The sequence below is a fragment of the Arvicanthis niloticus genome, chromosome 23, assembly GCF_011762505.2.
Source record: "Arvicanthis niloticus isolate mArvNil1 chromosome 23, mArvNil1.pat.X, whole genome shotgun sequence".
Lineage (NCBI taxonomy): Eukaryota > Metazoa > Chordata > Mammalia > Rodentia > Muridae > Arvicanthis > Arvicanthis niloticus.
The window spans coordinates 4,041,483-4,113,571 of record NC_133430.1 but is presented as its reverse complement, the minus strand read 5'-3'; the positions used below and the strand labels follow the sequence as shown (position 1 = coordinate 4,113,571).

The 72,089-nt window shown below is 37.7% G+C and overlaps 2 pseudogenes and 1 gene segment (V, D, J or C); all 3 read right to left on the bottom strand.

Annotated features, from left to right (window-relative positions):
- Window positions 1-5,051: 5,051 nt before the first annotated feature.
- On the bottom strand, window positions 5,052-5,509 carry LOC143437162 (Ig heavy chain V region 108A pseudogene; annotated as a pseudogene).
- A 23,540-nt stretch (window positions 5,510-29,049) lies between these two features.
- Window positions 29,050-29,507, bottom strand: LOC143437161 (Ig heavy chain V region 108A pseudogene; annotated as a pseudogene).
- A 28,970-nt stretch (window positions 29,508-58,477) lies between these two features.
- Window positions 58,478-59,404, bottom strand: LOC143436601 (immunoglobulin heavy variable 1-84-like). The segment is given in 2 exon segments: window positions 58,478-59,208; window positions 59,292-59,404. Coding segments are annotated over 2 exon segments (375 nt in total).
- Window positions 59,405-72,089: the final 12,685 nt, after the last annotated feature.

Below are 72,089 nucleotides of genomic sequence, written 5' to 3'. Positions count from 1 at the left end.
TAGGCTCCTTATGTAAGTACACCATATATAGTGTCAGCAATAGTGTCAAGCCTTGGAGCCTTCCCGTGAACTGGATTCAAATTTGAGGCAGTCACTGAATCTCCTTTCCATTTTTATTTCTGCATCTATTTTAGATAGGAAGAACACTGGGTAAAAATATTTTACTGTTGGGTGGCAACCCCATCCCTCTACTTGATGCCATCTCATTCTACTGGAAATGGACTCTACATATTTTCTCACCCCACTCTTGGGCATTTCATCTAATTCCCACCCTTTATTGTTCAAAATTCCAGACTTCAGATATACTCAAGGTGAGAGTTTATTTAATGTGTTTCCAATCAGTGCTGTATGCATGACTATGTATCCCTGTTTATCAAAGTGACATGTGAAGGAAAAAGTTCTGCAGTGGAAACATTTGATATATAAAATGGTATCATCAATTAGCCCTGTGAATGGAACATCAAGGTCGGTGCTCTCAACTCATGATCATATTTTCCAGCTGAAGAAACCCTCTTGTCAGTGGAAGTTGTTTCAGATAAATTTACATATGCTGCTGATGGTGATGACTGGATGTTTAACACCTCATGTTTGAAACTCTGTAGCTTTCTTTTAAATGAATATGCAATTGATGTTCTCCTTCCAAAAAGGCTCATATGTAATGAATGAAATACATATGTGCAATATTAATTAACAAAGGATATTTACTTGTAATAATAATTTTAATATAAATGTATGCTCCAAAGTGGCTATAAAAGTGTCCACTTATATCAGAATTAGAGGAGTGTTCTCCATGCTCCACATCCTCTCCAGCATTAACTGTCACTTGTGATTTTGTTCTTTGACATTCTGACATCTGTAAGATGAAATCCCAAACTCATTTTGTTTTGCATTTTTCTGTTGGCTAAGGAAGTTGAACATTCCTTTAAGTGCTTCTCTGCCATTAGTGATTACTTTGTTGAGAATTATGTCTAGACTTGAAACCCATTTTTACATTGGATTGTTTTGTTGATTCTTGAGTCTAGATTCTTGAGTACTTAGCTGTATATCAGACCTCTTTCAGATACGGAGTTGGTAAAAATCTTTTCCCATTCTATAGGCTACTATTTGTTCCTATTCATGATGTTCTTTGCTTTATAGAACATTCTGTTTTATTAAGTTCCATTTAGTGATTGTGGCTACGAGCAACCATGCTATTGCTGTTCTGTTCATAAAGTTGTCTCCTATGCTAAGGAGTTCTAAACTCTTCCCCACATTCTCTTCTTCAGGCTCAAGATATCTGCTTTCACATTGAGGTTTTTCATCCAGTTAGTCTTGAGGATTGTGCATGGGAACAGACAGAGATATATTTGCATTCTTCTACATGATGACATGAAGGTAGACCAGCATTGATAACAATGCTTTCTTTCTTTCATTGTGAATTTCTTGTTTCTTTATCAAAAACACCTTATGCATAGATGTGTGGGTTTACATTTGAAATTTGAATAATTTCTGATTATAAACCTTTCTTGTTTTATTTGAGTACCCTGCAATTTTTATTACTGTAGCTCTGTAGTAAACTCTGAAACAATGGATGCTAATATCTCCAAATATTACAGGATAATTTGTTGTCTAGGATTTTATTGCATTTCTCTATAATTTTGAGTGTTGTTCTTTAAAGATCTATAAAGAATTTTGTTGAAATTTTGATGGGTATTAAAATGAATCTGTAGATTGGTTTTGGTAGGATGACCATTTCTACTATGTTACCAATTCAGGAGAAGGGCATATATTTCTACTTTTGATATCTTCTTAAATTTTTTATTCAAATCCTTTACTTTTTGTCATACGGGTCTATCACTTGCTTGACTTCAATTTCCAATTGGGGAATTTTTTTCAACTATAAGGTAAACTGTTTGCCTGGTGAATGAAAGGACCGTCAAACATTGTCATTTATGTTTCTGTATCATTTTTAAGAGCGTGACATCGATTTTTAGGAACTAACACCAGAAATCTGCTACAGTTTTTGTGTCCTTCATTATAAGGATTAACTAGCAGTGGAGACAATTTCTGGACTTTCAAAGGTTTTAAAAGAGAAAAACAAATACTATATAGACTCAGGAACCATTCCTCCCTGAAACTGCTCCTTTTGTTCTGCATAAAAATTTATTTAGATGTTTGGCTTTCACTGACACATGACAAAAAATATTTATCAATATTATTGTTAATATTGACATTAACATTGTAGAGAACATGAGGGTCTTATACTCAGAGAAAAGCAAGAGAGAACCAGGAATTTTAGTCACACAGAGATATCTCCTCAAGGAAGGAGTTGAAATCAAATACCTCCACTCCAAAGAGAACCCTGAGATTGGAGGTTCTTATCAACCTGTTGATCCTTTTGCTATCTGTAGGGACAGAACACATTCTAATTCTTTTGACTCATTATCTTAGACACTTTATTGTGAGATTATTACCCATCGTTAGGGGAGGTGTCATATGTACTTTATTGCATGCTGAACTGTATGCTGTTGGTCAGAGATCATATTAGAGCTAGCCTTTTACAATAGCATCTACCCTCATGGTCACAAGAACTTTATGAAATTTTTCTATATGATCAAACATTAAGCTTCATTGAGTAGCTGAATTTGGAATGATTATGGAAATTATTGTTGCTTGGAGTCTCTTTTCCAAATTATATTGTGTTAAAACATATCTTGAATAAAATTTCTGTGGTTAGAATCCCTGAAGTCTTATTCAAGTTGACAAAGTCAATCTGCACCATGTTTTCATTTGCATTTCTTCACTTGGTGTATTCCCCTCGATGACACCTTCTTAATAGAAAATGCTCTGTGCACTTAGAGATTAATAATGGAAAAATTCATTACTAAAAATGCACACAGAGAGACAGAGACATAGACAGATTAAGGGAGACTAAAATCCAAACCTATTACTTATGTATTTCACTACCCCCCAGCATTATACACTTCACATGTGCCTCATCATTAAATACTTTCAGTCATGGATTCTAAATACCTTTTGAACAATTAAAATGAAGACATGAGACTGAGTATTTGAGCATATAGAAGATTGACACAATGAGAATATTATCTGAATGCTTTGTTTATCTGTTAAAAATTTGCAATTCTTTCTCTATTTTTATTGAAAATAGATTTTTTTCATGAAATATATTCTGATTAATGATTTCCATTCTCCAACATCTTCCTCATTTTCTTCCAGCTCAACTTTGTTTCTTTATCTAATTAGAAAACAAACAGAATCTAAAAATAATAAAAAGGAAAACCAAAAAAATGGGAACAGGACAAAACATACAAACAAGAAGAAAAGTCACCAAAAACAAAGCACAAGAAAAATTTGTGGATGCAGAGACACTTGTTCACAAATAGTCTATAAAATATAGATGAGCAACTGGTGTGCAATGGACTATGAGTGTTGATGCTATATTTGTATAAGTTCATGTTCTAAAAGGCTAGTGACTCTAGAGATGAATACTGAGACTAGAAAGAAAGTAAGTATGGGATCCAATTCTTACATGAAATATCAGAATCTGCCTCGATTAACAGGTACATACATTGTGTTCTTAAAGAAGTTCCCTGAAAAGTGATTTAATAATATTTTCACCAAGGTACAGGAAGTATATTTACATGACTTTTTCCTCTGATACAAATATTTCTCACATTCTAAGAGACTGAAACTTTTGCTGGAACACACAGTCACATTTAAAAACACACCTAATGTCACTTAATACTAAAGACTATGAAAGAAAAGGGTTTGTATGTCCAGATGTTTAGTGATTTGGATTTTATAGACCAAATTCATATTATACTTTATTCCAAACTATGTCAACAAAAGTTCTGGTCTCTCAGGATCCAGTGATATTTTTATCATGCATCTTTACTTTACACTTTTGCTTTTTTTGAAGTAAGAAACATGTCAGTGGAGGTGGACACTAGTGAAGAGATGGGCAAGGTATGATGCACTGTAGGTTTGTTGTAAGTCAGCATCACTTTATTCATAGATTTCCTTTTACAAGTTCATAAAGGCCATATATGACTATGAGGAGGAGGCAAAAAAGGACACTAAAACTTACTATTCCTACAGAGGGTCATGAATTTGAACACAGGTGTGTACAATGGGATATAGGGAGTTGGAGGTAGCCACCAGCAAGTCCCAGATGCCAGGAAATCAAGAGGCTCCCAGGACCCAACAGTAATCAGATTAGCTGAAATGCCCAACAATGGGGAGGGAGAACCTGTAGAGACCATATAGAGAGGGTAGGCAAGGCCTGTGACTAGGGGATGGGTCTTCTTCAAATTTTTAACCAGGAATAGCTCCTGTCTAAAGGAAATACACAGACAAAATGTGTAGCAGAAAGTGAATGAAAGATCATCCAGAGACTGCCCCACTTGGGGATCCTTTCCATATACAGACACCACACCCAGACAATATTGAGGATGCCAAGACTTACATGCTGACAGGAGCCTGTTATATCTGTCTCAGGAGAGGTTCTGCCAAAGCCTCACAAATACAGAGGCAAATGTTTACAGACAACCATTGGACTGAGCATATGAATCCCAATGGAGGAGGTAGAGACAAACTTAAGAAGATGAAGTGGTATACAAACCCATAGGAAGAAAAACAATATCATTCAACCAGAACCCCCACAGGTCCCAGGAATTAAACCAGCAACCAAAGAGTACACATGGAGGGATTCATGGCTTTTATTGCATATGTAGCAGAGGATGGCATTGTCTGGCGTCAATAGATAGAGAGGCCCTTGGTCCTGTACAGGCTTTCCCCAGTGTAGGGGAATGCCAGGGAAGTATGGTGGGAGTGAGTAGGGGAGGGGAGCACCCTTATAGAAGTAATAGAGAGTGGATGGGATAGGGGGTATTCTGAGGAAAAACTAGGAAAGGTTATAATATTTGAAATGTAAATACATAAAATATCCAATAAAAAATAAAAAGTTACTATTTCTGAACAAGTCTAAAAATTAGTCATCTGTCATCTGAATCCCAGGGCAGCATCCTGCATCTTCAGGTTTTCTGACACACTCAGGATGTGGCTGCACCACTGTGTCTTGCACAGTAATATACCGCAGAGTCCTCAGATGTCAGGCTGCTGAGTACCATGTAGGCTGTGCTGGAGGATTTGTCTGCAGTCAGTGTGGCCTTGCCCTTGAACTTCTGATTGTAGCCAGTACCACCATTTCCAGGATAAATATATCCAATCCATTCTAGACCCTGCCCAGGCCTCTGCTTTACCCAGTGCATATTGTAACTGGTAAACGTGTAGCCAGAAGCCTTGCAGGACATCTTCACTGAAGTCCCAGGCTGCACCAGCTCAGACCCAGATTGCTGCAGCTGAACCTCCGAGTGCACACCTGTGAAGAGAAAGGCAGAGTAGATGTCAGTGCCACCTCAAGCCCTGTTTCCTCATCAGATTTGGAAATGGTGAGCCCCTTACCTGAAGTTACTGACAGGAAAATGAAAAAGATCGAGCTCCGTTCCATGGTTAGTGTCTGTTTGTTCAGGGACTATGGAGAGGACACTGATCATAGGTTGTTTACATTTTATGGACATTCCTGTATATACTGCCTTAGACTCAAGTAATTTGCATATTAATGAGAAGGACACATCTTACCTAAGAACCTTGTACAGCTGGAGAAGAACTGGAGAGGAAGGACTGAAAAGGCACATGGGTCACTCAGCAGGATGCTCAGGTCCAAGTCCTAATTTTCTCTGAGGAAATACATCCCATACACTTTCCCAGAGCCCAGGGCATATACTGTGGGTGGAAATCCATGGACAAAGAAGCTCTCAATAGTTTTTGGCCTGAGTCTGTTGCTCCTTTTTGGCACAATGTCATCAGATTTCTTTATAAATGGTTGTTGTGATGATGAAAATGATAGAAAATTCCAAAAATGGCAACTTTTTGTAAATTTACTGCCTTCTTTCAGATATAAGCAATTAATATTTGATTTACCAACAGATTATATACTTCAAAACTCACTACAATGTCTAAAAATAAATGTACTATCTATATAAACATAGATAGAGTCATCACTAGTAAATACTGAATCTCCAAAAATTTTCTCCCCCAAAAAAGTGAATATATATTTCCTCTCAGTCACCATATATCAAAAGACCTTCAGCTTGACGTAGTCCCTCAGAGTTCTTCCCCACCCATGTTGTAATATTTTAATTATTATATTACTTTTAGTGATGAGAACAGGGTACATAATAACCTCAGAGGAATACTTACATAATTCAATTGTAAATGATTTTAGTAGTATTGCAAAGCTTGCCAGGAGATTTCTTTACTTGCTCTGCTATTTTGAGGTCTCTAATGAAGTAATTTTCACTGGTTTAGTTTTTGTGTAATACATATTATGCTGGTAAATGTAGCTACTGAGAGTTTGTTTTTGCAGTAAGAACAGTTCAATCCCTGAAGATAGAATTTCATGATGGAATTTCTGTGAAGTGTTTCACAAAGAATATTTACAGTGTTTGAGCATGCAGACATCACATGTCATTCGATCAGTTACTACCCTTAAGAAAGGAAACCACAGGAGATACAGAGTTCCATCCACACCCACCTCATCTCTCTTTGGGGATTATTGGCCTCATTGTGCCTCCTGCTGGTCATGATCTCCCATGCAGGTAGGTTTGTCATGTGTGGCACTGAAGTACAGTCTGGCAAGAGAAATAACTTATTCCTGTAACTTCAGTGTTCACAGAGCTTAGCTGAAGGGTGAAATGAATCATGTTTTACAATGACTTATTCATCAGAGATTTTAAGCTGTATGAATATTACTGTAGTATCCCTCCCAAACCCAGGTTCCTCCTTGGTGGCAGCTGGATCCTGCTCTTGCAGTTCCCGTTTCTAAAAAGGTGAAGAAAGGATATAACAGCTTCTTTACTGTCTTCATCAGGCTACAGCTGGAGCAGAGAACCTGTGTTCATAGGGCCAATCACTCACCCTACATTGTAAAACAGACAAAGTAAAAAGGCTTACACAATAACTTTACAGAGGACTGAGAATGCTGACATAAATAACTGAAATGCTGCAGCAGCTCAGGACCTAATTGACTCTTAGAAGCTGAAACTTAGTGCTGAAATAGTCCTGTATTAGCAAGAATGAATAATTAATGAAAATTCTGACTAGGGAAAATTAAAAGGACCAACCAGGTGAAAGATCTGAATCCTATAGTTCTGCAATGAGAATCACTCCATAACTACAGGGGTTCTCAGAGACTGAACCACCATCAAATACTATACATGGGCTAGACCTAGGCCCCCAGTCCATTTGTACCACATGTATAACTCAGTCTTCTTGGGTGTCCCAAAAAACTGGAATGAGGGATATGCCTAAAGCTATTGCTTGTCTGTAGAATGCATTCCCCTCACTAAACTGCCTTGTCTGGCCTCAGTAGGAGAGGATCCTCCTAACCATACAGAGACTTGATGCAGCAGCATTGGGGGATATTCATTACCTCTCACCCACTCAGATAGGACTAGAGTGGAATAAAAGGAGGGACTGTTTATTGGAGACCAGGAGAGGATAGACAGCAAATTGGGATACAGAATGAATGAGTGAATGAATGCTAAATTAATTAATTAATTAATTAATTAATGGAAAAGAACTCCTTTGGATCTCCTAATATAAAATGTCTAATTAAAAATAAACCTCTCATCTGAAAATAGATTATCTAATTTTACCTTTATAAACAGATATTTTCCTATGTGCTACATCTGTCTCCTCCCTGTTTAGAAAAGGTACTCCTTTTTCCCACATCAGGACAACTCCTTATTCTCACTTGTTCCCTCCATCTTCTCCCTCATCCTTTATCTCCTGCATTTGCCTCTTGTTCCATGCCCTATCTCTCTCTGGGTCAAACAAGAACTTTTTGTGCTGAGAACTTTGGTTTGAATGTCCTGGGACCCTACAGGCATGGCTTTACCATCACAGTGTTGTTCCGCTGCTGTCAGAAAAAAAAATCTGAGACTATTGAAATGGTGAGAAATTTCATATAATTTTACCTCTAAAACTGTTCTGATGCATTTAGCACCGAGGTTATGTTTGGGAAGATTCCTGAATTATGGTCATTCCTGCACCAGCAGTCATTCTGCTCTTCCACTTCTTCAGTATCTGCCACTGATGCCTGCCTGCCATAAGGTTCATGGTGTTGAGTTTTAAAATGAGGGGATCCTGCTTTTGAACCTCAAAGAAGACAGGCACCTTATTTTGATGACATGCCTACCAGTGAAGCTTGGGTTCTAGATTATTGTTTTAGAACTCATGACACAAGTATCAAGAATGGCAAGGGTTTATAGATAGATTACCAGCAGTAACCGAGCTCACATGAGAAATTCTCTTAAAAAATTAATTAAAAAACTTAAAAATGAACAAGAAAATGTTCATTATTAGTTGATGCTAAGGTGATAGCATCAACTCCTTGAGTATTCTGTGTTTAGTGTTCATTACTCAGTGTTGAGACCTGGGAATTCAGTATTGCACTCCTCTGTCAGAGCTACAGCATCAGATGTGGACTGATTTTGATAAACAAATTGATTAATTGCATGTTCTCCTCCTGTATGGTGAGCTCCTTGTTGGAATCCTAGGAGTTTAGTATGCTTGGAGAAATAAAAAGAAACAAAACAGAAAAACTTGGAAAAATTATACCATTACCTATAATTTAATGTGTATGTGTGTACTGGGAGAAATTTAAAACTCCAACCCAAATATGACCAGTCAAAGAAACACAACTCAGTATTTATGAATATATTCTGTAAGCCTAGATTGGGCAGATACCCCTAAACTATTCTGTTCCCCAGCTATAAGACCCTTATAACTTGAGGATTTTTCCAGAGCCTGCATCTGTCCTTCTACCTCCTGCTTCCCAGTCATCCTCTCCTTTGTCATTTTCCTCCTCCATTGTCTTCCTCCAGTCCTCCCCCTGCTCTCTTCCACCAACCTTTATTTCTCCACCTCCCCTTCTTCTGCTCAATCACTGGTTCAGACTTTATTTTACAAATGAAGATGGGCAGAATGTTCAGTAGAATTCACTTGTGTAGTGACTCACACCTCCTCTGCAGCCCTTCACAGGAAAGGGGAATTAGTAATAAAATAAAATGCTGGGGCTATCCACAACCTATGTGGGGTCTTTTATAAGTTTATTTTGTTATTGTTTCATATGCCCCCTTTTTAAAAATAAATTTTTGGTCATATAATATATAAACTGATTATATTTCCCCTCCTTCTATTCCTTCCTGATCCTCATCACATCTTCTCCCCTCTGAATACACTTCCTTCTTGTTTTTCATAAGAACAGGCTTCTAAGAGGCAAGAATAAAAATTAGCAAAATAAAATGTAATTAGCTAAAACAAAAGCCATTAAACAAAAGTTGGACAAGGTTAACCCACAAAAGAAAAGTAGTCCAAAGAGAAGGCAAAAGAGTCAGTAGTCATCTTATTCAAACACTCAGGAACCCTATAAAACTACTAAAATAAAAAGCATGATATATACACAAAGGACCAGTATGAGACTCATGGTGACCCTGTGCTTGCAAATTCAGTCTTTGTAAGTTCATAGAACCTTGGCTCAGTTGAAGAAAAGCCCTTCAAATTTTGGTGTGTGCTATCCCTTATGACTCTTATAGTCTTTTTGATTCCTCTTTCTAAGCATTCCTTGACGTCTGAATGGTGAGATTTGATGATGTTTTCCCATTTAGAACTATGCATTCCTGGCCTTTTGACTTAACATCTAGCTGTTGGTCTCTGTTCTTGTTTCCCTGTGCTGTAAAAAAATTTTCAGCTGAAGCCTCAATCAGTCACTAATTCATGACTATAGTAAAATATCTTTAGTATCATTAGGAGCCAATTTATTGTTACACATTGTTTCCTTTACCAGAAGTATTTGGTTTTATCATTTACATTAGGTCTCTGAGCAAAGCCCCATGCAGAAGGCATCACTCACACAATTCATTTAACATGGAGATGTTGAGCTGGTGCCTACATATAGAAACCACATTCAAGTGTCTTTTGATATGTTCCACACTATCAATAGAGAAATGTAAACACCAATTCAGCCACAAAGCACTTACAGATTTACCTTCTGTCCTGCCTAAAAAAATGTGGTAGGATGATGGTGCCAAAAAAGCTTATGTCAGTAAACAATGGATATCCAATTTAATGTATGGCTTACTCAGTGAGATGAAACCCATACACAATACTCATTATTATATAGTTATAATATAATCTGAATGGACTTTACTTGTCTTTTGCCCATATACATCCATCAAACTTTTAAAAACATTTAAATAAAATATTGATAATTTCAGAAGGTTGAACAATCTTATATGAATTTTGGATGCAGATATTAAATTAAAGGGATTGGAATAGAGAACACAAGACTGTATTGATTATTGCATTAAGACCTCTGCATGATAGGCAATACTGAAAAAAATGTGTTAAAGAAATGTAATTTATATGCACCATTATTCTTCAGTAAGTAGCATTTAAAATTATGGAACATTTTTGTTTACATTTTGCTTATTATGTAGTAAGAACTGCCTAATATAGCATGCCTATACAGCAACCAGATCTGTACTTTTGTGTATTTTCAAAGCTATATTTGACCATATGACTATATGATAGCTCACTTTTTGGCCAGCAACTTTTGTTGTTTGAAAGCACTCCACACAATCAAAAAAAAAATATATCTGAATCAGACTTTTTATGATACTGAAAGCTAATTTATTCTACTACATATTTCATCATCTACACTATAAAGTAGGAAATATTTATTTTAATCAATCTGTATTTTTGCTTTGTTTTGGTTTAGTTTGGTTTGGTTTTTTTGTTTTTTTGTTTTGGTTGTTGTCGTTGTTTAATCATTTTATTTGCTTACATTTCAAATGATACCCCCTTCCCAGTTTTCCCATCCTATTCCCCTGCCCCTTTGTCTCTAGGAGAGAGCTCCTCCACCCACTCCTTCACTCCCAATTCATCTCTCTAGCACCCCTCTACACTCAGACATCAGGATTCAACAGGACCAAGGCCCTACCCTCTCAGTGATGCCAGATAAGGCCATCCTCTATTAGAGGGAGCCATGGGTCTCTCCGTGTGTACTATTTGTGTGAGGTGGAATATCAGGTTGTTTTGATTTGCAGTTCCCTGATGACTAAGTATGTTGAACATTTCTTTAGTTGCTTGTCAACCACTCATGATCCCTCTGTTGAGAATTTCTTGTTTAGCTCTGTACCCCATTTTTGATACGGGTATTTGGTTCTCTGGAGTCTAACTTCTTGATTTTTTTGTATATTTTAAATATTAGCCCTCCATCAGATGTAGGCTTGATAAAGATTTTTTTTCCAAAACTAGATATTCACTTTTGTCCTATTGACAGTGGCCTTTGCCTTACAGAAGGTTTTCAATTTTATGAGGTCCCATTTTGTGGATCCCTGCTCCAGAGTGTGTCTCATTATGATCTCCAGCCCGGCCTGTTGTGGGGGTCTGGGGAAAGGAGACAGAGTGCAAGGAAGAAGGGGAGATAATCTCCACTACTGCCTTTGTTCGAGTCTCCACTATCACTGCCCAGTCACTCCCAGGTGCTGCACATGTCCCTCTGCACTGGGTCAGTTCAGACTGGACCGGTCCGGTGCCTGCTACCTGGCAAAAAGGGGAGGGTCCTAAAGGCACTTTGGGAAAGGAAATCTCTTCCAAAGTATTACAGCTCTTGAGACAGAAACTCTTGGACAATGGGATGATTCTCTCACACCTTTACTTCTCCTGAATAGGACCTTATATACAGTTTTGGGCTGGGTTAGGGTCTGGCAGCAGATGATGACTATTGGCTTGGTCTGAGAGGTTGGAGATACCTCATCTACATGTGGAAGAGCCTGAGACACTATTCCTACATGACTGATGGCCATAGAACTCTCTGCGAGAGGGGTTCTAGAGAGCTGAAGCTGAGTGAAATGAGCCAGGAGCCAGGAGAAACGCCGAATGCCTTCTGTCCCATTAGGGTCTGGGGTTTGAAGCCTGTCCTCAAGCAGGCATACAGCTGCTTCTCACAGCCCACCACCCCACACCATTTGTCGATTATCGATGTTAGACCATAAGCCATTGGTGTCATGTTCAGGAAATGTCTCCCTGTGCTGATGTGTTTGAGGCTCTTTTCTAATTTCTCTTTTATTAGATTTACTATATCTGATTCTCTATGGAGGTTTTTGATGCACTTGGACCTGAATTTTGTACAGGAGATAAGAATGGATCAATTTGCATTCTTCTGCATGTTGACCACCATATAAACTAGGACAAGTTGTTGAAAATGCTGTCTTTTTTCCACTGGATGGTTTAGACATCTTTGTCAAAGATCAAGTGACCATAGGTGTGTGGGTTTATTTCGAGGTCTTCAATTCTATTCCATTTGTCTCACTGCTTGTCTCTGTACCAATACCATGTGGATTTTGTCAAGCTTTCTCTGTAGTACAGAGCCCTTGAGGTCATGGATGGTGATCCTCACCAAAAGTTCTTATATTGTTGAGAATAGTTTTGACTATGCTGGGTATTTTGCTAACAATTCCAGTTGAATTTGTGAATTGTTTTCTCTGTCTTTGTAAAAAATTGAGGTGAAATTTTGATGGGAATTAAAGTGAATCTGTAGACTGCTTTTGAAAAAGATGGCCATTTTAAATTTGTTAATTCTGATGATCCATGAGCATGGGAGATCTTTCCATCTTCTGGGGTCTTCTTCAATTTCTTTCTTCCGTGACTTGAAGTTCTTGTCATACAGATCTTTCACTGCTTTGTTAGAGTCACAACTAGATACTTTATATTATTTGTAACTACTGTGAAAGCTGTCATTTCCCCAAATATTTTAGCCTATTTATCCCTTGAATAGAGGAAGGCTACATATTTATTTTAGTTAATTTATGTCTAGCCACTTTACTGAAGTTGTTTCTCAGCTGTAGGAATTCTCTAGTGCAATTGTTGGGGTTTCATATCTATACTATATTATCCCCAAAGAATGAGATCTTATTCCTTTCCAATTTGTATCCCTTTGACCTATTTTGTTGTCTAAATTGCTCTACTAGACTTTGAGTGCTATATTGAATAAGTAGTGAGAGAGTGGTCAGCCTTATCTTGTCTCTGATTTTAGTGGGTTTGCTTCAAGTTTCTCTCCATTTAGTTTGATATTATCAATTGGTTTGTTGTGTGTTGATTTTATTATATTTAATTATGTGCCTTGAATTGCTGATATTTCTAAGACTTTTAACATGAAGGGATGATGTATATCATCAAAGGCTTTTTCAGCATCTACTAAGATGATCATATGATGTTTTTTTTTTTTGAGTTTGTTTATATGATGTATTATGACTGAGGTCTATACTTACAGGGGTGTACCCTGTATGAACCCCTATATTTAAAGTACATTTTCAGAGACTTCTAAGGATATAATAATAAGAAAGTTGAATATTTAACCTATTCTACTGGCTAATCTGAGTTTGTCAATTTCTTGTTTATCCTGCACCAATTATACTGCTTGAGTTAGATCTGTACAGATACCGCAAAGATATTCCTGGAGAAATATCCTTATCTATGTTCTTATCTCTGCATTGTCAGGAGCAATCTAGGAGAAGCTAAAAACTAGCACGTGATAATCCTGAAGTGGGTCTTCTCTGGACACTAAAGCTATGATGTATTCATTCTTTTTGACAAAGCCAGGAAGATTTCATTTGAAGAAAGATTCCTGCTACTAATATGCATTTCCTGTTATTTTTAAGTGTTTATGTAATCACTAGTCATTCACTCACATTTTTAGGAGATTTCTGTATAACAACAGAGATGTACTATTTTGCAATGATGTTGTATACACAAATAAATGATTTGTTAATTCTTAATGATGATCTTATAAGAATTTCTAAAATCATATTAGTAATTATTCATTTCTTTTATAAAAGAACTGCTATGGAGTCCTTTTTATATCAAAACAGCAATGAGAACTCTATCACTCTACAAGAGTCATGAATTAATTGCTTCTTGGAATAAAAAGCAGGAATTTACAACTTAGATTACATTCCAAGAGGTTTTTAAACAAAAGGAGAAGTAAAAATTTGTTTTAGGTACAAGGAGAGAACAAAAAATATTTCCCAGCTTTATCTAAAAAAAAGTCATTGATAAGTTAGTTATGGTCTTTAAGTCTCTATGAAACTGTAGGGCTAAGGACATATAATCAATGTTTAATTTAACAATTACAGAATGTTTAATCTGACAATTAAACTAACGCATATAAGTGTGAACAACTATGTTGTAAATTTCTTATTCAATTTACAATTTGAATTTATGTTTAAAATTCTAGTTCTTGGTAAACTTGGCCTATTTTGTATTAGTTTCTTGGCCAACAAATCAGGGTAAGTGATGAGTTCCATCCAAAAATATGAGCCTAAAACCCAATCAGATATAGGTTGTTTCAACCCTCAGGGTTTGTGCTACTGTTGCACCAGCATAACTTGCAGGAGATCATATTGGAGATCAAAGAGATTAAAGCTGGACTGTTGTTTATCTTTCTCCTTTGGTAGCATACAGATGCCTTCCAGTATCATGAATACTAGTTGGGAGTAATGAACACTCAAAGTCGATTCCACCTCAAACTCACAAGTTCAATCTATGGTGTAGATGTTATCTTCAGGAATAACTCCTTGCATTCAGCTCGTGGAAAGGAGCTAAGAACTTCGGAAGTAGTCTGTGTGATTTGAAAGTTTCCATTGTAGTCCATAGTTCAACATATTGATTATCTGTGACCCACTCCAAGAACTGCAGGTTTCATTTGTATAAGAGTTGACCTGGCCTACGGGTCAGTCAACAGGATCTACAAGGGAGAGAGTGGAGATCAAGGAGCAAGAGACGAAAAGAATGGAGACAATTGTCCAATCAAGTCTTGTTTATTGAAAGGCAATTATAGGTATATAACCACACATAGGGAAGTGTAGCTGGAGACACTTAACCACAAGCGCCTTGCAGCTGGGGGCACTAAACAACAAGTCCAGGATATGTCTGAAAAAAACCAAGATGTTTTCAGAGTGTGCTCAGCTGTTGTGGGCTGCTTGCAAAAATATCCTGATAGAAAAACAAGTCTCTTGTCAGGGTGGAAAATATCAACCTGCAAAAATATGGCTCAAGATGTCTAGACAGATAATAGCCGCTGCTAGGAGTTGGCTCCAAACAAATGTCTACTTGGGGCTTTGTCTCTTTCACTACTAGATGATTCTATTCAGATTTTGTTCATATATGTATGTATTTTAAACAGCTCCTACTGAATTAGGATTGTATACAAGCTGTCAAATGGATCATGAGGTTTTTTTATTGGATATTTTATTTACTTTTCAGATGTAATACCCTTTCTCCATTTCCCCCCACCCAGGAACCCCCTATCCCATCCTCCCTCCTTCTGCTTCTATGAGGATATGCCCCCACCCACCCTCTCACTCCCACCCACAATTTCCCCTACACTGGGGCGTCCAGCCTTCACTGGACCAAGGACTTCCTCACCCACTGATGCCTGAAAATGTCTTCCTCCCCTAAGTATACAGCTGGAGCCATGGGTACCTCCCTATGTGCTCCCAGATAAGTGGTTTATACCCTAGGGTGCTCTGGTTTGATCATTTCCTGCTGTCTACTCCTTTTAGGTGTATGTGACACTTTTTATTCTAGAGCTTCTGGGGTGCTGTCAAGTTATTAGTGTATACTCTCTTCAGTTTCTTTTTGTAGGCACTTAGAGCTATGAGTTTTCCTTTTAGCACTGTTTTCATGGAGTCACAAAAGTTTTGGTATGATGTGTCCTCATTTTCTTTAAATTCTTAAAAGTCTTTCATTTCTTTCTTTGTTTCTTCCCTACCAAGTCATTATTGAGTAGAGCACTGTTCAGTTTCCACAAATATGTGGGCTTTTAATTGTTTTTGTCATCATTAAAGACCTGCCTTAGTCCATGATGATCTGATAGGGTGCAATGGATTATTTCAATCTCTTTTTATCTGTTGAGGCCTGTTTTGTGACCAATTATAGGGTCTATTTGTAGAAGGTACCATGAGGTGCTAAGAAAAAGGTATATTGTTTTGTTTTAGGATGAAATGTTCTATAGATATCTGTTAAATCCATTTGGTTCATAACTTCTGTTTATTTCGTTGCATCTCTGTTTAGTTTCTGTTTCCATGATCTTTCCATTTCTGAGAGTGGGGTGTTAAAATCTCCCACTATTATTGTGTGAGGTTCAATGTGTGCTTTGAGCTTTAGTAAAGTTTTTTATGTATGTGGGTGCCCTTGCATTTGGAGCATAGATGTTCAGAACTGAGAATTCATCTTGGTTCATCTTTCCTTTGATTAAACATAAAGTGTCCTTCCTTATCTTTTTTGATTACTTTTGGCTGAAAGTCAATTTTATTTGATATTAGAATGGCTACTCCAGCGTGTTTCTTAGGAACATTTGCTTAGAAAATTGTTTTCCATCCTTTTACTCTGAGGTAGATTCTGTCTTTGTCATTGGGGTGCATTTCCTGTATGCATCCAAATTCTGGGACTTGTTTATGTATCCAGTTTGATAGTCAATGTATTTTTATTGGAGAATTGAGTCCATTGATGTTAAGAGATATTAAGGAAAAATGATTGTTGTTTCCTGTTACTTTTGTTTTTAGAGGTAGAATTGTGTTTGTGTGGTTAGCTTTTGGGGGGCTTGTTGGAAGATTACTTTCTTGCTTTTTCTAGGATGTAGTGTCCCTCCTTGTGTTGGAGTTTTCTATCAATTATCCATTGAAGTCCTGGATTTGTGGGAAGATATTGTGTAAATTTGGTTTTGTCATGGAATATCTTAGTTTATTCATCCATGGTAATTGATAGTTTTGCTGGGTATAGTAGTCTGAGCTGGCATTTGTGTTCTCTTAGGGTCTGTATGATATCAGTCCAGGATCTTCTGGATTTTATAGTCTCTGGTGGTGAGAAATTTAGTGTAATTCTTATAGGTCTGCCTTTATATGTTACTTGACATTTTTCCCTTACTGCTTTTAGTATTTTTTCTTTGTTTTGTGCATTTGATGTTTTGATTATTATGAGATGGGAAGAATTTCTTTCTGGTCTATTCTATTTGGGGTTCTGTAGGCTTCTTTTATGTACATGGACATCTCTTTCTGTAGGTTAGGGAATTTTTCCTCTATAATTTTGTTAAAGATGTTTACTGGCCCTTTAAGTTGGGAATCTTTACTCTCATCTATACCTATTATCCTTAGGTTTGGTCTTCTCATTTTGTCCTGGATTTCCTGGGTGTTTTGGGTTAGAATCTTTTTGAGCTGTATGCATTTTGCATTTTCTTTGACAGTTGTGTCAATATTTTCCATGGTATCTTCTACACCTGAGATTCTCTTTTCTATCTCTTGCATTCTTTTGGTGATGCTTTCATCTATGACTCCTGCTCTCTTTCCTAGATTTTCTATCTCCAGGGTAGTCTCCCTTTGAGATGTGTTTTTGTTTCTACTTCCATTTTTAGATCCTGGATGGTTTGGTTTAATTCCTTCAACTGTTTGGCTGTGTTTTCTTGCAGTCCTTTAAGGGATTTTTGTGGTTCCTCTTTAAGGCCTTCTCCCCGTTTACCTGTATTTTCCTGTATTCCTTTAAGAAAGTTATTTATGTCCTTCTTAAAGTCCTCTATCATCATTATAAGAAGTGATTCTAATTCTTAATCATGCTTTTCTGGTGTGATGTGCATTTCTGGGCTTGCTATGATGGGAGAACTGGGTTCTGATGGTACCAAGTAACTTTGGTTTCTGTTGCTTATGTTCTTGCACTTTCCTTTCACCATCTGGTTAACTCTAGTGCTACCTGCACTCACTGTCTCTGACTGGAGCCTGTCTTTCCAGTTATCTTGCTGTGTCAGAACTCCTCAGAGTCCAAATGTCTTTGTGATCCTATGATCCTAAGCTCCTGAGTGGAAGAACTGCTGGAACTCAGGCTGCCTCTGGGATCCTGAAATACTGCTACTCTGAGTACAGTGGTTCCTTTTCTGCTCTGAGTGCACTGGTTCCTCAAGGATGGTTCAGGATATGGTGCCTTCACAGGAGCAGACAAGCTAGGTGTGTGCCCCAGCCAAAAGACCAAGAGAGTGGCTGATCTTTTCTCTCTCCATATCTCTTCCCTTAGGCTCAGCTCCCTGCCCACCCATTTTGTTACATTCATATATATTCTATTTTCTCTTAATAAGGATATCCATCTCTCCCCAGTAGATTCTTCCTTTATATGTAATCTCTGTGTTTGTAAGGCCTGTAGCCTGCCTGTCAAATACTTAACAGCTAACATTCATATTTAAGCTAATATGTATATATAAATGTATATGTTTTTTTGTGCATTTGATGTTTTGATTATTATGAGATGGGAAGAATTTCTTTCTGGTCTATTCTATTTGGGGTTCTGTAGGCTTCTTTTATGTACATGGACATCTCTGTGTTTGTATGTGTACATGTATGTGTTTGTATGTGAGTGTTTGTGTGTGTTTGTCTTTTATGGTTTGTACTTCCTTTCTTCACAGTCTCAGAATGGTGACTCAGCAACAGCTCTCTCAGTTGTCCACTGTATACATAGTCTGGGAGTTTTTCTGTAGTTCCATCCACTTACTAAAAATTTTTATTATTTCATATATTTTAACAACTGTGTAATATTCTGATATTAAGGAATCTTTTTCTGTTTTTAATAAAAATAAACTTTCTGTTTCATATGATATATCTTAACAGTTCCCCCTCCCTCTACTACTCTCAGTTCTTCCCTTCAGCTATCATCTGGATCCAACCCCTTTCTTACACTCATGAGGAAAAAAAAACAGGCTGCTAAAAGATAAAAACTAAACTTAGAGAAAAATAAATATAATAAGGTAAAACAAAAAAAATGTTGGACAAGGCAAATGGAGAAAAGGAAAAATACCAAGAGAAAGGACAAGAATCACAGACCCATTTGTTCATATACTCAGGAGTTCCATCAGACTAAATGTTAACAATATTGAAACCCATTCAAGACTTACTGCAGAAAGAGAGACATTGGAACACATAGCTCTAAATGGAAAACCCTGTTCACATCCAAATCCTCAGTGCTCAGGGAAATCCATAGAAGGTGTAGATGAAAGTGTGTAAGAGCCAGAGGGGAAGGAGGACACCAGTAGAACAAGACCATCTAAATCACCTGAACAAAGGCCATGTGAACAGAAAGAGACTGGGGCAGCAATCACAGGACTAATACAGGGCACCACCATGTCTTCATTATGTATATGGCAGCTTTCAGTTTAGTACTACCTTTTTTATCCTATTTTTCCATTAATGACCCCCTAGGCCATTTCCAGTTTTGTCTACTACCAATGGAGCAGCAATGAATATGATAGAGCATGTGTCTCTAGGAGAATGCAGAGTCCTTTATGTATATGCTCGAGAGTGGCACAGTTAGATATTGAGGGAAATCTTTCCAGCTTCAAGTGAAACAGCCACACTGATCCACAAAATGGCTACATACAGTGGGCAGGTTTGCTGAATGAGGCATCTTAGAATGTCAAAATGACTTCTACAAAATACTTTTGAATGCTGTATAATATATAATTGACCAATGGGATTTCTACTTGATGCAATGTATTCATCATATGAGAGTTCATTCATATTAAGCACATGACATTCATATTTTAAGGGGAAAATGTCTTCTACAGAAACATGCAAAATTAATGTTCTGATTACTGAGAAATCTTACTTTATCAAACCCAAATAGTACCATATTCCACAGTTATCTATGTATTGGGTGATAATCACCCATTTATTCAAAAGCAAATGCTCTACAGACCAAGAGTGACCTCCAGGTATACAGTGGACGACTGAGAGAGATGTTGCTGAGTCACCATTCTGTGAAGAAAGGAAGTACAAGGTGAAAGATTTATGTATAATCTTGGAACCTGACTCAGTTAACATGTACATACATTGCGTTCATTAATGGCTTCTGTGAAAAGTTGTGCAAATTATAATTACACTTATATGACAGTGTGCTCTGATATAACGTTACATTGTAAGAGACTGGAATTTCTGCTGGACAACACAGCCAAAGTTTACAACAGACATTCAGGTTACTTAAGACTATGAGACAAGTTTTTTTTATTATTTGATTGGATGTTATTTATGAAGATTTTAATGGTAAAATTCATAATATACTTTATTCCAAGCAACGCCTTCCAAAGTTTCAGACTCTTGAAACCCAGAGAAAATTTTATCACTAGGAATAGTCAAACTATCTTTTTATGTTGTTTTATTAAGGAAGAAAAATGCCAGTGGTAGTGTACACTAGTGAATAAAATGTCAGAATACAGTGTGCCAGAGTAAAAACAACTAGCATCACTTTATTCACAGCTGTAATGTAGAAAAGTTGACAAATACCATATAGTACTGTGTGGGAGAGCAAGACAAAGGGATATTCAGAATGACCAATTCCAAGCAAGTCTTCAGAATAATCTCCATCTTCTCAGTGCCAGGGAAGCTTTATCCACCTTCATGGTTTCTGACATACTCAGGATGTGGTTACATCACTGTGCCTTGCACAGGAATAGACTGCAGAGAACTCAAATATCAGGCATCCATTGCTCTTGGCCTGGCCCACAGGCTAACCCCACCACCTCCACGGTACTAGGTTTAGCCACTTGCAATAACCGCCATCCTCGCCACTAGATATCACAAGACCCAGCAACTCAGTAAATCAAAACTCTAATGCTTATAGTTCACCAATCAGATTTATATATAAATAAAATCTCAATATACAAGATACAACACAATATACAAGATACAATACAATATACAAGATACCCACACAGCTTAGACATGTTATCACAATTATCCTAACATTTGCTATGCTTAACTACCTGAAGCTACTAAAGCCATGCAGGTTCAAGTCCACTTCCATTTTTTTCGTTTTTTCTCTCTTCCTGTGTCTCTCTCTACCCCACTCTTAGCTTTGCATCCCTTTTCCCTGCCCAGGTCTTTCCCTGCACTAATAATTGAAATAAATTGGGCAGGAAATTTGCTGCCACAAATAAGTGCATCTCATATAGTTTTCCTGAGTGATGTGCAAATATCAGAAAATAATCTCTCAGCTGAATGGCCTATGATTGTTGCTGTTCTTTGGGACAATGACCCAAGATAAATTCACAAATGGTGACTGTGATGATGATGATGACTACGATGACGATAATGATGATAATGATGACAATGAAATAATGAAAGATTTCATAAATAGTTAATTTTTTGAGATTTTTAGAGACTTCTTTCAGATATATTCAATTAATATTTGCCTTTACAATAAGATATTTACTAAAAAAACTCAGTCAAATGACCAAAATATTTACATATTAATGATTATTGCAGACTATCATCAACAACTAAATTATGAACATAAGCTATAAATGTGTCAACAAAAAAATTTCATCAGTAAGGTATAGATTTGACATATATAACTTTTGACAAGAAAGGAATAAGAAGTTTACATTGCTTTTGGAAAAATTAATACAATTAGAGATAACTGTATTAATTAAGACAATAACAAAATCACATACAATAAATGAGACTCATATCATTAGCTCTTTTGTATTTTATCTATGTATTCAAATATATAATAATGTCTCACTGAAATTGTCTAGTAGAATAAAGGGAAAATTGTGGGGAAAAACCTTACAGGATAAATATGCACAGTGTACAAAATAAACCTGTGTGAAAATACTATACATATATAAATGTCTTATTTCTAAATTTCATAAAGATTTTGTTCTTTGAAATTTTTAATCTTGTATTAAAAAATGCTATAATCAAACAGCAGTATCAGGACTCTTACTACTATCTACCTTTACTAGTTCCCTGAGGTTCACTTTGAGATCTTCCAAAAAGTTTCTTCCCAAGATCCTGAGTGCTTTCGTTTCATTAATTAATAACACAGTGAGTTTAACTAGTACTACCTACATACACACAGATAGGGTCATGACTAGTAAATAGTGAACCTAGAGAAATCTTCCCAAAAATGTGATTATATTTTGCCCATCACTCATCAAATGCCAAAAGATCTTCAGCCTTGATAAGTTTCTCCACATCCACATTGTAATGTTTTAATTGTTTTTATCATTTTTACTGGTGTAGAAAAGGTACATAAGCATGAAGGTTAACCTCAGAGAAGTACTCTTGTAATTCAATTTGAAGATATATTGCTAACCTTGCCACTAGATATCTTTATCTGCTCTGTCATTTCAAGGTCTCTCATGTGATAATTTTCATTCCTTTGATTTGTGTCTGTGTATTTCTCTCTCTCTCTCTCTCTCTCTCTCTCTCTCTCTCTCTCTCTCTCTCTCTCTCTGAGTGTATTTTACTCATAAATACAGCTCCTGAGAGTCCATGTGTACAATGAGAATAGATCAGTCCATAAATATAGCATTTCCTGTCTTTCAACCCATTGTCTATATCTTACCTAATTTTCTTTCCCTGTTTTGTGACAGTTCTCAAATTTTGGATTAGAGATTAATATTATTGACTGGTCTGTGGCTGAGTACACTGTCAGTCACTGTCAGTACTTTGACCAGTCATGAATGTCTGCATAAATCTTTTCATGCTATACACAGAAAGCTCAGGGTTCAAGATTCAGACAGTCTACCATGTATAAACATAAACATTTATATGGCAGTTTGACCACATGAAAATTAGCAATACAACTGAGGTCTAAGAAAGCATGTATCATCTCTAAACATGGGCTTTTGACTGTACTTACCTAGGATGAAGTCTTCCTATGAAAATTCACCAAAATATAGTAAATAAAATTATGCAGTTTCCAGCAATAACCCTCTATACACAAATGACGCTACATCGTATTATAGACACCCCTGGGCATTTATGTTTATTCTCAGCATGTTATTCATACCTTATTAACAGCATATGGAGGAAGAAATAATTTCAGTTTCCTAACAAAAATTGTAAATAAAATGACAAAGTGCTACATATAGAAAAAGAAAAATAACTCAGGAGTAATGCATGAATTACATAATCTATAAGTGTCTGCATAGAACTAGAATAATATGCTGAATACGTCACACTGGTCCATATGGCAAGTGCTTCAAGTTCTCAGTCATATGTGTTGTGAAATTTGAATACTTTTTAATGTATTTAATTGTAGAAGCTGAGAGACTAGAATTAGGCTATTAGAGTATGAGGACTTTACAAAGATGCTATAGTAAAATAAAGATAAAATGAAAGCACGGAGGACAAACAAAGGAGGCAAATGTTGCAAACAAGACATGGTGTTGAGAAATGGAGAAATGATAAATTGGAGTAGAGTAAACAGATTATAAATCATATTAGAAAAAGCTTTGGTAAGTTCTAGGATGTTGCAATGTTAGCAAATAAATAAATAGATAAATAAAGTAATAAAGAATATGGACTGCATGTTGTATTGCACACCAAAGCATTGATACTCAGAGTAAAAAAAAAAAAAAGTGTGTTATGAAGTAAAGAAAAACCAAAATTACAATTTTGTTTTCTAAAACAAAAAGTAAAGAAATAGGGAACAGGTCATAATTGTCTAGTAAGTGTTGGGTCCCAAGCTGCCCTGCGTTTGGGGGCCAAAGTGTCTCGGACCACTCTGTCAGTGTTGGAACCCACACTGCCAAAAGCCTTGGAGGCTAAACTGTTAGAGCTCGCACTGCCCCGAGCTGCTTCAGTCTGCGGGTCGGGGTTCAGCAAGAGATAGAGTGAGGATGGACTCGAAGAATGGAGACCAGACAAAGTGTGATTCAATCCCGTTTATTTTTCAGTCTCTCTTCCTAGTCCAAGGCCCAAGTCTTGAGTTCCTACTCTCTAGTTCCTAGTTCCAAGTTCTTTCTTCCAAGTGCTAAGTGCCTAATGTCTAAATACAAGTTCGTCCTCCAAGTGCCAACTGCCTAATACCTAATCTTCCTCCAAGTTCTCTAGTCCAAGTGTCTTCTTCCTCAATGCCTAATTCCTACTCATCATAATACTTCTTTCTACTAATTTCTACTTTAAGTTGTACTGAACTCTTCTGTCTGCCTCTTGCCTTTTATGTCTCACTTCTAAGCCACACCTCTAAGTCATGCCTTTAAGCCATGCCCTTAGTTCTTGTCTCTAAATCTGATCTCTAAGTCACACCCTTAAGTCACACATATTTAATCTCACACACCCAAGGAAAGATCCTGGGTATCTAAACCAAGATGTTATCAGAGTGTGCTCAGATGTTGTAGGCTATTGTCAGGGTGTATTGCTCAAGATGTCTGCAAGGATGATAGCCACCTTCTGTCAGCTCCCCACAAGTATGTACTTGGGAATGTCTTTGTCTTGGAATAATTTTTTGTTTAGATTATGATGTTCATTTATGGACTTGATGATACACTATTTTAAATGAAAAATAATAAATTTAAGCAAAGTGTCTGAAAACTGGTGATATTTAGATGAGATTTGTAGTATAAGAATTCCTATTGTCTGTATTAGTCATCCAGATTTTGTCACATTGAATGCTATGTGAGAAATATCCTTGAAGAAAACTGAATAGAGAGCACATAGATGAGTTTTTGTTTTATTTTGACTTGTAAGTTACTTACATAACTAGACATTTCTTCCCCTTGAATTCATTACTTTTAGTTGTACAAAAGAGTTTCAAGCTGGGCAGTGGTGGTGCACACCTTTAATCCCAGCACTTGGATTTCCGAGTTCGAGGCCAGCCTGGTCTACAGAGTGAGTTCCAGGACAGCCAGGGCTACACAGAGAAACCCTGTCTCGAAAAACAAAACAGTTTCAAGCACAGGAAATTTTTCTGTGCTTGAATTTTTCTGTTGGGGGCCGAATTTTAGCAGAAAGTGGCTATCAGCTTTGCAGCCATCTTGAGCCATATACCCTGACATGAGACTTGGATTACAATAGCGTACAACAGCTGAGCACACTCCAATAATCTTGGTTTAGATACCTTGGGTGCGTGAGATTAAAGGTGTGTAAAATTAAAGGTGTGTGACTTAAGAGTGACCTAGAGATCAGATTTAGAGACAAGACCTAAGGACATGATTATAGGTATGACCAAAAGGCACGGCTTAGAAGTGAGACATATAAAAGGCAGAGGCAGACAGAAGAGAGAACAGATTACTTGACATTGGGTAGAAGACACTTGGCTCTAGACAGAACAATTTGGAGTAACAGAGATTCAGACATTAGGAATAGGAGTAGACATTAGACACTTGGAAGAGAACAAATTGAGTACAACTAGGAACTAGTAACTAGGAACTTAGGACATGGGACTTGGAGAGAAGAAGAGAGACCGAAGAATAAACGGGATTGAATCACACTCTGTCTGGTCTCCATTCCTCGCGACAGCCCTCACTCTCTCTCTCTTGCTGAACCCCAACCTGTGGAATGGAGCAGCAGCTTGGGCCGGGATACAGTGGCTGCCCAAATGTGGGGCAGCCCGGGCCTCAACATTTTGCTAGGGCCGCGACATTTTTAGGCCGCCCTAATGTGGGGCTAGTGCGGTTCTCAACGTATTTTGGTGCACAACGTGGGGCAGCAGCGAGAACAAGAGATCCAGTGAGGGACATTACCAGAAGAAGGATCTGCTGATTGTCGCAGGAATCTGCTGCATTGAGAAAGGTAATGAAAATGAGACAAGAAATTAGTCAGCCTGAATTCAACTCTCTGTTTTAGTTTTGTTTGCTGCTCACATGTGTTAATTTTCTGCTTTTGTTCTTGAATGCTGTCTTTTTTGTTCAAAATAAAAGGAAGTGTAAGTTAGAATCCAAAATACAACCAAAGGTTGATGACAATTTGACAGAGCCAGATTGTGCTGACCAAGAGGAAGGGGAAGTCAAATTTTATGATGCTGAAATGCCCTCTCCCTATGTGTCTCCACCTCCAAGTGCTCCCCCAATGGAGACAATGGTTGTAGATCCCAAAAAGGAGTTACAGGACAAAATTTCTACTCTTAAACAACTGATAGAGTTAGAAAAAGAGTATCAGGACTTAAGTAATCAGTTACAGAAATTAAGGAAAGGGAAGAGGTCCCAAGAGACTAACTGTGAAAATCCCCCAGATTTTCATGTTCCTCAACCCGGTGTCCAAAGGCAGTCCTTATCCTATAGCCTTAGTTCAGCTACAGATCAGCCAGAGGAGGGAAATGCTGAGGCTTTTCCTGTATCAGAGACCAGAGACGCTCAAGGGTTTGCTTGGAGACATCACACAGGGTTTAATTTTCAAATTATTAAGGAATTAAAAAATGCAGTATCTCAATATGGTGCCTCTGCTCCCTTTACGCTTGCAATTTTAGAGTCTGCCACAGAGGAGTGGCTGACTCCTAGTGACATTAACACTTAAGACATCTATTTGTCTATATAGCATCACTACTAGATCATATGTCTTCATGGATCTGCAGATATCTGCTCCAAAGGGGTGTGCTATTCTTTAGTGATAAGTGATGTGATATATATAATATATCACATATATAATATATGTTTAATAATAACAGGAAAACAGTATTATTACCAGGAATCTATTCTAGAATAAATCCCTTACAAGCTTGCTAAAGATGCATGAAACTGTCACAGATTATATAAAAATTCAAAGTGGGTCATCTCAAAATGATCACCTGCTAATTATTAGCTTCCCCCATTATAGCTCCTGTCATATAAAGGCTCCTGACTCTATGGCTAGTTTCTGAGACTGGGATGACTTTTTATAGGACAAGATATGAGCAAGAAACCTCATAATCTACCCACATTACCATGTACATATATTGATTGCTAAATCAACTCTGTTAAAAGCGATTTAATATTATTTTTGTCCAAAAGATAGGAATAACACATAGAATGAGACAATATTTTCTAACATAATTAGGCCTTATATACAGTCACTTTAGGCAGTAAAGAAGTTGGAAAACAGAAAGCTTGTGATTAGTTAATAGAACAATCAGGCCATGTTCCAGCCCCAACAAGCAGAAGAACTCAGCAGCTTCAACCATGTGGCTCTGGCTTTTGAGTCCAGAATAGACACAATTACTTGGACAATTGATGCTGGTTAGCTGGAGCATAGAAATTAGTGGTGATTATGAACAGTCCAGCATCAATGAGATGAAATCTTCTGAAAAGTATTTTCTGAGAACACAAAAAAAGCTGTGTTTCAGAGATAGCCATGCGTGTATCTTGTGACAGCTGTACTTGGAATTATGTAAGAGTCAACCAGCTGGTGCTGGTTTTGGATGAATGAAGGGATCATGAAGAGCAGCTGAGACTTGGCACAGTGAGAGCACCTAGAAGGCAATTGGTGAAGGCTCACCTTCAGTTGTAGTTGATGGCCCAGGACTGAAGGGGTCATGCAAAGTATTTGATGCTTGTTACTATGAAGAGAGCTTATATGTGGTTACTGGTGAAGCCTAGTTTCAGCAGAAGTTCCTAGTTATTGGAGATGCCATTATTATGGGATAATCACCAAGAACAGCAGTAGTAGTGGAGTGTTTCAACCTTAGCTTAGCGTACTATAGAGAACAGAGATGGAGAAGTGACACCAGTCCTTAGGAGGAGTCCAGAAGATTATCGGAGGGTACCAGACATTGAAACAACAAGCTATAACATTGAAGTTGAATTGGAGACCCCAAAATATTCAAGATGCCAGACCCATGGGTTATCCACTGAGGAAAGCTGGTTAACAACGAGTTGAGCCAGCCCAGTAGAAAGAAGTTTGTTGCAGTCAACAAAGATGAAAAAGGAGTGGGAGATCAGAAGACTGCTTTGACATCAGCCATGGAGATGCAGAGTTTGGAGTTTGCCAAGCTGGATTTGTGTCTTGATTAGTGAATTACAGTTAAGTAATTGAAAGAATCTTGGAAGAGACTTTGAACTTTGGACTTTTAACATTGTTGAGACTGATAAAGACTATGGGGACTTTGGAATTTGGACTATATGTATTTTTCATTATGCTATTTTTAAATATGGCCCTCATAGACTCAAATTTTTGAACAAGCCTATGGGGGCCAGGGAGTTGAATGTGATGGTTTGTGTATGCTCAACCCACAGGGTGGAATTATTAGAAGGTGCATCACTGTTGAAGGTGTGTCACTCTTGTTTGGGGCTATAAGACTTTCACCTGCCTGAAAGCCAGTACCCTGCTAACACATTTAAGATGAAGATGTTAAACTTGCAACTCTGACTGTATCATGCCTGCCTGGATGACACTAGACTGAATTTCTAAAACTGAAATCCAGCCCCAATTAAACTTTGGTCATGATGTCTGTACCCAGCATTAAAATCCTAACTAAGATAAATATAAAGCCTATGAAAACTAAATTCAGGATTGCTGTAGTATTCACTGGGCAGCTCTCTGATTTCTATCCTTTTTCTCAGAGTCTTCATTTCCATCTCTCCTATAATCATCCTCAAACTACACTCAGAAGACTGTTCATTGGCCTCTGCAGAAGACATGGCACTAGGCATTCTGATATTAATACCTTGTATATTTTAAAAGCCTAGAACTTCTGCCAGACACACAAGCAAGGTTAACAAAACCTTAAGTGACTAGAAGACACTTAAGACTTAAGACTAAGAAAGGGCTTCTAGTTTGCTCAGCATTTGGTGGGATTTTACAGATCAAAATCATATGACACTTTATTCCCAGCTATTCCACTGAAAGTTCTAGTTTTTTTCACAATCCAAAAATAATTTCATCATACATAAGTAATCACAGTTTCTCTTTTTTGTAGTTTCATTAAAGAAGAAATTCATCAACGGATGTAGTCGCTGATGACGACATTGACAAGACATGGGGTACTGTAGGATTATCCTAAATCAGCATCATGTAATTCATAGATGTGCTTTTGCAAGTTGACCAAAGCACAGTAGGTCTCTAACTAACAGACACAAAAGTGTACATTCCAAATTACTGCATCTGAGCAATTCTTCAAACTAATCTTCTCTAAGTCTTCTCCATCCCAGGGCAGCTTGCTGCTCCTCCTCCACAGTTTCTGACATGCTCAGGATGTGGTTGTCACACTGTGTCTTGCACAGAAATAGACCGCTGAGTCCTCAGATGTCAATCTGCTAAGCTCCATATAGGCTGTGCTGGAGGATTTGTCTACAGTCAATGTGGCCTTGCCCTTGAAATTTTCATTGTAGATAGTACCACCATTGTTAGGATTAATCCTTCCAATCCACTCAAGGCTATTTCCATGACTCCTCTTCACCCAGCTTATGTAGTAGTCAGTGAATGTGTACCCAGAAGCCTTGCAGGACAGCTTCATTGAAGCCCCAGGCCTCACCAGCTCAGCTCCAGATTGCTGCAGCTGAGCCTCTGAGTGGACACCTGTGGAGAGAAAGGCAGAATGGATGTCATGGTCACCTCAGTCCCTCTCTTCTCTTCAGATGTGGAACTGGTGAGCCCCTTACCTGCAGTTACTGACAGGAAAAAGAGAAAGACCCAGATCCATCCCATGGTTAGAGTCAGTGTGTTCAGAGACTGGGTAGAGGACACTGATCATATGTTGTTTTCAGGGTGTGGACATCCCTGTATTTACTGCCACAGACTGAAGTAATTTGCATATTCGTTAGCAGGGTAGTTCTTAGATAAGTATCTAGTTCAGCTGGAGAAGAACTGGAGATGAAGGATTGAAATGTAACTTGGTTCAGGCAGCAGGATGCTCAGTTCCAAGTCTTAATCCTCTCTGAGGATGTATCTCATACACTTTTTGTGAACCCCAGCCTGATGCTGTGGATGTAACTACAAGGATAAATCTCTCACTAGAGTTTTGGACTGAGTCTGTTGCTCTACTCAGGCATATATTAACACATTGATTTACAGATGGTGTGGTTTGATGATAGTGATGTTGATGTTGTTGATGATGAAAATTTCTAAAAACAGCTATTTTTTTGTTTTAGAAACTTCTTTCACATGTAGGCAATTAATATTTGCATTTCCACCTGGGTATACTACATTAAACCTCCTAAAATGACTAAAAGTAACTGTGCTTTAAAAATATCTATCAATGATTATTGTAGGAGTATCATTAATAACTAAATTATAGCAGTAGCTATAGTTGTATAAAGAAATAATTTTATCACTAAGACATGGTTCTATATATACATACATATATATGAGTGTGTGTGTCTGTGTGTGTGTGTGTGTGTGTGTGTGTGTGTGTGGCTCTGTGTGTGTGTGTGTGTGTGTGTGTGTGTGTGTGTGTGTGTGTGTGTGTGTGTGGCTGTGGCTCCCACAGGGGTGTGGGTCTTGTAGGGCTGAGTTGTGTTTCCCGCATGTCTATCACAGCTCAGGGAGGCAGAAGCAAGGGAATTTGACTGAATTCACTCCACATGGAGCCAGGTGATCACTGGGCTGTGTGAAGCTGCCAGACTCTGCCCAGGCGTGGAGAAGTTTCAGCCTGGAGTCCCACGGGGAAGAGATCCTGAGTGGGGAGTCTCCAGCTAAAGTGGCTGACTGGGAGTATTGTGTTCTCTATCTGTGGGCTCCCTGATGTCACTGGGAGCCACAGAAGAACTAAGATGGAGTGGGCATATGGGCTGGACTGGCACACAGCCAAGAGGGGTGAGAAGGAGAACTCTGACAGTGCCCCACAGGGTAGAGACTCTTGGTTACAGCACTGGCTTGGCTGAGTCAGCTAGCTTGGTTACCAGGACTTGCTTGGCTGAATCAAGTCTGGCTCAGCTAGCTCCCTTGAGTTGACAGGCCTCAGTGGTGGGAATGTAGAGAAGTCTTCTAGCAGGAGATTAAGCACATGGCTCAGTAGTCAAAGGCCTTCTCCACAGGCCCCAAAGACATGAGGAAGTCCATGGTTTTAAAAGGTTTACTGTCATGTCGGAAAGTGGACCTAGCTTTAGCCCGCCTGACCTCAGGGCAGTGCTGAGTTAAATAGGAAGGGAGCAGCGTCTGGGAAGGAATGCTTAATTGGATACAACTTCTGGCATTTAGGTGTCTCATCAATAAGGAGATCTCTTGAGGCTGAGGCCTCTAGTCACATCCTCTACCCGTGCTAGGTGACACAAACCTCTCTTTGGGAGAGGCTTAGGGGCATTGCCCTACAAGACTGAAAGGCGCTGATCAATGTAGATCTTCAGCCGAATGTCAGGAGCCTGGAGTCTGGGAATGTGGCAAAATGTATGCCTTCCCTTGCAGGAATACCTGTTGTGTCTCTGGCCATCTCTAACCAGTGCTCCACCAAAAACCAAGCTATCCTTTCACGGTCCCACATGTGTGTGTGTGTGTGTGTGTGTGTGTGTGTGTGTGTGTGTGTGTTTACATGTATATGTGTATGTATACATTTATATATGTATCTATATAAAATAAATACATATGTGTATTGTATATATATGAAACAACAGAAGGTTTTGATGAGAAATAATAAAAAATTTACTTTATTTTTGGAAAAATAGATGTAATTAAAGATAACTGTATTAATTAAAACACTCCCAAAATCGCAGACATTAAATGAGACTCTCAATATCAGCTCTTATATGTTTCATAGTTATAAACAACTATTTATGCAAATTGATGATATTGCATCAGTGAAATTCTCTAGTAGAATAAAGAGAAAATAGAAGGGACAGGAGGTTCCAGTATGAATATTCAGTGAACAAAATAAAAGTATAAAAATTTGTATATATATAAATTTCTTTTTATTTCATAATGATTTTTATTCTTTGAAATTTTCAATCATATATAAAATATGCTTTGATCTACAACCACTCTCAGGACATTCACCACCATCTGCCACTACTAGGTCCCTGTGGTTCCCCTTGGGACCTTCCAAAATTCTATTTCCCAAAATCCTATATCTTCTGTTTTATTACCGAATGACACAGTGAGTTTAATAAGTGCTTCTATGTACATTGATGAGACAGTGAATTTAATAAGTGCTACTATGTGCTATGTACATTATCACTAGTAAAGTGTGAATCTACAGAAATCTTCCCCCAAAAAGTGAATACATTTTGCTTATTAGTCATCAAATGCCAAAAGATCTTCAGCGTGGTGTGGGCCCACAAGTGATCCTCCCTATAAATGTTGTAATAGTTTTTAAAATATGTTATAGTATTTTGTGGTGAGGACAGGGTACATATGCACCAAAGTGGATATATTAACTTCAGAGGACTATTTACATAATTCAATTTTAAGAGATTTACCTGATGTTGCCAATTGCCAGTAGATATCTTTACCTGCTCAGCCATTTAGAGATCTATTATGTGGTTATTTTCACTGGATTAATTTGTGTATCTTATGGTTAGATTTGTGTACCTATAGCTACTGAGAGTTCATGTGTGTAATAAAAAGAGATAACTCTCTGGAGATAGAATCTGATATCCTTTGACCACATTTTCGGTATCCATTTCCCAGTTTTAGGATGGTCCTTGATTTTTCTGTGAGAGGTCTCTATCATTACTGGTCTGTGGCTGAGTACTCTGTCACTCATTCTCAGCACTCTGACCACTCATGAATGTCTGCATCAGTCTTTACACCTAGCACAGATGAGCCTCTATGATCAAGGCTCAGACAATATAGTGCATATAAACATAAATATTTATGAGACAGTTTGACAACATGATTCTTAGCAATACAACTAGGCTCTATATCATCGCTAAACATGGGCTTTAACCACAGTTACCTGAGATGAAGACTTTCCTATAAAAAATCACCAAAAATGATAAATAAAATTATGCTGTGTCCCATTAATAACCCTCTCAAACCTGTACTCTCATGACTCTACACCTATTATAGAGACACTTGCACACCCGTGTTTATTCACAGCATGTAGAGGAATGAATCATCCCAGGTTTCCAAAAAGTATAAATAAAACATGACAAAGTGGAATATATAGAAAATTGAATACTATCCAGTGTTAAAACGTAAATTATATAATCTATTAATGTCTGCATAGAACTGGCAAAAATATACAGAATAGATTACCCATGTCCATAAACAAGTGATTCATGTTCTCACTCATATGTGTTCCAAGATTTGAACATTTTGTTTAGTATATTGAATTGTAGAAGCAGAGATACTAGAATTGGGACAATAGAATATGAGAAATTTACAAACATAATATAGTAAAATAGAGAAAAAAGAGTGAGAAAGGGTTTTAAGAGTGAGAACATTATAAGAGCTAGAGATTTTGGATGACTCCATGGAATGAGTATCTTCCAGACACAATAGGACTGATGCACATATGAACTCAGAGACCATGACTGCAGGCAGAGTACCTGAACCAAGTCTACCCACATAATATCCAAGTTGGGACATGGAAATGGACATGGGCTACCACTACTAACCAAGAAGTTCTGCAACTGTCACTTCCATGCAAAGGAAAAATTACTTTTCTCCAATGGAGTTCATAGGGGACGCTAAGCATAATTAATTATGGAAGACATGCTTAGCAGTTGGTAGCCAACTCAAAAATGATATGAACAGTATTTTTGAAGATATTTTTTCTATATCACCTTATTCAAATCTGGTTTGCCTATATATTATGGTTACAGAGTTGTGGTCTTACTGGTTTCCATGTGTGGTGTGTGTGTGTGTATGTGTGTGTGTGTGTGTGTGTGTGTATGTGTGTGTGTGTGTGTGCATGTAAGGAGAGTGAAAGAGAGATAGACTTATCTTTAGATTGTTGTGTTTAATTTTTGTTTGCTTTTAATCCCTTTTTAATTTTCTTCTATTTTTGTTTTTTTTTCAGAAAGAAAGGAAAGGTGTGGAGTTGAGTGAGTTGGTAGGTAGGAAGAATCTGGAATAGGTTGAGGATGAGGGAATGAGTTATTTGAATACATTGTATGAATTTTTTAAAAAATATAAAAATCATATAAAAACAAATGAACATAAGTCTGTGAAGTGTTTAACAAGGAATCTTTATGTGGTTTGAGCATAGTGACATCACATGTCAATCACAGCAAGGCAGATCAGTTATTCCAGTTAAGAAAGGAAACCACAGAGGACACAGAGTCCCCTCTAAGCCATCCTGTTCTCTCTATGTGTATTTCTGGCCTTATTACTCCCCCTGCTGGTCATGAGCTCCATGAATTTAAGGTTATCATGACTTACACTGAATGTGTACAATCTGGTTTCTGTAGATAGGTATGTCTGTAAGTTGAAGGTGGGGCCCCCCACCCATCTGAATAATTTTAACCCTGAATTGTTCCTGTCCAAAGGAAAGACAGGGACAAAAAAGGGTCATCCAGAGACAGCCCCACCTCGGCACACATCCCATCTTCAGACACCAAACCCCAACACTATTGCTGATGCCAAGAATTGTTGGCAGACAGGAGCCTGATATAGCTGTCCTCTACAAGGTTCTTCCAGCACCTGACTGATACAAATGCAGACACTCAAGGCCAATAATCAGATAGAGCCCAGAAACACCAATGAAAGAGCTAGGGGAAGAAGAGAAGGAGCTAAAGGGGATTGTAATACCATGGGAAGAGCAATATCAACCTACAAATAACTCATAGCTCACAGTGACTAAACCACCAACCAAAGAGTATACATGGAGGGATCCATAGCTCCAGGTACATATGTATGGCCTTATCTAGCATCAGTGGGAGGGAGGCCATTGATCTGCTGGAGGCTTGATGCCCCAAAGTAGGGTAATGCAAGAGCAACAAAGCAGCTGTGAGTGAGTGGGTGGAGGAGCAGAGGAGGGACAAAGGAGAGGGGAGATGGGATGAAGGAGTTTGTGGAAGAGAAAGTAGGAAATGAGTTAATATTTTACATGTAAATAAATAAAATGATTAATTAAAAAAAGAAAGAAAAAATAACTTATCCCTGTAACTTTAATGTTCACAAGCTCAGCTGAAGGGAAAGATGGTTCTAATTCATCTAGGAATAATGATTTTTGCATTGGCGAGTTTAAGTTGTGCCAATATTACTATAATATCCTCCTCAAAGCCAGGTTCCTCTTTGGTTCAGTTGAATCCATCTCTAACAGTTCCCATTTCTAAAAAAGTAAGGACAGGAGATAACAGGCTCTTTCCTATGTTCTTCAGGATACACCTGTGTCAGAGCACCTGTGTTGTAATGATAAATTGCTGTCCATACATTGTTTAGTAGACAAAGTAAAATCACTTATGCAATAATGTCACACAGTAGTGAGAGTGTTGTTATAAATAACTAAAATATTGAATGAGCTCAGGACCTGGTTGACTCTTGGAAGCTGAACAAATTTTGAACTTAGTGCTGAAATGCACTTGTATTAACAAGAATGGATAATTAGAAAAAAAAACTCTGCTGAAAAAATGAAAGGGAAAAACCAGGTGAATTCTCTGAATCTGAGGGATCTGCAATGAAAAATACACCAGAATGTAGAATTTTCAGAAACTGGGCCACCGACTGAAAAGCATATGTGTGCTAGATGGAAACTCATGGCACATATGTAACAGAGGACTGCCTAGTCTAGACTTATAAAACACTTTTTACATAGTCACACCTTAAGCCTCATTGTACAACTGGAATTAGAATGATTATGGAAATTATTGTTGCCTGCAGACTGTTTTCCTAATTCTATTGTGTTAAGTATACCTATAATAAACTACCTGTTATCTTAGACTCCCTGAAATCTGATCCAAGTTGGCAAAGTCAATGTGGACCAAGTTCTCAGTCTCATCCCTTCTCATTGTTTACTTCCACACATAGACATACAGACAAAATAGTTCACAAATATTTTATAAGACGAACATGGGCACTGGTAATACAAGCACTGTGAGAGTTGATAATGTATCAGAATATGTCTCTACATGCCTGAGTCTATTCCTGGCAAAGGGTTCTGCTTTCTTGTTAGTTTTTCTTGAGGCAGTGAAGGAAGATGAATGAGCATTGGTGGAGGGGAAGTCTTTGTCTTACTAGATATTTAGGGTTGTTGTATAATAATAAAGTTTACTTATCTAAGTCTAAGTTACTATGTACTGTAGCTGACCTGCCTTCTGTGTTCCTGTGAGGCCAGAGAATGCAGTCTCTGACACTTAACACCTCATCCTAAAACAGCAGGAGATTAAGTAAAGAATTAATTTCTAGAGTCTTCTACAGTCTTTTCCCTTTTGCCCAAATGCCTCTTGCTTGTGGAGCTAGGGGAAAATTTAAAGCAATGAACTTCTACTGAACCTAAGAGAAGAGAATAACACTCACAGAAGTAAAAGCTTTTACATAAGCAAATATGAATAAACACACATAAGTTCGTATGCAAATTCACATATGCTTATTCATTCATTTCCATTCAAATCAGTTGCACCCAACTGGCATGCATTCTTAAAATTACATTCTTACAGCCACATACACACTTACATATGCATGCAGAGCAAAAGTCCAAGTACCTGTGCAAAAAGAATTCACTGATTCTGGATGAAAAATGAGCTACAATCTTTATTGCATAGAGAAAGAAAAAGCTTCTACATTTTTAATTCAAAATGAATTAAACCAATATTTGTAAGAAAAAACTTTATTCCATTTAATAACATTAAAATGAATTATCTGACTAAACATCAATCACCTGTCAGAGCCCCACAGGTTCACTGAAAATTTAAAACCATAACCAAGTTACTAGTGAAGTTTTGAATATTGAAACTCAGTCAATATTTTGTCTTCTGTCCTAGCACCTATAATAAATAGTTCCCATTTTATGGGCCATTGGATAATTGTTTTACAACCTGTTTTGAATGTGCTATGAGTTGGAGAAAGTCTGATTACTATCTAAGAGCAATTAATTGGTGTCACTTGTTACTGGCAGAGTTCTCATAGCAGTTTTGATATGAGAAGAGACCTAATAGCAGTCCCAATATAAAAGACCTTAATAATCACAGATATAATTTCAGAAATTATTATAGGATCATAATTAACACTTAAGTCATGTATTTGTCTATATATGATCACTACTAGATAGTACATCTTCATGGATCTGCAGATATCTGCTCCAAAGAGTGATATATATATATATGTATATATATATATATATATATATATATATATATATATATATCTCATATATATCACATATACATCATACATATTTAATAATAACAGGAAAACAGTATTATTAGGAGGAATCTTTTCTAGAATAAATCACTTACAACCTTACTAAAGAAGCAGGAACCTGTCACAGATTATATAAAAATTCGAAGCAGGCCGTCTCAAAATGATCACCTGCTAATTATTAGCTTGTCACATTATGGCTCCTGTCATCTAAAGTCTACTGACTCTATGTCTGTTTACTGAGACTGGGATGACATTTTATAGGACCAGATATTAGCAAGAAACCTCATAATCTACCCACATTAGCATGTACATACACTGAGTTGCTACATCAACTCTGTGAAAAGCAATTTAATATTATTTTTGTCCAAAGGATAGGAATTACACTTAGAATGAAACTATATATTCTGATATAAATAGCTCTTATATTCTAAGAGCCTTAAACTTCTGTTGGACCACACAGCCAGAGTGAACAATGCATGCAGAAGTCACTTAAAACTTAAGATTGTGAAAGGAGTTTGGTTTAACCAGAGTTTGATGAAATTTACAAGTCAAATTCATACTATATTTTACTCCAGTTTTTCCAATAAAAGTTCTAGGTTTATCAAAATCCAGGGATATACTTCTCATGCATCATCACACTTTCCTTTTTATTGTTCTATTAATGAAGAAAAATGTCAATCAAATGGTCACTGTTGAAGAGATTAACAAGGTATAGGATACTCTACCAGCATCTTAAATAAACATAGCATAATTCATAGATATACTTTTCCAAAGATCACAAGAGAAATATAGGTCTCTAATGAAGAGACACAAAAAATGGACTATAAAATTGATTGTGAATGGAAAAAAACCTTGCGCTAATTTTCTCTGAGTAATCTCAGTTTCAGTACAGCCTGCTGTTCCTCCTGTGTTTCTGACACACTCAAGATATGGTTTCAAAACTGTGTCTTGCACAGTAATAGACCACAAAGTCCTCAGATGTCAGGCTGCTGAGCTCCATGTAGGCTGTGTTGGAGGATCTTCTGCAGTCAATGTGGTTTTGCCTTTGAACATTTGATTGTATTTATTATCATCACTGTAACGATAAATCCTTCTAATCCACTCAGAGCTCTTTCCATGTCTCTCCTCCATCCAGTGCATAGTGTGAGTGTTCTGAGTGATAGTGTAGCCAGAAGCCTTGCAGGACATCTTCAGTGAGGCCTGGGAGCCTCACTAGATCAGTCCCAGAATGCTGCATCTAGACCTGGATGTGGACACCTGTGAAGGGAAAGACATAGTTGATGTCATTTTCACCCAAGTGTATGGCCAGTCATCAGGTCTAAAACTGTGAGTCCTTTACTTGTAGCTATTGCCACCAGAAAGAAGATGACACAGCTCCATCCCATGGTGTGGTCCTATGTACTCAGGGACTATAGAGAGGACAGTGAGCTTATTATTTATTGGGTGTAGACATCCCTATATTTACCACCATAAACTCGCATGATTTGGATACTCACAAGCAGAATACATCTTAAATAATGTCCTATTCCTCCTGGAAAAGAAGGGACAACCAGGTCATCAATCATGCTATTGAGTCACAAGTCCTAATTCTGAGGAAATTCATCCCATATCCTTTCCCTGACCCCTGTGAAGAGACTGTGGATGTAATTTTAGGCCTAAGCTCTAAAATTGCAGCCTGAGACAATGGTTATACTTGTGAGGTTAATACAAAGATATGCATGTAGTTACAAGGATGGCAAAACTGATGAGAAATTTCAAAAATAGCCATGATATTACAATTTACAGCCTCCTTTCAAAACTTAAAATTGCTATTTGTCATTCCAACATGCTATATACTAAAAATCTTATACAAATGACCAAAAGTAAGTGTGCTTCAAAAATATTTGTACATTAAGGATTATTGCTCCAATATCATTATAAGTAAATTATGTAAGTTAACTATGTGACTGTCGAAATGATTGCATCAAGACATAGATGCAGACACACAGGCATGCACGCACGTGCTTGTGCGCACACACACACACACACACATATATATATATATATATATATATATATATATATATATATCAACACACATTTCATTAGAAAGAAATAAAATACTTAAGTCAATTTTGGTGACATGGACAAGATTACAACTGGAGATGACTGTAATAATTGGGGCAGTGTTAGAAAGAGAGGCATTGAATGAGACTCTCAGTAAATATTACCTACTGCCCACTTATATAGACTTATGTACACAAATACACAATGATGTTTAAATGAAACCATCTAGTATAATAAAGTGAAAAATAAGAGCACTAAAAAAAGAAAGATAGGTGTTATGGTGAAATATTTACAGTGTACACAATACAATTATATGAAAAATTTAAACATGTATAATTCTGATATACCTACTTTACAGAATTATTTTTGTGCATTGCAGTTTTCATACATAAATTAAATATGCTATGAGCATATCTACCTCTACTGTCTCCCTCTTGTTTCCATTGGGACCTTCCAATAAGTCTTTCTCCCAACATCCTGACCTCTTTTATTTCATTAACTAATAACCTAGCATGCCCAATTTTTGCTATTTATATACATATAGGTGAAGTCATTCTCTAATACAAAGGGAACCTTAAAAATTACAAAATTTGATTAAATAGTCCTCATTGGTCATCAAATGTCAACAAACCCTCAGCTTGATGTGGGTCCTAAGGTCCTCCACATCTATGTTATAATATTTTTTTAAAATTCTATACTATCTTTACTGTTGAGAACAGAACACACATGTACCAATGTATATGCATCATCCTAAGAGGACAATTTAGGAAATTCAATCCTTGTATTGTAAGAATTAGGTTCGAGGGATTAAACTGTTATTACAAAATTTTCCAGGAGAGACTTTTATTGTAGGACCCTTGTTCTGGAGGGTGTCCCACGAAGATCTCCTGGCTGGGGACAGGATGCGAGCAGGGAGGGGAGATTGCTGGCCCCTGCCACTGCCTCTGGCTCCCTGTCGCAGACCAGTCTCTCCCAGATGTTGCCCCTGTCTCTCAGTGCTGAACCGGTCCAGGCTCGGGCTAGGCCGATAGGAGCTGACTAGCTGACAAGGAGGCAACCTGGTGTCCCAGGCAGGTTCCAAGAGAGCTGGCGGATTCCGAAGTGTTGCAGCTCTTTGCTAAGCTGGGAAGTGCCGGCCAGGTAGCAGGGAAAGGCGGTAGATCCCTTGCCCATTGTTAACAGCTCTGGAGCCGGTTAGAAGAGGGAAGGGTGCACAACGGAAGCTCTTAGACAACAGGATGGTTCTTGAGCGGGCTTCACTTCTCAATTAAGCTCAATATATACAGTTTTGGGTGGGTGAAGGTTTTAGCATCAGGTAACCTCATTGGCTTAGTCTGAGGTTTTGGGGGATGCCTCATATGCATGTGAGGAGAACCTGAGGCACCATTCCTAAGTGACCTGATGGTCATAGACCTCCCTCTCTGTGGGAGGGGATGTGAAGGGCAGAAACAGAAAGAGCCAGGGGGCCAGGAACAGAGGTGAACATCCTACTGTCCCTAAAGAGTCTCCGGGGTTCAGAAGCTCGTTCAACCAGACACCTGGTTGTCTCTCAGCTCAGTGCCACACATTTTAACTGACAAAATATTGCACAGGCTCTCAGATTGTAACTTTGACTGTTCGAACTTGATTGTTCATGTCTTGTGCTGATAACTGTAGCTGCTGAGAGTTCATGTAAACTCCTGAGACTTTATTTCATGTCTATACACCGGACATTCAGGATTTTATGTTCTTTTCAATCCTTTTGTGTATTTGTTTTTGGTGAGACATTTATATAGCTGTCTCATCTGTGATTGAGTATGCAGGGGTTAATTCTCTGCACCTTGTCCATTAATGCCTATCTACATTAATCATTACACACTGCACAGAAAAGCCACTGTAGTCAAGGCTGAGAATAGCAATAATCTACTGGATATAAACATAAATATTCTAAGGCAGCTTGACCACTTGACATTTAGCAATGCAACTATAGTGTACCACACCTATGTCATCTGTAGTCATGGGCTTTTGACCATCTTTACCTGGGATGAAGTCTTTCCAAAAGAGCAGACCACACACCCAATTATAAAACAGTTGGTCACTACATAACACTCAGGGTTTTGTGGTTACATCTTACCTGAAGAATGATATTGTAAACTACTAGGTCAGGCACTGGGTAAGATCACTGAGATCATTAGGGTCTGAGGCATTTAAAAACATAATATAGTAAAATAAGGGTAATATGAAAGCAAGAAATCAGATAGTTGAGGCATTATATTTCAAACAGGCACTGGTGGAGGGAAACGGAAATTAAGAAATTGGTTTAACATACACCAAATTAAAAGTTGATAAGATCCCAGCACTTGGGAGGCAGAGGTAGACAGATTTCTGAGTTCAAGGCCAGCCTGGTCTACAGAGTGAGTTCCAGGACAGCCAGGGCTATACAGAGAAACCCTGTCTTGAATAAAAAACAAAAAATAAAGACAAATAAAAGTTGATAAGAGAGGTAAGATGAGATCTAGTAACTTCAATGTAAGTAAACATAAAAATAAGGAGGATATAGAATTCATACAGTATGACAAAACACATTAAAAATATTTGGAGTTAAAAAGTGTACTTTGGAATAAAAAGCAACAAAATTAAAAATTGATTTCTAAAATAATAGTCACAAAATAATCAACGATTCATAGTTGTCTAGTAGCCATTTGGAAATGTCTTCATGTTGATGAATTCATTTTAGGTTTGGAATGTAGTGTGGGTTTATGAATCTGCTGATACATTAATCTAATCAAAGATAATACATTTAAGGAAAGTGTGTGAAAAACTGGTGATATGCAGACTTGAACTTTAGTTATTTGTATTGTTTCAGTGGTCTGTTTCTGGTCATACTCTATGGTTATGTGAGTTATACACTTGCAGAAATCTAAGTAGAAATCACAGTGGTGAGGTTTGTTTTATTTTAATGTAGAACTCTTTGAACAGAAGTACCTGCATGGGATGACAGTGCAGCTCCCAAACACACATGTTGTTAATTGAACACCTTAGTCATTCACAGGCTTACTCCCCGTGAGTTAATTTTCATAGAAGGTCCACAGGTGCTGAGAACAGTATACAGAATAACCATTGGTCTTAGGTGCATACAGTGACTCAATAGCTAGACCTTATTTCTGACAAAGTATGTAAACACTGAATAAATTATAAGAGCTACAGGAGTTCTGTGACTCCAATTAAACTGACTTCCAAACATAACAGGACATCTGCACAAAAGAACCTACAGTGACTGTGACAGCATGCACAGGGTATGCACAGTCTCCATCCTAATGGTGTCCCAGTGTTGAGCAAGGTTCATGGCCACAGCTTCTCACCCTTAACCAAGGTTTTGAAATTGTCACTTACCTTTTTCTCAGCACCTCATGGTACCTTCTCCAAAATAGACCATATAATTGGTCACAAAACGGCCTCAACAGATACAAAAAGATTGAAATAATCCCTTGTACCCTATCAGACCACCATGGACTAAGACTTGTCTTTGACTTGGACAAAAACAACGGAAAGCACACATACACGTGGAAACTGAACAATGCTCTACTCAATGATAACTTGGTCAAGGAAGAAATAATGAAAGAAATTAAAGACTTTTTAGATTTGAATGAAAATGAGGACACATTATATCAAAATTTGTGGGACTCCATGAAAGCAGTACTAAGAGGAAAAATCATAGCTCTAAGTGCCCACAAAAAGAAAATGGAAAGAACATACATTAATACATTGACAGCACAGCTGAAAGAGATAGAACAAAAAGAAGCTAATATATCCAAGAGGAGTAGATGGCAGGAAATAATCAAACTCAGGGCTGAAATCAACCAAGTTGAAACAAAAAGAACTATACAAAGTATCAACAAAACCAGGAGCTGGTTCTTTGAGAAAATCAACAAGATGGACAAACCCTTAGCCAGACTAACCAAAGGGCGCAGAGACAGTACTCAAATTAATAACATCAGAACTGAAAAGGAAGACATAACAACAGAAACAGAGAAAATTAAAGAAATCATCAGATCCTACTACAAAGGCCTATACTCAACAAAATTGGAAAATCTGGATGAAATGGACATTTTTCTAGATAGATACTAGGTACAAAAGTTAAACGGGGAGCAGATAAATCATCTAAACAGTTGCATAACCCCTAAAGAAATAGAAGCAGTCATTAAAAACCACCCCACCAAAAAAAGTCTGGGACCAGATGGTTTTAGTGCAGAATTCTATCAGACCTTCCAAGAAGCCCTAATACCAATTCTCTTCAAACTACTCCACAGAATAGAAACAGAAAGAAAAATACCCAATTCATTCTATGAAGCTACAATTACGCTCATACCTAAGCCTCACAAAGACCCAACAAAGGAGAACTACAGACCAATCGCTCTTATGAATATCGATGCAAAAATACTCAATAAAATTCTCGCAAACCAAATCTAACAACATATCAAAACAATCATCCATCATGATCAAGTAGGCTTTATCCCAGGAATGCAGGGATGGTTCAATATTCGGAAATCCATAAATGTAATCCACTACATAAATAAACTCAAAGAAAAAAAACCACATGATCATCTCACTAGATGCTGAGAAAGCATTTGACAAAATACAACATGCCTTCATGTTAAAAGTCTTGGAAAGATTAAGAATTCAAGGTCCATACCTAAACATACAAAAAGCAATATACAGCAAGCCAGTAGCCAACATCAAACTAAATGGAGAGAAACTTGAAGCAATCCCACTAAGATCAGGGACCAGACAAGGCTGCCCACTCTCACCCTACCTATTCAATATAGTACTGGAAGTCCTAGCTAGAGCGATTAGACAACAAAAGGAAGTCAAAGGGATACAAATAGGAAAGGAAGAAGTCAAAATTTCACTATTTGCGGATGATATGATAGTATACTTAAGTGACCCAAAAACTTCCACCTGAGAACTCCTAAACCTGATAAACAACTTCAGTAAAGTGGCTAGATATAAAAGCAACTCAAACAAATCCGTAGCCTTCCTATACTCAAAAGATAAACAGGCTGAGAAAGAAATTATGGAAATGACACCCTTCACAATAGTTACAAATAATATAAAATATCTTTGAGTAGATGTAACTAAGCAAGTGAAAGATCTGTATGACAAGAACTTCAAGTCTCTGAAGAAAGAAATCGAAGAAGATCTCAGAAGATGGAAAAATCTCCCATGCTCCTGGATTGGCAGGATGAATATAGTAAAAATGGCCATCTTGCCAAAAGCAATCTATAGATTCAATGCAATCCCCATCAAAATTCCAAATCAATTCTTCATAGAGATAGAAAGAGCAATTTACAAATTCATTTGGAATAACAAAAAACCCAGGATAGCGAGAACTATTCTCAACAACAAAAGAACTTCTGGGGCAATCACCATCCCTGACCTCAAACTGTACTACAAGGCAATAGTAATAAAAACTGCATGGTATTGGTACAGAGACAGGCATGAAGATCAATGGAATAAAACTGAAGATCCAGAAATGAGCCCACATACCTATGGTCACTTGATCTTTGACAAAGAAGCTAAAACCACCCAGTGAAAAACAGACAGCATTTTCAGCAAATGGTTTTGGTTCAACTGGAGGTCAACATGTAAAAGGATGAAAATCGATCCATTCATATCTCCTTGTACAAAGCTCAAATCCAAGTGGATAAAAGACCTTCACTTAAAACCAGATACACTGAAACTAATAGAAGAGAAGGTGGGAAAGACCCTTCAATACCTAGGCACAGGGGAAAAGTTCCTGAACAGAACACCAATGGCTTATGCTCTAAGATCAAGAATCAACAAATGGGACCTCATCAAATTGCAAAGCTTCTGTAAGGCAAAGGACACTGTCAACAAGACAAATTGGCAACCAACAGATTGGGAAAAGATCCTAACCAATCCTACATCAGATGAAGGGCTAATATCCAAGATATACAAAGAACACAAGAAATGATACTCCAGACAACCATATAACCCTATTAAAAAATGGGGTACAGAGCTAAACAAAGAATTCTCAACAGAGGAAACTCGAATGGCTGAGAAACACCTTAAGAAATGCTCCACATCCTTAGTCATCAGGGAAATGCAAATCAAAACAACCCTGATATACCACCTCACACCAATCAGAATGGCTAAGATCAAAAACTCAGGTGATAGTACATGCTGGCGAGGATGCAGAGAAAGAGGAACACTCCTCAATTGTTGGTGGGATTGCAAGCTGGTACAACCACTCTGGAAATCAGTCTGGCAGTTCCTCAGAAAATTGGACATAACATTACCTGAGGATCCAGCTATAGCACTCCTGGGCATATACCCAGAAGATGCTCCAACATATAATAAGGACATATGCTCCACTATGTTCATAGCAGCCTTATTTATAATAGCCAGAAGCTGGAAAGATCCAAGATGTCCCTCAACAGAGGAATGGATACAAAAAATGTGGTACGTCTACACAATGGAGTATTACTCAGCTATTAAAAATAATGAATTCGAGAAATTCTTAGGTAAATGGATGGATCTAGAAATTATCATCTTGAGTGAGTTAACCCAATCCCAAAAGAACACACAGGGTATTTACTCACTGTTAAACAGATGTTAGCCCCAAATCTAGGATACTGACTCAACCAGCAGACCACATGAAGCTCATGAAGAAGGAAGACCAAGAGTGCATGCCTCAGTTCTACTTAGAACAAGTAACGAAAATGCTCAAGGGAGCAAATATGGAAACAAAACATGGGACAGAAACTGAAGGAGGAGTCATCAAGAGACCACTCCACCTCAGTATTCATCCCATGTACAGCCACCTAAGATAAACACTGTTGTGGATGGCTGGAAGTGCATAATCTGAGGAACATGATATTGCTGTCTCCTTAGAGGTCTGCCAAAGACTAACACACTCAGAGGACGATGCTCACAGTTAACCACTGATATGATCAGGGGTTTCCCAACAGAGAACTTAGAGAGAGGATTGAAGGAGCAGAAAGGGTTTGGGACCCCAGGAGGAAAGCAACAATACCAAACAACCAGAGCCCCCAGGGTCTAAACCACCATCCAGGGAACACATAGGGATGGAACCAAGACTCCAGCGGTATATGTAGGGGAGGATGGCCTTGTCAGGCATAGGTGAAAGAGGAGTTTCTTGATCCCATAAAAAATAAACACAGAGTGGGGGGGGAATGTGAGGGTGGGGAGGGGATAGTGGGAGGGGGTAGGTGCAGTCAGTGCCTCATAGAAGCATGAGGAGGGGGATGGGATAGGAGGTTTCTGGGTGGTGGGTGGAAGTGGGGTAAAGGGATAAAATCTGAAATGTAAACATTACAACCAATTTTAAAAGGGGGGAAGAAAAGTTGTTAGAACCAACATCTTTAAAAAAAATGTCAGCCTCCTGGGGGGGAAATTTTTTTTTCTTGATACTAAAAATTGTTCTGAGAATTGTATATTGCAGAATACACAGCCTTGGTGTATCTACTCATCAAGCATACTGAGCAGACCTGCCCAAACCTCCGATGTCCTGGAATTCCATCTGGATTCAGTGAAGACACAGCATCAGAGGCTTATCAACTTACTCTTCCCCCCACCCCTTTTCTAATATCTCAACGCCCTTAATCAGCTTGAAGAAGTTAAAGAAGAGTCAGCGCCCCTATTCCCTGGGCTTGGGGACTAATGTGGTTAATAATGGTGTGTCTTTCTAGGGAAAAGTAGTGGTTTCATTGGAACAGGGAGGGTTAGCTAGGACTTATTGCATAGCCATAACCTATTGGTAGAAATTTGTATAATTATTATCAAGATGAAGTTATAACTTCTTAAATGGTACAAAATTTACTTTGATTTCAAATTTAGGATTTTCATTAATATGAGCTTCTTATTAGTATAAAAGTGAGATGAATATTGATACTCTCTTGGGCAATGTGCCTGTATAACACATTTAGGAATACAAGGCCTAGACCCAGTCCTTCTTTAACTTTTTTAACTGATTTGGGACAGTTAGCCTACGAGTTAAGGGACTATAGCAAATTCATGGCTTTGAGTTTATTGTTAGGAGGTTTCCCACATTTTATTTAGAAATAGCTGAGAGGAGTGAACAGACAATAGTCCAGGTGACCTTACATGGATAGTTGGTTTTCAAAACATCAGAAGTCCATAGAATTGATGCTACAAATATTTATATCTTAATGTCCATTCTGATTAGAGACCTGTCTGCTCCTGACAGCTTCCTGTCATGGATTCTAAGAAGAAATTGAGCAACCTTGGAGTTATGCCAGTTGTGTGGTGTCAGCCACTAGGCAAGAATTGCCTCTTTCCATCTACAGACAAATTACTGTCCAGAAGAGGACACACATGCAGAATAGTCGACTGATTATATCTGCCTAGACAGAGTAATCAGCCCTTAATAATCCTGCATCACTAAGGTCTGTTAGATGACTCTGGGCCAGATGGCTGAAGATTTGATGCTCCAACATTCGGTAGTATAGGGGCTTTTCAGGTGTTCAGCGGTCTCTAGAAATTGGCTAAGTTTTAGAAGCTATGTTTAGTGCTTCCCATAACTTCAGTTAACTCAGTCATTCTGGATTTCTGACGGGGTTGAAGACCCATAGTCTCATAGCCAATCCTGGCTATTTACTTTGAGAGAAAAGATCTGAGTAGATAGTTTTCAGCTGACATTCATTCTAAAGCCAAAAAAAAAAAAAAAAAAAAAAAAGCCAGGATCAAAAGTAAGTGTTTTAATTTAAAGAGATGACAGAGGTTCTGGCTAGTCAACAAAATGATGGACTGGGTATTAGGACTATCTTGTACCTCACTGGTACAATTAGGAATAAGTATGCTCTAACTGTATTTTGAGAGAAAAGTTTTACTTTAACAGGAAGAGTGATATGTAGGAGGAGCTAAGTGGGAAAGAATGAGAGGAAGAGATGGAGTAAGGAGAGAAGATGAAGAAGAGGAAAAGCTAGGTAATGAGAGAGAGAGAGAGGGGGCATGTAGGCAGATGTTCACATGTCAACACCAGTCAAAGATAGTTTTTATATCTAGGTTGGGTATTGGGTTACGCTTCTGATTGAGCATTACCAAACTTATACATCCTTTGATTTACATTTTAAAAAATTGTATAAAAGCAAAAAAGAAAGGGGGGGCATGGGACAGGGGTTTTCTAGGGAGGGGAAATGGGGAAAGGGGATGGCACCTTAAATGTAAATAAAATATTAAATAAAATTTTAAAAAAGAGAGAGAGAACTTCAACATAACAAGGTGGTTACAAATACCTTTAATTCCAGGATTCTGGAGATAGGGACCTATGGATCTCTGAAATTTTGGCTAACATCATCTACAGATAGAGTTTCAGTACATCCAGACCTATACACACAACCCCAGTCTTGAAAACCAAGCAATAAAAAATAGTACTTTAACTGCAATGTTGGTCATTCCCTAGGAATTAGACATTGATTGCCTGTGTGATCAAACACTTCTGCTCCAAAGTTATTGACCCAATTATGGTAGATATGTGTACGCACATTTACACCAACACAGATATAAGAATATAGTTTTACTATGCATACCCTAACTCTTAATAAAAACACGAAGAGTCTGGTTTGTTGATTATAGATTTAAGCCTTATCTTTCTCTATTTACTAAATAGCTCTAATACTTAAATTAATCCATATATATTAATCTATGTTTTGGCAAAAACTTGTTAGTTACACCTCATTCAGCCCTGCCCTCTTTTCTCTGCATCTGGCTAGCAAATCTGCCCCTGGTACCTTACCAGAGTTCCTATTTCACCCCAGACATGCTGCCTATTCTCTCCTCCTTTGTGGCAGGCCATCAGCTTTTTATTAAACCAGTCTAAAGATGAGACAGTGAGTTTTTACAAAATATGATTAGAGATATTAATAACAAGGAGAAAGACTGGATGCACTCAACATTCTGCTGCACAGAAATCTGTATATGAACAAAAAGACAATCTTTATACAGTGCACAAAAAGATCAACCCAACACAGAAATATGGAAAACAAGTTCACTAATTTAATACCCCTTCTCTCTGAATCTTACATGCAATGTCACTACAAAATTTCCTTATGAAATAAGATTTAAGTTTTAATCCTCTTGTTCCTGTCAATACTTAACAACAACTTTGAACAACTCTTATAGGCTACTATTTCCAGTCTTCTTGACTTCATGATATAATAGGAAGGAACAGAGCTGAGAACCAGCCTGAAATACTGTACAGCTGAAAACTGAGGCTGTGTCAATGTGTTCCTTGAGCACAGTAGTATGTGGCAGTATTTGCAGTGTCCATACTGCTAATCTGGAAGAATGTTTGGTTGTTGGAGGTGTCCTTGGAGACTGTGAGCCGACTCTTCAGAGACAGGTTGTAGTGCTTATTATCATTCCACCATATGTCTGCCAGCCACTCCAGACCCTTCCCTGAAGGCTGACGAATCCATATCAAGCCTATACCAGAAGTGCTCAGTGAAAACCCAGAGAAAGAACAAGTCAGACTGAGGATCTGGCCAGACTGCAATATCCCAGGACCAGACTCATTCAGAGTAACCTGGGAAAAAACTCTGTGAGGAAAATAAAGCATATGGTAAGTTTACAATAAGGTGAAGATAGAAAAGTTCATCCATGAGGAAGCTTTGTCACTCACATGAAGGAACAATCAACAGCAGGAATGAGGAAGAAAACCTGCCCATGGCTGCACACCAGTGAGTACCCAGGCTTAACTTTGGCTTTTCAACCCAAGTTTGGGTGGAGCCAAGACAGTTTTGCATCCCCTCATCAGGTGCTCATTCTGATGGTGTACTTAAGTTTTAAGGCTCAAGAGGAACTAATTTATGATACAAAGCACAGGACACTCTAAGTGTTGACCTCTGATCACACCAGGAAGAATAACTAACTGAAGACCAATGTCTTCAGAATAAAATGCTTCCGATGAATGCTGTATAGCAGGAGCAAGACCAGGAGACACCATTAGTCTAACCCAAATGGTCTTGACTCTACTCACTTATCCAAGGATCATAACCTTGTGTTTTTCCATGTAGAACACATAAAGAACTCTAAACATTGATGTTTCTCATGCCTTAATTTTGCTCTGCCTGATGCCAGAGATTGCTTCCTATGTGACTCTTGTCAGAACATATTTTCTTTCACATACACACAAAATATACTAATAGTATAAACTTCTTTCAGAATCTAAGAGTGTCAGGGTCATCTCTGTCTGTACACTGAAGGCCTAGAATCACCCATGGGCCTGAAGACAGTGGTAAGCCTAACATGCATGCATGCTAGCACAAAGTCTTGGGTCTCTGTGGAAAAACACTAGAACAGATGGCTAGAAGGTATTGTAAACAAACAGCTTTGGTAGATAGTTGCCAGACTCTAGTCATAGACCTTGTAGATAGATGACCTTGGTAGATAGTACCAACATAAATTAGGACAAGTGAATCATAGGCTGAGTCATAGTGCCCTGAACCTTCTCCCGGATGACACACTGTTCTGGAAGATATCTGTACTCCCCCTGAACACCTATGCTCCTGTGTCATCCCCTTCCCCACATCATGCCTTTTTGTGTATATAACCCCTGTGTGGAAAAAGTAAAAATGGTGATTTGATCAGCCTATAGACAGATAGCCTTTCTTTGTGTTCACCTGTCCCCCATCTTCTCTTCCAGGTGACCTCCCCAGACTTCCGTTTAATGCCCTGCTGGCCAGGACATAAGAGTATGTGTCACCATCAGACTGGTAGTTGTGAATGCTATAATTTAATGGAAGACAATGATGTTTCATTGAATTTACATATCTGTCAATTTACTGCCTCACATTTTTTTCTGATTTCTGCTTACTCAATAGCCAGTGCCCTCATCTTTATACTGCCTTCTATCTGTGACAATTTGAAAAGATGAACGTTTGTTTCTTCAGTTCTATCTGATGCTAGATATCATGTAGGTGAACATGGATGACAGGAGATGATGGAAGTTACATACTAGGAATATCTTCATTGCTTCAGAAATGTTAAATTCAATGTATTGTCCCTTGATTCTGTCCCTAATAGTTTTTTAGAACATAGACATTTTATGTCTTTCTTAGATTTGGACAACTTTCATAGTGAATTTTTGTTTGGACACAATTGAATATATGGAGATAAGTTTGAGTGAACTATTGATTTCATCAAAGAGAGATGCACCAAAACATACTCACTTTATAAATAAAATATATTTATATTTTAAAAACTTTGAAAGATAAAGATACAAAGACAATAAAAACCATGAAATACGATCTTGCAACAAAGTTAGAGCAACAATGTAAAAGAAAGCAAATCCAGAATGCTGAGTGCCACCTAAGGCCCTGAACCATTAAGGAAAGATGGTCCATGTGACCTGGGCTAATTCTTTGGTTTCTTTCCCCAGGGTTATCAATATTATAGGGACTTTTTTCTATGATTGAATTATGTGACTTTAAAAAAAAAGGGAATATTTGAGATTCTCTGAAATTTTCTCCATGAGATTCAAATATCTCACAAATATCCTCATCAATGACAGGCAGTAAGAAGCTTGCACAAGAAGCAGACAATAAAGGAATGATTTTGTAACCTGATTAAGTTGTCAAGTTTGAAAAAAGAGGCTAGAGTTCAGAAAGAGAATGTCTGCCTGTCCTGAATATGGAATTCATGGACCAAAGACTCATCTGGGAGACAATATCATATCTATTCAGGAACATAGATGTTGCATTTCTGATGCTTTGTCTGTGGGGTGCATATAAGTAAGATGTCAATTTAAGACTGTGATATGAGCTGCAATAGATGTAGATATTTTTCCTGAATTTTTCAGATGTGCACGGAGTACTTCTGGGTCTCAGATTAAAAGACTGAAGAAAAGTGTAGACTGTGTTGAACAAAAATTAAGTTTGTTATGAATTGCATCAATTTTTTCTAACATTGTAATATAAATATAGATGTTAAATGCACCCTGCCAATGAGGTCTTAGAAATTATAAAATATTTTGGAAAATTTGGAGCAGCTCACTTACTCAAAACTTTCACTGAATGACTTTAAAGTGTTCAAAATTCCAAACCTCAGATGAAACCCCATACACAAAATGAGATTTTATTTAATGTATTTTCAGTCAGTGCTATAGGCATGACTGGGTCTCCCTGTTTATCACAGTGACATGTGAAGGGAAAGCTTGTGCAGTGGAAGCAATTGTTAGATAAAATGGAACCATTCATTCATCCTTCAAAAATTCTTAAGCACTTGGACTGAAAATAATGGTGCTGTCTTTATTTTGTGTGGAAATCATGTTATATGTTGATGGGGAGGGTGAATGAAATTGAAGATATGCAGAGAATAGCACTAACCAAACGTATGTTGCCAAGATATACAAAGTTTGATACTAGAGGCAAGATCTAATCTCATGAGATGAAATGCAATACAGCTATTAGTATTTGAGCTTGGAAAAAAAGGCAAAGAAAGTGAATCCCTAATGAGTGCTCATTATTAATCTTGGGAATCCAAACTATAGCCTAAAATTCTAGATACAACATTGGAGCTGATTCTCAATCAGATAAAGAAATGCTTTGCAAGTAAATCTGAAAACCAGGATGGATGTGATACATAAACCTTGGGCATCACATCAGATTGAAAAATTCTCATACCTGCTAGTCTGTATACAGAAAGCTATTTGCTGAGATCTTTAGGGAAAGGGAGGCTCTGCCCCTGTGTGAGTGTTCAGAGATATATACGAGGGTAGTTGGATCGAGGAACACTTCTGTGGCTGCTGCTATGGCTAGACAGTTTCTGTGTAGCAGGCAGGGTGGCATAAGGAAAAGAGTGCATTTGCACTATTGCTACCATCAGAGTCAGGAGGGGACTCAGCTAGCAAGCCAGGTGCAGCACCTTGGAACCGAGGTCAGGACTACCAGGTATAAACTGATCTGTGTGGACCCAGATATATTCCACCCTTGAAAGCTTTGGGAGACTGTTCTCTCAAAGTGATGTGTTACAGCTTTTATATGAGAGAAGCTCTCAGACAATTCCTGATAGAGCAATTATCATACATTTTTATTTCTTCTGGGTAGGATCTTGTATACATGTTTGGGTGGGTTGGTGTTCTGGCAGCAGATGCTTACATTTGGCTTTGTCTGACATGGTAAGGATGCCTCATCTGCATGTGGAAGGGCTTAGGGCACTGCCCCTACATGACTGATTGTCATGATTTTCTTTATGGGGGTACTGTGGTCCTGTGACAGGGGCCTGGTTGAAAGGTGGTGAAGCTCCTACCATGCTCTGGTATGTGTGAGGTTACGGGGCTTCAACCTAACTCAAACTTACCAAGAATCCTGGCAAGGCCCACTGCCCAACTCATCCTTTTCTTATTACAAAGAAGAGGTGTCATGAAGACAACTGGCTCCCATGTTGTGAACAGTGTGATACTGAACCAAGACCTGAAAAGTAATGATCTTTGACATTCTACTCATCTGCTAATTTAGAAACTTGAATGAGACAGGGTGCCAAAAGAATCAAGGCTCAAATAGAGCCTTGATGGAGCTGAGGAGGGGAAGAATCAAAGCTACCAAGGGGTTAGAGTGCCAAGGGGTCGTGGTGTTGAAAGTACAACCTTCCCAGACATTCTCCCAGAACTCGTTGAGCATCTGTACATCTTCTACCTTCCCAGATTCACTGACATAGAAGGAACATTTCTTCCACAGCAAAATGCAATTGCCTCCTTGTTCAGCAGCCAGTAAGGCCAAGGCCCTCCTGTTTTGGAGAAGAATACCTGCAAAGGAGGTTGTCTGATTCTGAAGGGACTAAAGGCTGTCTGCATTGGAGCCCATTGCCTGCTCAAACTTGTCCTGGATGTCACTGGCCAGTTGTTCCTTTTGAACAAGAGCTGCTCAAGAAGTTCCTGTCACACCCATTGAGGAAACGAGGCACAGTTCAATGAGCAGAGGGATGAAGATCTCTCTCTTCTTAAGGCTTCAATCCCTTTGCAAGGTGAGTTCTTCTGGCTCCAGGTTTGTAGAGATAAACCTGGGAAAATATTATCACAGGGATTCAGGATCATTTAAAGAGGCATTAATACAAAATCCTGTAATGCCTTTGCATCAGAGAAGAACAGGAGAGTTAACACATTCTCATTGGGTGATGTTCATGTCATGGGCATATGTAAGAAGCTGTTTCAAGAAGCATTCTACAAGGCAAAATGGGAGAGAATACGTTGACAGGAATGAAAATAATCCCAGGTGAGGTCCATAAAATTATGAACAGATAATGGAAGCTTTTGAATCAAGGACATTGTGGTAATCTTTGCCTAAATTCATATGTGAGGAGCAGTGGTATATGATGTTGGTGAGAGGACATAATTTTTTTACCTTCTTCAGTATTCTGGACATCGACAAGGTCAGTCTTCAATTAAGTTATTTTCTCTACATCTCTTATCCCAAATCACAAAAAAATCACACAAGGAATTGATATTACAAATTTTATTTAAAACATTTTATAATGCATAAAAAATGAATGTTAAGAGTCAAAAAGAAATGAAGGCCATTTGATGCAAAATGCAAAGCTTCTCCCTTTCTGTATTACCTAAATTGAGGGCTTCACTAGAGAACACTATAGGTCCCCAATACTTGCTCAGAAAAGCTACATGGTCTCAGCTCTGTGAATGGAACATCAAGAACTGTGCTCCCAAGTCAAAATCAGATTTTCCAGCTGAAGAATCCTTCCTATCAGTGGAAGAATTTACAGATAGATTTACATATGCTGTTGATGGTGATGATTGTAAATGGGTGTCTGATATCACTAGTTGGAAACCTTGTAGCATTCTTTTAAATTAACATACAATTGATGTTTCAATAAAGTCCATAGGTTATGAATAAAAAACATATGTATAAAATTAATCAACAAAGGATATTTACTTGTAATGGTAATTTTAATTCAAATGTGTACTCCAGAGTGACTAAAATAGTGAGCATTCCTTAATACTTGAATGTAATTAAAATGATATAAAAGCAATAGGGAGGAGAGGTGATGGGATAGGGGGATTCTAGGGAGGGAATAGGAGAAAGGAGATGACATCTGAAATGTAAATAAATAAAATACCAATAAAAACAAAAGGAAAAATGTGGGCACTCCTACCAGCAATGGTGAGCACATTCTTAGCAGCATTAGCTGTCATTGTGATTTTGATCTGAGACATTCTGACATCTGTAAGATGGAATCCCAGACTCAGTTTAATGTGCATTTCACTTTTGGGTGAGGATGTTAAACATTATTTTAAGTGCTTCTCTACCATTAGTGAATTCTTCATTAAGAATTATGTTTAGGCTGGGCAATGGTAGTGCACGCCTTGAATCTCAGAACTTGGGAGGCAGAGGCAGGTGGATTTGAGTTCCAGGCCATCCTGTTTTACAGAGTTCCAGGACAGCCAGGACTATACAGACACCTGTGTCAAAAACAAAATTCAAAAATGAGAATTCTGTTTAGAACTAAAAGCCATTTTAAATTGAGTTATTTTGTTTGTTGACATCTATTTTGAAGTATGTTTAAGTATGTGTCTTTTTATATCATTCTTCTGGCACATGAGGAGTTAGTGAGAATCTTTTACCATTCTCTAGGTTACTGTTTTGTCCTGTTGATATTCTTTGCCTTACAGAACATTCTCAGTTTCATTAAGTATCATATATACATTGTGGTTCTTAGTACCTGTACTACTGGTGGTCTCTTCAGAATGTTGTCTCCTGTGACAATAAGGTCTAAGCTATTTCCCACATTCTTTCCATTAGGCTCAAGATATCTGGATTTATATTGAAGTCTGTGATCCAGATGATCTTGAGGATTGTGCATAGGAACAGATATGGATCTATTTTCATTCTTCTATATCTAAACATTTAGTTAGACTAGCACTGTTTGTTGATTAATTTGTTCTTTCATTATGTATTTCTGATTTCTTTATCATCAACTGGGTGTTCATAAATATGTGGATTTGTGTCTGAATTTTTTATTTGCTTCTGTTTATTAACCTTTCTTGTTTTATTCCATTACCTTGATGTTTTTTATTATTATAGGTGTGTAGTACACTTTGAAATAAGTGATGCCGATAACTCCAGATGTTTCTTATTGCACAGGACACTTTAGCTGTCTAGGATTTTACAGGTTTTCTATATGAGATTGAGTATTGTCTTTTCAAGATCTGTAAAGAACTGTATTGAAATTTTGATGTGTGTTACATTGACTTTGTCGATTGCTTTGGAAGGATGTTCATGTCTACTATGTTAACCCTACCAATCCAGGAGCATGGCAGATATTTCCATCTTTTGATATCTTCTCAATTTTTTGTCCAAAGACTTGAAGTTTTTTTCATACAGGTCTTTCACTTGCTTGGCTAGAGTTAAACAAAAGTTCTAATTTTTCAGTTGAGGGGTTTATTGGATGTTAAGATAATCTGTCTTCATGATGACTGAGAGGACCTTCAAATTTTGCCATTTATGTTTCTGTAGCATTTCCAAAATGGCATAGATTTTAGGAACTAACACAAGTAATATGCTTCAGAGTTTGTGTTTTTAAGGACAATAACTAACTAACATAGGAGATGGTTTCTTAGCTTTCAAAGTGGTAACAGAGAAAAATGCATACTCCATAGACTCAAGAAACATAGCTCTCTGCACTGTCCCTCAGGGTCCGCACAACCCCTTTATTTTGATTTTTTTATTGACATATGACACCAAGTATTTATCAGTATTGTTGGTGACATTGACATAAAGATTCTAGAGGGCATAAAGGACCTTTAACTCAGAGAGAAACACTAAGGGGACCACAAATTTTAGTCACACAGGGATGTCTCCTCAAGGAAGAAGATAAAATAAAAAAATATGCACTCCATACAGAATGCTGAGAGTGGAGGTTCTTAACCTCTTGATCCTTTTGCTATCTGTAGTGACAAAACACACCTTAATTACCCAGAATGATTATCCCAGACTCTTTCATCATTATGTTACTAGCCATCATTAGGGGATGTGTCACATATATTTATAGCCTATTGATCTTTATGTTGTTGGTCAGAAAGCACACTAAACTCTGGACTTTAGCAAAAGAACCCACCCTCATGGTTACAAGAACTTCATAAAATAAGATTGTATAGCCATACCTTAAGCTTTACTGTGCAGTGGGATTTGGAATAATTATGGAAATAATTCTTGCCTGGGGACCCTTTTCCAACTTCTATTGTATTGAAATATACCTATAATACACTGCCTGTGCTTAGAATCCCCAAAGTCTAATCCAGCTTGAAAAACTCAATCTGTACGATTTTCTCATTCTTATCTTTTCTCATGCTCCTTTTCCCACAAGAACATCTGCAAAGTTACCCTCAAGAAATAAAAGATATCCTAGTAAAAACTTATCTGTGTACTTATAAATTAATAATGGAAAAGTTTATTACTAAAAATGCTCTCTCTTTCTCTCTCTCTCTCACACACACAAACATACACAAACAGAGAGAGAGGGGGTGAGGCTAAAATCCACCCAGATTACATGTGTGTTTTACTACAATGTAGAATTACGCATTTGGCAAATGCTTTATCCTTACATCTTTTCAGACCTGCCTTCTGACTTCGAACAATTTAAAAAGACATGAGACCTAAAAAATAGGCACTTTTGCATATGAGATATTTACACAACAAGAATGTTAGCAGAATTATTTATTTACTAACTTTTTAAGTTCTCTAGTTGCTATTCTTCATTGAAAATACATTTCTTCCTGCAATATATTCTAAGTCCTGATTTCCCTTCCCCAACACCTCCGCAATCTTCTCCCAACTTGATTCTATTTCTTTATCTTATTTAGAAAACAAGCAGAACCTAAACATAATGAAAAAGAAATACTAAGTAAGATAAAGGAAAAGCGAACAAGTGGAAATAGGACAAAACAAACAGAAAAAAGTGACCAAAAACAAAGCACAAGAAACACATGTGGATGCAGAGACACACACATTCAGACATACTCTACTGAACAAAGCTGAGCAACAGGTATGCAATGGACTATGAGAATCAATGCTGTATCAGTATAGATCCATGTTCTAAAAAGGCTAGAGTCTGTAGTGATGATTACTGAGACTGGAAAGGAATGTCATGCAAACATGTATGTATAATCTTAGAACCTAAAAAATTTAACAGGCACATACATTATGATTGTAAATAAGTTTCAAGAATAGTGATTTAATAATATTTTGACCAACCTACAGGAATTATATTTACATGTCTTTGCATTCTGATATAAATATTTCTCACATTCTAAGAGACTGAAATTTCTGCTGGAACACACAGCAAGAGATAATAACACATTTGAGGTCACTAATTACTTTAGACTATGAAAGACTGTTTGTTTGCCCAGATGTTGCTGATTTGGATTTTATATGTCAAATTCATATTGTACATCATTCCCAAAAAATTCAACAAAAGTTGTGGTCTCTCAGGATCCAGTAATATTTTTATTATGCATCACCATACTTTCCCATTTCTATTGTATTATTGAATAAGAAACCTGTCTATGGAAGTGGTAAATGATGAAGAGAGTAGCAAGTTGTTGTAAACTGTAGATATATCCTAAATCAACATCACATTATTCATAAAAGTCCTTTTACAAAAATGACAAAGGCACTATAGGATTGTGAGGAAGAGACCAAAAAACGGACATTCAAAATTACTATTTCTGAACAAGTCTAAAGGTTAGTCTTTCTGTCATCTCAGGTGCAGGGTATTTCCCTGCTCCTCTATGGTTTTTGACACACTCAGGATGTGGTTACAACACTGTGTCTTGCACAGTAATAGACCGCAGAATCCTCAGATGTCAGGCTGCTGAGCTGCAAGTAGGCTGTGTTGGATGATGTGTCTGCAGTCATGGTGGCCTTGCCCTTGAACTTCTCATTGTAGTAAATACTACTACTTCCAGGAAGAATATATCCAATCCATTCCAGACCCTGTCCAGAACTCTGCTTTACCCAGCTCATATAGTAGCTGGTGAAGCTGTAGCCAGAAGCCTTGCAGGACATTTTCACTGAGGCCCCAGGCATCGACAGCTCAGCTCCAGACTGCTGCAGCTGGACCTCAGAGTGGACACCTGTAGAGGAAAAGACAGAGTGAATGTAATTGTTATCTCAGTGCCTGTCTCCTCTTCAGATTTGGAACTGGTGAGCCCCTTACCTGCAGTTACTGACAGGAGGAAGAGAAAGATCCAGCTCCATTCCATGGTTAGAACCAGTGTGTTCAGGGACTGTAGAGAGGACAATGATATGTTGTTTCTTGGGTGTGGACATCCCTGTATTTAGTGCCATAGATTCAAGTAATTTGCATATTCATGAGCAGGGCACTTCTTACATAAGAACCTAGTTCAGCTGGAGAATAAATGAAGAGGAAGGACTGAAAAGGCACATGGGTCAGGCAGCAGGATACTCAGGTCCAAGTTCTAATCCTCTCTGAGGAAATAAATTCCATACACTTGTCCTGAGACTTGTGCTCATGCATGGAACATTGGAAAAAAAAAAAAAAACCTCTCAGCAGATTTGTGGTCTGTGACTGTTGCTTCTCTATGAGTCAATGTCATCAGATTGATTTACAGATGGTGGTTGTGATGATGATGATGGTGATGATGGTGATGGTGATGATGATGATGATGATGGTGTCCATAATGAAGATGTGTGTGATGGAAAATACCAAAAACAGTTAATTTTTGAGAATTTAGAGCCTTCTCTCCTATATATGTAACTAATATTTGCTTTTCCAACAGGTTATATACTTAAAATCTCATGCAAATGGCCAAAAGTAAATATACTTCTGATATATCTAGATCATTAATTATTGCAGCACTCTCACCATTACCTAAATCACGTAAGTAAACTACACTTCTGTCAACAAAGAATTTTATAACTAAGGTGACTGTGAAATGTTTAACAGAGAATCTTTACGGTGTTTGACCATAAACACATCACATTACAGTCACAGCAGGGCTGTTCAGTTAATATACTCAAAAAAGAAAACCACAGAGGACACAGGATGCCTTCCACACACACCTCATCTCTCTGGGGATTCTTAGCTTCATTTTGCCCCCTGCTGGTCATGAGCTCCCATGCATGTTGGTTTGTCATGACTCTCACTAATGTTGCACTGTCTGGCTTAAGAAAAACCTTATCCCTGTAACTCCAGTGTTCACAGAGCTCCGCTTAAGAAATAAATGGCTCTAGTTTACCTGTGGATAATAACTTATGCATCAGAGATTTTAAGTTGTGCCACTATAATTATAATATCCCTCTCAAAGTCAGGTATATTCTTGGTTCAGTTGGAGCCATCTCTTGCAGTTCTAATTTCTAAAAATGTAATAACAGGAGAAAATAGGCTCTTTCCTGTTTTTAACATGCTACCCCTGGGACAAAGCTCCTTTGTTCAGAGGGTAAAACATTCACCCTACTTTATTTAATAGACAAATTAAAAAGACTTCCACACTAACTTTACATAGGAGTGAAACTATTGATATAATAACTAAAATGTTGAAACAGCTCAGGACCTGGCTGATGCTTAGAAGCTGGAACAGTTTTGCATAGAGTGCTGAAATGGGCCTGTATTAATGAGAAAGGATAATTACTGAAAACTCTGCTTAGAGAAAATACAAAGAACCAACCAGATGAAAAGTCTGAATCTTAGAGCACTGCAATGAGAATCACTCCATATTTGCAGGACCTGAAATACAGATAATTTACCTCCAACACTGATTTCAGCTCTGGGATTATGTTGGGAAGATTCCTGAAGTAAATTGACTTCTGTCAGGCTGCTTTAGTACCGCAGCCACAGATAACTGTCTCCATAAGATGCAGGGTGGTGAGGATTAAAAAGAGGCATCCTTTCTCTTGAACCTCAAGGAGGATAGGCACCTTATCATGTATTTTGATAACATGCCTAGCAGTGATGCTTGAGTTCTGGATTATTGTTCTAGAACACATGACATAAGCATTATTAATGGCAAGGTTTTATAGATACAGTCTCTGCTGCAACAGTACTCACATAAGAAATTCTCTAAAATATTTAATTATAAAACTTAAAAATAAACAAAAAATTGTTACCTTAGTGTCACTGCTTGTTGTGTGTTCTCTGTTTACTGTTGATCACTAAGTGATGGGAACTGGGAATTGAGGACTGTGCTCCTCTGTCAGAGCTACAGGATCAGGCTGGGACTGATTTTGATGAGCAAATTGATTAAGTGCATGTCCTCCTCTTGTATGGTGAGCTCCTTGTTGGAAGCCTTGGAGATTTGAATGCCTAGAACAAATGAAAGAAAAAATACTGAGAAAATGAGAAACAATTAAGTCACTATCTGTTCTTTAATATGAATTTGTCCTTTTTTGTTTGTTTGTCATTTTTTTGTTATTTCATTTCCCCTGTAATTAACAAAAAATATTTTCACATATGTTATATATTATTTGTTGTATTTGCCCTCCCTCCACTCCTTCCTATTCCTTGCCACCCCTCAAGTATAGATCCACCTACTTCCAGTTTCTCATAAGACTTCTAAGAGGTAAAAATAAAACTTAGCAAAATAAGTCAAGCCAGCAACCACCTTCCCAGACTCCAGACCTGAACCTGAAGCCATCATAAGGACTCAGGTCATGTAACCAATGAATGAATGATATACTTGTTGCTATGCTTATTCCTTTGGTAATTAGCAATTTATTATTTGTGTTTGATAGAGACAATATGTGGAATGAACAAGAAATGTGCCAATACCTTGTTGTAGTAATAGCCTTAGCATTGATGATAATATATTGTTTGCTGTGCATCATTAAAGAGCAATTGAATGTTAAAAAAAAAAACAAAAACAAACAAACAAAAAAACAAAAGACTTACCAAAATAAAATATAGTTAGCTAAAACAACAGTTTTAATGGCTAAAAGCCATTAAACTGAACTTCCACAAGGTTAATCAATGAAAGGGAAAGAGTCCTAAGAGTAGGCACAGGAATCAGAGCCCATCTAGTTCAACCACTAGCAGTCCAATAAAACTACTAAAAAGAAAAGTATAATATATATATATATGTGTGTGTGTGTGTCTGTGTGTGTGTGTGTAGCTCCAGTAACAGACCTATGGTGGCCCTGTGCTTGCAAATTTAATTTTTGTGAGTTCATAGGACTTTGACTCAGTTGAGTTAAAGGCCTTCAAATCCTGGTGTCTGCTATCACTTGTGACTCTTGCATTCTTTCTGCTTTGTCTAGACTAGTTCAAGGACTCGACTCCTTGAACTCTGAAGATGGGATTTTATTTGAGTCAACCCATTTAGAACTGTGTGTTCCTGTTCTTTCACTTAATGTCTAGCTGTTTGTCTCTGTTTCTGTTTCCACTTGCTGCAAGAAGGTTTTCTGCTGAAGCCTGAATCAGTCACCTAAACATAATAATAAAAGAAAATGAAGAAAATGATAACTAGAATGGGATAAAACAGACAGAATAAAAAGCACCAACCCCACACCCCCACACACACAAGAAACAAAGTCCCAGGGTCCTTTCTGTGGTGAGGTACATTCCCCAGTCTGGAGAGAATAGAAGATGAGTCTGTGCTCACAAAGTGGGCAGCACAGGAGATACGGAATTAGTGAGGAGAAGGAAGAAGTCAGCCATGATGGTTCAGGAATCTCTCAGCTGAATTGCTAGCAATCCAGCCACTTCAGTGGCTCTGACTACCAATTAGGCCACTTCTGCTGCCCTGACTTACTAGGAACCAGCTTCTTTATTCACACAAGTTTCACAGTACAAAGACAGGTTGTTAATCTTTGTCCCTGTGGTACAGAATATGTGTTTGAGTTATCATTACATGTTAAGGATTACAATTTCAGTCACAATCAGAAAATACAAACAACAATTTATTCTTGTTTTTATTAGCCCTAAAACTCAAAACACTGCCTTGAAATCAAAATCATTTAATATATGACAGCCTGCTTTTCAGCTGGCAATTTTTGCTGTTTGAAAGTACTCTAGACAACCAAAACATACCTGAACCAGTCTTTTTATGAATAGTGAATACTGATACCTAATTTCTTCTGCTACATGTTTTCCGTCTACTCTACAAAGTAGGAAAACTTTATTTTAATCAATCTATGTTATTTATTGAGGCCTATTCTTCCAAGGTTGTACCCTCTATGAACCCCTATTTTCAAAGTACATTTTCAGAGACTTTTCAGCCTTTACCAAAAAGAGACTTTGAATATCTAACCTCTTCTACTGGCCAGTGTGAGTTTGGCAATTTTCTCTGTTTATCCTGAACCAATTATACTGTTTGAGTTAGCTTGAGAGCAGAAAACCCAAAAATATTCCTGAAGCAATGTCTTCATCTTACTATGTGCTTATCTGTGCGTTATCAGAAGCAATGCTTCTTCCTAGAAGAAGCTAAAACCTAGTAGGTGGTATTCCTGAGATGGTTCTGATGTGGACTCTAAAGCCACATCAGATTCACTATTTTAGGCAAGGCCAGAGTGATTGCATTTGAGAAAAGATTCCTGCTACTAATATACTTTTTTCTGTTACTATTAAATGTTTATGCAATCACTACTTATTCACACACACTTTTGAGAAGATTTCTGCAGAACGAAGAAAATGTGCTGTCTTGTGATAATGTTATATACAGAAATACATGATTTTTTAATTCTTAATGATGATTCTATGAGAAATCTTAAAATTATATTTATAATTATTAAGATCTTTTATAATAGGACTGCTATTAAGTACTTTCTGATGACAAATCTACAGTGAGAACTCTGTCACTCTTCAAGTGTCATGAGTTAATTTCTACTAAGATAAAAAGAAGGCATCTATGCCTTAGAATACATTCCAAGCAGTTGAAATATTTTATAAGGGAATCAACAATTTATTGTAGGTCTAAAGACAAAACATAAAATATTGCCAGGATTTATATATGTAAAACTTCAATGATAACTTAGTTATGGTTTTTGACCCTCTATAACCTGTAGGGCTAAAGAGAGATAATGACTGTTTAGCCAGACAAGTATTCTTAAAACACAGGCATGTGAACACCTCAGTTGTAAACTTCTTATTCAATTTATGATTTGAATTTATATTTGAACTTCTACTTCTTGGCAAATTTTGCCTATCTTATATGAGTTTCCTTGCCAACAATGCAGGGTTAGTGGAAGTTACAACCAATATTATGTACCTAAAATCCAATCATATATTGGTTGTTTCAACCCTCAAGTTTGTGCTACTATTTCACCAGCATAACTTGTGGGGAGATCATATTAGAAATCAAAGAGATTGCAACTGAATTGTTGTTTACCTTTTTCTTTTGGCAGTATACATATGCCTTCCAGGACCATGAATACTAGTAAGGAGTAGTGAAAACTCCAATTAAATTTCAGCTCAAATACACAAGTTCAATATGTTGTGTAGTTGTTGTCTTCAGAAATAGGACCTTTCATTCAGGTTGTAGGGAAAAAACAACAGCTTTGGAGGTAGCCTTTGTGATTTGGAAGTTTCCATGGTAGTCCATAGTCCAAAACATTGATTAGCTGTGACCTGTTTCAAGAACTGGGGGTATTATTTGATAAAGAACAATGTCTAATTGAGATATTGTCTCATCTTGATGTAAATTTTGTTCATATGTGTATATAATTTAAGCAGCTTCTACTAAATTAGGATTGCATACAACCCTTGAAATTGACCTTATTTTAGATTTTTCTCTCCCAGATTTCTTCCTTTACCCTCAGCTCCCTTCCCTCCAATTTTAATCTATCCATATAAATTCTATTTCCTCTGCAAAAGATATCATTACTCTTCAGTAGATTCTTCCTCTAAACTCATCTCTATGATCATAAGAATTGTAGCCTGCCTACAGAATAAATAACAGTTCACATCCAAATTTAAGCAAATACATTTGTGTTTGTCTTTTAGGGTTTGTATTGCTTCACTTTGGATGAGACTTTTTTCTGAAGTTCTATGCTATTACAAACAAATTACATGATTTCATATATTTATCAGCTGCATAATATTCTTTTGTATGAATATCTTTTCCCCTTCTATTAAAAATAGATTTTCTTTTTGCATATAGTACATCCTTATGAGAGTTGCCCCTTCCTCTTCTACTCCACGGTCCTCTCTTCCACTATCATCTAGACTAACCACAATTCTAACTTTCATTAGAAAAAAAAAAAAAACAAAAAACTAGAAGATAAAAACTAAACTTAGAGAAGTAAATATAATGTAAAAACAAAATTACTCAAAATTTAGACAAGGCAAATCAACAAAAGGCAAATAGTACCACAAGAAAGTACATGAATCAGAAACCCATTTGCTCATATACTCAGGAATTCTGTAAAACTAAGTGATAAGAAATACTGAAACCCATGCTAGATTTTGTGGAAAAAGAGAGACATTGAAACAAACATCTCAAATGGAAATCTCCATCAAATCCCAATCTTCAAAGCTCAGAGAAATCCATAGAAGATATGGCTGAAAGAGTGTAAGAGCCAGAAGGGATGGAGGACACAAGGAGAACAAGAGCGTCTAAATTACCTGAGCAAATGTCGTGTGAATGAAAGAGACCGAAGCAGCAAGCACAGGACTGATACCAATCAGCACCAGGTCCTCATCAGGTATAAGGTAGCTTTCATATACCTGATTTTTACTATATTTTTTCATCCAAATTTTCCATTGATAACCTCTACACCATTTCCAATTTCAGCTAATACCAATAAAGCACCAATGACTGTGACTCTACTAGGATGCTGAGGCCTTCTTGTATATGCTTGAGAGTAGCATACTTAGATATTGAGGAAGATTTATTCCCAGCTTCAAGTAATACAACAACACTGATCTCTCAGTGGATGCACAAAGTGTGGGAGCTTTGCTGAATGAATTGTCTGGGAATACCAAAATGACTTTTATGACATTGATTTGCATGATGTCTAATATATAATTGACCAATGAGATTCCTGCTGATGTATTCAGCATATCAGATTTTAAGCATATATATATATATATATATATATATATATATATATATGGATTTTAATCCATATTAAGCACATGATATTCATATATAAGAGGAAATTTCTTCTACAGGAACATGCAAAATTAATGTTCTGAACACAGAGAAATATTACTACATCAAACTCTGAGATTACCACATTCCACGGGTATCTATGGGCTGCTTGATAATTACCCATTTATCCAAAAGCAAGTCCTATAAAAAACAAGAGTCACCTCCAGGTACACAGTGGAGAAATGTTGGATATAATCAGACTTTGCTCCATAGTTGTCTTAGTTAGGTTGTTTACTGCTGTAAACAGACACATGACCAAGGCAAATCTTTAAAGCACAATATTTAGTTGGGGTGGGCTTATGGTTTCAGAGGTTCATTGCAGTATCATCAAGGCAGGAACACTGCAGCATCACAGGCAGCTGTGAGCTCTACATATTCACCTGAAGGCTGATATCAGAATATACTGGCTTCCAGGAACTTAGGATGAGGGTCTTAAGCCCATGTCCACAGTGACACACACACATCTACCAACAGAACCAAAACTTCTAAAATTGACACTCCCTGGGCCGAGCATTTACAAACCATAACAATAGTACTATGATAACAACAAATATTATGTAACTCAAATAACAGATTAATTGACAAATGCCAATTAGTGGTAGTCTAGGAAAAAAACAATATTGTAGGATAATCATATGTGCCACATAAATACAATTAAATAGAAATACTGCTGGTTAATATTGTAGAGATGGATACACTACTTGAAATATTCTCTTGGCTCAATGCAATTAACATCAAAATTCTTTGTAGACTGCAATAAAACAGTATTAAATTAAATGCAAAAGCTAAGGGATCTCTCTGAACAACACAAAATTGTCTGTAAGAACATAATTATATAGCCATCTCAATACTTGACCTCAAAATATAGCTCAAACCTTAGGATAAAATTTTGAAAGCACAGAAATATTGTTTTTTTTTTTTTTTTCTGTAATATAAGATACTGAGCATCCTGGAAGACAGCACAGTGGGCAGAAGATGCTGAAAGTTATACACTGAGACTAGGGAATTATTTCTTTGCTTCAGAGATATTAAAGCACAATGTAGTTCCTTTGTGTCCGTGGCTAATGATCTTTTAGAACATAGCCATAATATGAACTGCCTAAATTTGGACAACTTTCATAGTGATTTTTTGGTAGGAAATTATTGAATATATGGGAATAAACTTCAGTAAAGTACTGATTTCATAAAAGATGATGGCACAAAAACCACACTCATATTTATGAATTAAATATGTTTATTTTTAAAACTTTAAAAGATAAAGATATTAAGATATTAAGATATGCATAATCCATGAAATATGGTCTTACCTCAAAGTTGTAGGAACACAATAAAAAGAATAAAAAGGCAGAGGCAGAGGCAGAGGCAGAGAGGCAGAGAGGCAGAGAGGCAGAGAGGCAGAGAGGCAGAGAGGCAGAGAGGCAGAGAGGCAGAGAGGCAGAGAGAGAGGCAGAGAGGCAGAGAGGCAGAGAGGCAGAGAGGCAGAGAGAGGCAGAGAGGCAGAGAGAGGCAGAGAGGCAGAGAGGAGGCAGAGAGGCAGAGAGGAGGCAGAGAGGCAGAGAAGAGGCAGAGAGGCAGAGAGGCAGAGAGGCAGAGAGGCAGAGAGGCAGAGAGGCAGAGAGGCAGAGAGGCAGAGAGGCAGAGAGGCAGAGAGGCAGAGAGGCAGAGAGGCAGAGAGGCAGAGAGGCAGAGAGAGGCAGAGAGGCAGAGAGGCAGAGAGAGGCAGAGAGAGGCAGAGAGGCAGAGAGGCAGAGAGGCAGAGAGGCAGAGAGGCAGAGAGGCAGAGAGGCAGAGAGAGAGGCAGAGAGGCAGAGAGGCAGAGAGGCAGAGAGGCAGAGAGAGAGGCAGAGAGGCAGAGAGGCAGAGAGAGAGGCAGAGAGGCAGAGAGGCAGAGAGGCAGAGAGGCAGAGAGGCAGAGAGGCAGAGAGGCAGAGAGAGAGGCAGAGAGGCAGAGAGAGAGGCAGAGAGGCAGAGAGGCAGAGAGAGGCAGAGAGGCGCAGAGAGGCAGAGAGGCAGAGAGGCAGAGAGGCAGAGGCAGAGGCAGAGGCAGAGGCAGGCGGATTTCTGAGTTTGAGGCCAGCCTGGTCTACAGAGTGAGTTCCAAGACAGCCAGGGCTACAGAGAAACTCTGTCTCAAAAAACCGAGAGAGAGAGAGAGAGAGAGAGAGAGAGAGAGAGAGAGAGAGAGAGAGAGAGAGAGAGAGAGAGAGAGAGAGAGTGAGACAGAGAGAGTGAAAGAGAGAGAGACTGAGAGAGACAAAAACCCAAATAATTTACATGTATTTTTCACTACACCTAAGCATTACACATTTTACATATGCCTTATTCTTAAATTGTTTCAGTCCTGGCTTCTGAATACACTTTGAACAGTTTAAATAAAGACATGAGACTTAAAGTCTGTGCTTGTGAGCATTTGGGAGATTTACACAGCAAAGATATAATCAGAATTCTTTGTTATTTCTTAATATTTCACAGTTCTTTTGATATTTTTATTGAAAATAGATTTCTTCATGAAATATATTCTGATTAAGGATTTCCAAATCTCAACACCTTCCTTACCTTCTCCCATCTTGATGCTGTTTCCTTATCAAACTAGAAAACAAACAGAAACTAAAAATAATAAGGAAAGTAAGCAAATGGGAATCAGACAAAACAAACAGAAGAAAATGACCAGAAAAAAAGCACAAGAAACACATTTGGATGCAGAGACACAAATTGACAAATACTCTATAGAAAAAAATAAACCTGGCAAACAGGTATGCAATGGACTATGAGAGCAGATGCTGTATCAGTATAGATCCACGCTGCAAAAAAAAAAAAAAAAAAAAAAAAAAAGGCTCTTGACTGTAGGGATGACTACTGAGACTAGGAAGGAAATGAATATGGGATCAAACAATTATGTGTAATCTCAGAACCTACCTCAGTTAACAAGTACATACATTGTGTTGGTAAAGGAGGTCTATGAAACATGACTTAATAATATTTTAATCAACCTAAAGGTCTTATATTTACATACCTATGCATTCTGATGTAAATATTTCTCACCTTCTAAGAGATTGGAATTTATGCTGGAGCACATAGACAGAGTTAGCACCTGAGGTCACTTAATACCTAACTAAGAAACAAATGACTGTTTGCCCAGATTTTGGTGATTTGCATTTATAGACAAAATTTGTAATATACTTTCCAAATAATTTCAACAAATGTTCTAGTGTCTTGGAAACTAGTGATAGTTTTATCATGCATCATCACACTTTTCCCTTTTCATTGTTTTATGGAGGGGTAAACATGTCAGTGAAGTGGTCACTGAGGAAGAGATTGGCAATGAACAGTGTATGGCAGGTTTATCCAAACAGCATCACTTTATTCATATATCTCTGTTGAGGACCACTCTGATCCACTTTGGGGGTCAATATGTCTCAGACTGCTCTGCTGCTCCAGTCCACGTGTCAGAGTCTAGCAAGAGAGAGAGTGTGGGAAAGAAGAGGAAGAGACATGAATTATAGAGACAGTCCACAGGGTCTGTAGTCAAGTCTCGTTTACTGTCTCCCATAGACTATATTCACCTCCTATTGACACTATTACAAGATAATTCTGGATATTTATAAGCACAAGCAGGAGAACATAGGTAAAGATGTTTTACCACATGCACCATGGAGCTGGGGTCACTAAACAGCAGAACAAGCTATGTGGGATACAGAAGATGTTTGTCAGAGTGTGCTTCAGCTGTTGTAGGCTATTGAAAAACAAGTCTCTATCAGGGTATATAGTTCAAGATGGCTGCTAAGTTGATAGCTGCTTTCTAGCCACTTTCTGCTAAAAGACAGCTCCCAAAAGGTCCCCCTGTTTAACTTTTTTTTCAAAAGGGAAGGCTGGGAAAACTTACAGAAACTGTGCCTGCCTTAAGTCATAACAAATGACCCCAGCCTCCCTTCCCCGTCCTTGGATACTCAACAGACATTGGTTGAGCTCCTGTCTTAGGATGGTGTGGCCTCCATTTTTAGGGGCAAGGATCTTGAAGTGTTCTCTTACCTGTCATTGACTATCTGGCTTAGAACATAAGTTAGGGGTTAATCCTTGTCAGTCGTGATGACAGAGGTTTCAGAGTCCCCTGCTTCCAGCCTGTAATAGCGGACTTGTCTGGGTTTCATTTGAATAGCATCTATCTGTTGTACAAAAGCCATCAGTTTGTTGAACAGCATGAACCCGAGAGACAAGAGACTTAACAATGCCTGAATAGTCAGTATAAAAGCAACATTCTTTTTAAAGTGTAACACACAGAAATACAGAACTTATCATAGCTTTGATCTTAGAAAAACAAATAAGGAAATCCCTGTCCCTGCTCAATCAATCTCAAACACAAAAAACAACTATAATAACTGTGGTAGTGGGTTTAAACAATGTACCCCACTAAATCATAAGTCAGGGAATCAAGAGTCCAATAGAGCCACCCTGGAAATGCAGGTTGTGATGTCTCCTTCAGCATTGGGAACTTCCCAAGTCAGGTTTGCTCTTTGATCTGTTCCAGATTGAAGGCAATTGTGAAGTATCTTCAGGTTTCCTTCATATTTCCTGCAAAGAAAAATATGCTTCTCAGGGGTTTTTTCCTCCCTGGATTTGTTATTGTTGTCTATTCGTTTAATCAGTCTCTCTGGCAGCCAACATGCAGCATCTGCAGTTTGGGAATATATGCAAACAGAGCCTCTTCCCCAGATAAGCACTGGATCTGGCCCACTCCAGGTTCCAGTTAATGGGTCTTTCCAGAGGACTGTTGCAAAATTCTTTTTGGTATCAGGATGCCAGAATCTATCTGCAGCAGATTTTCTTTCAAAATCCAAAGTTAGAAAATTTAAAATAAAGAGCACATGATGGATATTTCTGGGTGAACCCTTTGTAGGATACCATTCCCCTTTTTAATTTTTTTCAAATTGAGATTTAATGGTTTAATGTGCCCTTTATATCATATCTTGGCCCTGTGGATTACATGGAATACCCATTTTATATAGTATTCCCAATTTTTCACAGAATTGGTGGAAATTGTAGCTTGTATAACCTGGGCCATTGTCAGTTTTTATCTGTTTAGGCACACCCAATACAGCGAATGCAGCAAGCATATGAGTGATCACATGCTTGCTTGCTTCTCCAGTTTGTAATGTCGCATAAATGAAAACACTGCATGTGTCTACACATACATGTATATATTTTTCTTGCCAAATTCATTATAATGAGTAAAATCCATTTGCCAGAGACTATTTGGTATCAGTCCCTTTGGATTTATGCCCAAATGAGGAACTGGTAAAAGTTTAACACATGATTGACATTGTTTGACAATTTGTCTAGCTTGTTCTCTGGTCATTTTAAACAAGCTTTTAAAGTTTTAGAATTAAGGTGATGTAACTCATGAGCCTTTATGGCCTTATCCAAATTAGATGGTGAATCTAATAAAGTCACTGCAGCTACACGAGTAGCTAAGTCTGCCTTGGTGTTTCTTTCAGAGAGAGAGGACCTGGTAGCCCACTATGGGCTCTCAGGTTTCCTATAAAGAATTTACACTTTCTCCTCAAAATTAATTGTTGGCACTGAGGAATGCTTTATTTGTGCAGCAGTTTCTAGAAGAGGGATAGACTAAGCTATATATGAGCTATCTGTATAAATATTAATGGTTTGATTAGGAAATGCTTGAAACACAGCAATAACAGCATTTAATGCAACCAATTGAGCTGACACAGATGATGTTTCAAAGGAGATTACTTGATCTTTAAAGGCATAAGCAGATGTTCCTGATGAGGAACCATCAGTGAAATCTAGCAATGCTTCCTTGATAGGTGCATGCACATTACGAGATGGAAAAACAAATGCATGGCAATTACAAAACTGAACCAATTTATCAGGTGGATAATGATTATCTATCT